Source organism: Lissotriton helveticus, chromosome 12 (genome assembly GCF_964261635.1).
Source record: "Lissotriton helveticus chromosome 12, aLisHel1.1, whole genome shotgun sequence".
In the NCBI taxonomy this organism is placed as follows: Eukaryota; Metazoa; Chordata; class Amphibia; order Caudata; family Salamandridae; genus Lissotriton; species Lissotriton helveticus.
Genome location: NC_136073.1, coordinates 349,370,719 through 349,442,807, shown reverse-complemented (window position 1 = coordinate 349,442,807; position 72,089 = coordinate 349,370,719).

Here is a 72,089-nt window from a genome sequence, read left to right as displayed (position 1 = left end):
TGGCGTGGCACTTTCCATACCGTCGGGGGATCCCGGCGCGGTCAGCAAACGCAGGTCCGGCTCGGCCTCGCTGGCCCCAACTTTTACCCCCTTACGTTGGACAGAGCGGGCAGCAAGAACATTTTCTGAGTTAGGTCAATGTTGGGGGGAGTACCGGCGGGTACAGTCGGCTCCCCCGCATGGTGTTAAGAAAGGGTCTGGTCAGGCCCAGGCTGGTCATGAAGGGCCTGGTAAAGCCCGTGTTATGGTGTCAGTTGCTGTCCCTGCACAGATGGAGGAGCCTTTTGTATTGGACTACAATGAGGACAGCCCCGAGGAAGGGGAGCTACGTGAGGTTGAAGTTGGGGGGAGGCCTTCTCATGCTTCTCGTAGTTTTTTACAGGCACCGGCAGTGATACCGCACAAGGGGGATTCGGCGTCTGGACCCAGAAGAGAGCGCGGCCAATCTGTGAGGGTTCCTCGACTGTTGGACAGCGTGGAACACATGTCTTGGCGGTCGGTGCCTGGTCAGGCCCACTTGTTACAGCCAGGTGAGAGTCGTTAACCACGGGCCAAACCAAAAATGGTGTCTGTGGGGACAGGGGGGGAGGACGTTGGAGCAAGCGAAGGAAAGCTTTACAAAGGTCGTTATGTTAAAGATCGAGGGGTAGGCATGAGGGAGGAGGAAGGAGGTTTGGGTACAAAGGTTGAGAGTGGTATGAACACGGACGAAGTTGCCATAAGCAAAGACCCGTTACATAGTAAGGAATTGAAGATTAGAAGCTGCCCTACATGGGCGTTACAAAACCTTTGGGAGCGCATTTGATGTTGGCCACAAAAGAAAGGAATTGGAAGGGGAAGTATGTCGAAATTTTGAAACTATTGCAAAGAGAAGTACGTTCAAAGGAAGGTTCTAAGGAGGAGGAATACAAGTTGGCTAAGCGTACAAAGGTACCATTGAAAACTGGACGGCGGCGTTTTTAGTTTATGCCAGCGTCTATTGTGAAAAATTCCCGGAGCGCTGTGTTGCTATATTCAAATACATGGACGTAATAATGAAAGCCCAAATTACTGGTAGTGGCTTTGCATGGGCCCAATATGATGAGGAGTTTAGGGCTCGCATGGCTTAGGATCCGGAGGCAAAGTGGGGGGGGGGGAGTTGGATACTGATCTGTGGCAGCACACGATGGGAGCATCAGCTGGGGGTAAGACGATCTTTACAGCAGGGGTTCGCCCTTGGTGTACCGGCCCTTACAGGGGAAGCCCAACCAGGGAGGGGTGGGAAGTACAGCAACAACACAGACTGGAGTTGGGGCCTGCTGGGATTTTAATAAGGGCTTGTGCACCAGGGAATACTGTAGATTCCGCCATGAATGTTCCCAATGTGGTAGAAAGCATCCTTTGGTCAAGTGCTGGGGGGCAGGGAATCCAGGCAGTCAGCAGTGGCGGCAGCCAGTGGCCAGCGCTCCAGGCCCTTCACAGCAGCCCCAGGCTGCTAGAGGGGGAAAAGGTCCACAGGGGTCTAGGCCAAAAGGCTCATACTCCGGTTAAACTAGAGCAGCTAGCGGAGGCGCTGCGGGGGTATGGGGATGTGAGAGTCAAGGAGATGCTACTGGATGGCTTTAGAGAGGGATTTCGCCTTGGTTATAACAGGCCGCGGCTGCGGCGTTGGTCAAAGAATTTGAAATCAGCTGAGGAACACAAAGACATAAAGCAAGAAAAACTGGATAAGGAGGTACGGGAAGGTAGAATGGCAGGGCCATTTGAGGATTGGCCTTTGGAGGAGCTGATTGTTTCACCGATTGGGGTAGTCCCCATCAAGGAGGCGGATCAGTACAGGTTAATTCAACACCTATCATGGCCGGAGGGGTCTACAGTCAATGACTTTATTGAGTGGGAGGCAGCCTCTGTGTCATATTCATCGGTTGACGTTGCCATGTCACTAGTGGTGACCGCGTGTGCAACTGCAGAAATGTCAAAATGCGATATTAAATCTGCATTTCGACTGCTTCCAGTCCATCCAGAGGATTGGAATCTCCTGGGGATCCATTTTGCTGGTAAATGGCACGTGGACAAAGCATTGCCAATGGGTTGTACAATGTCCTGTTCCCTTTTCAAATCATTCAGTACCTTTTTTCAATGGTTTTCCACGCAACGTAGTGGCCATGAGTTGGTAACGCACTATTTGGATGACTTCTTATTTGTTGGTTCCCCGGGCTCCGCGGAGTCCCAGGCAGCCCTGGACACATTCCAAGGGCTCATGGCGGAGATTGGAGTACCATTGGCGCCTGAAAAGACAATGAGTCCCTGCGCAACCATGTCTTTTTTGGGAATTGAGATGATTCTGTGGCAATGCAGGCACGCCTGCCCGTTGAAATGATGGTGAAAATGTTGGAACTTGTGGAGACCATGCTGCAGAAAATAAAAGTGAGAGTGAAGGAAATGCAAGTTCTATTGCGCCGTGTTAACTTTGCGTGCTGGGTGGTAGGGCGGGCAGAACCTTTTGTAGACGTTTGGGTCGAGCACTGTCCGGCTAGTACTTGCCCCATCACCATGTCCGGTTGTCAGCTGGGGTTAAGGAAGATCTTCGAATGTGGTCAGTCTGTTTGCATTCCTTCAATGGTGTTCCTTTGGCCAGGGAGGATGATTGGGTTTGGGATGTTCAAATTTTCTCAGACGCAGCAGGCAGTGAAAGTTTTGGCCTTTATTGGCAAGGCAAGTGGTGTGCGGAGAAGTGGCCCGACCAGTGGAAGGACGGTGGTAGGAACATTGCGTTTTTGGAACTCTTTCCAGTGTTAGTAGCTTTAACACTGTGGGGACAGGATTTGGCCCATAAGAAGGTGCTGTTTCGAATTGAAAATATGGCTGTGGTAGACATCATTAACAGACAGTCGGCCAGAGATGAACAGATTCTGAAGTTGCTGAGAGTCTTTGTGTTAGGTTGCCTGAGATTTGACATCAGTTTTAGGGCTTTACACATCCCCGGAGTGAACAATGACATTGCGGATGCTTTGTCTCGTTCGCAGTGGGAGATATTCCATGAGCTTGCCAAGGACGCGGACAGGACACCGACTGCCATGCCGGAACATCTGTGGTATGTAGGCAACGTAGGGTCATACAACTGGTGGTAGGTTATTTGTCAGTATCGACTCGGGCCGCTTATGCGGTGGCTTAGAATGAATTTTTTGCGTCAGGCGCTTGCAGACGGGAAGCTGGTTGGCGGAGGTCTGAGGATGTAGTGCAGTTCATTCTTGATTTAATGGATAAAGGCCTGTCCAGAGTTACGATAGCTGGGAAGCTAGCAGGAATTGCATTTATGGGGAAGCTACTTTGGGGATACACCTCGTCCGCTGGGGAGGTGGGGAAGAGAATGCTGGAAGGTTGGACTAGGGAGCGGCGAGCGGAACGGTCAGTGCGGTGACCTTTATCTTGGCAGACTTTAGCCAGGGTAGTAGATGCGCTTCCATCAGTGTGCAGGAATACTTTTGAGGCATGCCTTTTTTCTACGCTCATAGTGTGGATGTTTTTTGGGGCGTTTCGAGTTTCGGAGTTATTAAGTTCTAAGTTAATGCAGGGCCTAAGGTGGCAAGAGGTGCATTTATCAGATAGGGGTGTTCATATTTGGCTGAACAGGTCTAAAACAGATCAGAGGAATAGGCGCAAAGGAATTTGGTTAGTGGCGCCCTCCCCCTTTGAGACGTGCCCGTTATGGTGGGGGCGGCGTTGGTGTGTGGTGTCGGGTGGGGGTGTTGAATCCAGTGTTTTTCAGCACGCTGATGGGTCCCGGGCCACTTCGCATGGTGCTTCGTAAAGCTCTGCGGAGCATTGGTCTGGTATGGGACTTACTCATTCCGATTGGGGCCGCCACCGAGGCGAATAATCGGGGTTGGTCTAGACAGGATATAATGCGCTTAGGGCATTGGTCATCTAATTGCTTTCAGCGATATGTGAGAAATGTGAGGGAGGCGCCTGCGTCATCTGTTTTGTCTTCAGTCTGATACTTTTTTCTCCTTTCAGGTTCTGTGGCTGGCCCCCGTGCGGTGGAAATGACCATCTGGTTTGTGGGGCACTCTTTTATAAAATGGGCTCATGTTCAAGCTTGTCGCAGTTATTTTGGTTCTTTATTAGGATTTAACGAGCGTTATTTAAAGTTGTATGGAAGGGCAAAGGAGGGATGCTATGGAGAGAGTTGATTCCTGCTCTTAACTCTTAGTTGTTGGGGGGCCAGTGTCCAGATGTTTTGCTTATCCACTCAGGCGACAATGATTTGTGTGGAGTTAAAGGTGTGGTTGAATTGAGGGCCATGAAAAGAGATCTTACACTGTTGAAGGAGCAATGGTCAGGTTGCCATGTGTTATGGACGGAATTGGTTACACGAAGGGTTTGGAGAGGCGCACTTAAACCTAAAGCAATTGATAAGGCACGCAAGAAGTTAAACTTGGAGGTTTCCAGATTTTGCCGTGGCCTAGGTTTTGGTAGGGTGATTCACAAAGACATTCGTTTTGATGCGGTGGACTTTTTTAGAAGTGATGGGGTATGGATTTATATCTCTTGGAGATCAGGGAAGTTTTGTCTTGTTGCCTGAAAGTACAAGAATTTGCAGGTTAGGCCAGGCGGCAGTGGTATTTCAGTTCTTCCTTGCCTTTTTTGGGGGGCAGAAAGAGGGCGGGTAATAATTCTCCCCTCCCGCTTCCTGGGTTGCGGGGGTCAGTGGTGTTTTGCCAGGATTGGCAGGATTGTGGTTGTTCGTTTGCTTGGTTGGGTCATCATCAGGTTGAGATGGGCAGGTTAAGTTGTTGTGCTGGTTCCTGGGGTTGGGGGAACAACACGGGGAGTTTGGATAATGGTCTGGGGGATTTGTTAAGTTGAAATGTTTATGCAGGAATTTGCATTGTTGGTATTGTGTAATGTTGTAATGTATGGGTGGGGGCGGGGCCAATGACGTGTTAGGGGTGGGGGCGGGGATCGGGGGTTAAGGAAACATGTTATTTAGTGAGGTTTCGTTTTGTAAGGCGTTGCCGAGGTTTTAAATTTGTTAATGTGCACCAGTTTCAATAAAGCAGCCTTTTTCACACAAAGAACTGGTTGTGGTCTGCTATCCCCCCCACTCCTCCCTCCCAAATTGCACCGTTTGTGGATCACTTCCGTTTTGTAAGGTGAGTTGCCACTTCATTAAGATGCTGTTTAAAACGTTTCCCTGTGCATCATGATAAAAATGATGAATGGCAACTTCTCTATGGTGTACCAACCCACATAGATCTATTGGGTCCCGTGTGCATTTTTAATGTAGACAGCCCTGAGGTAGATGTAATAGAAGACTTATATTTGCCCATCGATGACCAGGTTTCAGACTGCACAGGGCAGGCCATATATCAAAATTTAAATTAAGGGGGGTTGCCCAGCCCAGCATCCTCCAGGCTGCGACGGGCCTCGTCCAGGCCAAGGGTGGTCCCGGGCTTTGACAGGCAAGGCCCCATGCGTTTCCCGCGCTTCGGGCCCGCCACACGCTTTTAAGCACGACAACCAGGAAGCAGGAAATGGTGGCAGGGGGGTGAGAGTTGAATTCCTCTCCCCAGCAGTGCTCGATGGCAGTGCACGGCTCTCCGCTCCTTAGGCTGGCAAACTTTTACAAGAGTGTGGGTTCGCTGCGCACATTTAAATGCGTCAACCAGAAAGCAGGAAGTGGTGGCAAGGGGAGATGGAAGTTGAAATCCTCTCCCCAGCGGTGCTCGTTAGGCAGGCAAACATTTATCAAATAAGAAATGTTTGTGTTATGTGAGACTAAGAAGAAACTGTGTAGTGTAACAGTCAATTTGGATATGTCTTTACTGACATGTGAGGATAGTTTTGGTTAGGCATGTGATGAATAGGAACTCTGAGATGTTGCTACATACATAGTTGAATCCGATGTGACGTGAAACCCTCTTTGCACCTTCATTGGGCACTTCATTTCACTGCCTATGCATTGCAATGGGAAGCACTCTTTAGGAATGTCGACAAAATCACCTGATGGTCAAGTTAATTTAGACTGAAATATTGAAGCGGATGATTCCTATTTTTACCTCAAACCGCACATTGCTTTGCACCATTTTAAATACGGCTAATTTCCTCATATTCAACTGTTTATGGTGTTGTTTAGGGATCGGCGGAACTCAAAGAGTTCTGCTCCGTTGAGTTCCAGCGAGTGCCCAAAAAACTCAGTGGAATTCCATGGAACTCTGAGAGAGTGCGGGAGTGCTTGTCCACCTGTTTGTGCTGTTTTTTTACATGCCAGTAGAATGATGGGTGCTTTTACCAAAAAAAAGCAGCTGGATGCCACCTGCTTTAAAATCTGTCAAATATAAACCAATATAAAGATGTTGCTAGTCTCCCCCTTTGCACTCATAAAATGGCCTCTAGTTCTGACAGGCACAGAGTGAAGCAGGAAAGTTAAAGCTTGTGCTGGCGTACTAGAGGTAGCTACATATATTCCACCAAAATCAACACTTCTCCCCTTCAGTGAGCCTGACACCAGCCTTACCTGTGCCTGTTCCTTGTTCCTCTTTTGTGGACACAAACGTGTTGTGGGTTTATACCTCCCAGAACATCTTTGATTTATAATACCCAAGCCTTCCTGGTGCACAGACCCTAATAGACCGGCAAGCTCATTTGGGCCTATCAGTGTGCTTATAGTGTACTTCTCATTTTTAAGCAAGAAAGAGAGAAGGAGATGTGGAAATTGCTGGAGGGGTGCTAGAAAAGATATCCAGGAGTGTATTTGTTCCTTTAACAAATAGAACAATTGATGGACAGAATGCAGAACAATGTCATACATTCGTCCCAGTCTAGAGATCGGGGCCTAAATCCATCGTTTTTTTGCTCCCCATGCCATACCAGTTTCAACCCAGCCATATGCAAATCAGTTTTGACCCTGCACCCAATGATAACAGTCCAGCCCAAACTGGTAGGCCAGTTCATCCCTGGACTGAAAACAAGCTTCCATGACTGATTTCAGGGTTTGACCCCTCATCAGCCAGGATAGCTTAACTGCAGTGGCATGGAGAGCATGGAACCAATGTATGGGCATAACTGTCCCACTCTGGGTGACAACTACAAAAAGAACAATTGATGGACAGAATGCAGAACAATGTCATACATTCATCCCAGTATAGACATCACGCATAAATCCATCTTTGTTTTGCTCCCCATGCCAAGGGTCAAGATTGATTTGCATATAGCGTGGTCTGAACTGTGGTGGTGAAGTGAGCTAAAGAACGATGATGGATATAACCCAAATCTGTGACTGGGGGCGAGTGTCTGAAAAGTTTCAGTGCTCTGTTCATCATCTCCTTGTGTTTACTTTGATCACACTACGTTGGCAGGGTATGCCCAGACGTGGGTCCCTTGCTCACTTTGCCACTGGACTCAAGCTAGCCTGGCTGCGTGTTACCGGTCCAGGGAAGATCTGGCTTGGCAGTTTATGCTGGATTGTTCCCATGAGGCACAGGGTCAAGACTGATTTGCATTTAGCTGGGGTGGTGAATTTAGCTAAAGAACGATGATGCATTTTACCCAGATCTCTGACTGGGGGAGTGTGTCTGAAAAGTTTTAGCACTCCGTCCATCATCTCTTTGTATTTGCTTTGTTCCCTTCACTGAAGGATGAGCCTGGGATCTCTCTCTACATGTATCTCTTCCCCAATCACCTTCTGGAATGCCATTTAAAATCAAAAATACATTTTTACTGTGCTTGTTGTTAAGTCTTGTGGCTTCATAGCACTAAAGCGTGACTAAAATCCATTCTAAAAGTTTGTTCAGAAGCACTTTGTATGCCTCTCTTATCATACTCCAAATTTCCTTGTGAAACATGGTGTCTTTCAACACTCAGAGCTTAATTACAAAGATGGCGGTCCACGGACCACCAGACTTGTGGGGGCGTGGTGGTGGTGGTCTTCGAACTATCCCATTACGATAAAGGTGGTCGGACCACTACTGCCCCACTAGTGTTGAGGCAATGTGGAGGCATCAACATGCTTAGTGGAACCGGTCTCCCAGTGATATGTAGTATGTGCATCTAAGTATTGAATAAAGGGAGACTGAGTTGGCCATCAAAGGTGGTTGCGAATGAGATGAAAAGCAAAGATTATTCTTTGCAATACATTAGTAGTTCCAAATGTAGTTTAGGTTTTGGAAATTTGTAATGGGCTTTTGGTTTAGGAAATTAGGAATAGGTCAACTGGGTACTAGTACTTTTGGCAATCTGATTTAGAAAAGTACAATGTTACTGTGTTTGCCTTTGCTTGTCAAAATATTTTTTGGGGAGATTAACTGTACCTCAAATCTATTTTTTTATCTTCTGTATTTCTTATATCAGCTCCCAACGGCAAGAAGAGGGTTTCGGAGGTGGGCCTGGGATCCCGGGGTGCCACGACCAGTGCAGAGGCTGACAGATCTGCTGGCCCCACTGTCATCCTGTTAATATTAATATCATTTCCCTAACTTTCACCTCTTCCAATTTAGAATACTTTTAACTGTTGTTACTGTGACTGTCTCCTTTTATATTTCCACTGTTTCTCATTCTATCTAAGGTTTGTTAAATTCTTGTTATCCCTGCATGAGCCTGTTTTTTTTACTATATTCCATGTGTCTGTAACTGACTTCATCCTGTCTGTACTAGTCTGTAGCTTCCTTCTTCTTTGTAGTAAGCTTTCACTCTCCCTTTATATATCTTGTGGATTGGACCAGCACTGTAAGTCTAAGAGAAAAGATATTAGCACAGGTACTCTACTGTCAAGATTGTATGCCCAAGTAAGGTATTGTACACAAGTTTGTTGAGAATACTTTGTTTTTCTAGCTCATGATCAAACAGTAAAACATGGGAGTGGCCATGGTCATGGTGGACCCCCCAATGTTATGTTGTATGTATTATCATCAGCTTTCCTAACGTAGTTAACCAACCTCTGGTGCCTATATTCCCTATAGTGAGATACTTTTGCCCAAAGTGATATTTTTGATGGAAGATACTGCTAACCGAACTGTAGTGATATATTGAGCTTGTACTATTTTGTTAAAAAATAAATAAGGGGAGATGTGTCTGGCATCTAGAATGTGTTATGTTTTTCTAGCCGCATAGACCACCAGACAGTGGCCAGCTGCATTGCCAGTGCAGCAGAAGTGGCTGCAACTTGAGGGGGAGTCCCAGCCTCTGCAGGTAGGGCCAATGGTAAGGCACATTGATTGCTTGTTGACAATTACTATTATACTCTGCAAGGGCTTTGTGACCCCAACACTTCAGTAGCTACAGCGTGGGTTCGTTCTTATCACCTCTTCCATCTGCAACTCAGCAAACAAAAGCTCATTATGAATGCTAAACATGATGGGTTGATAGAATAGGGAAAGAAGGATAGAAGGTTAAAAGAAAGGATGGGTGAAATGGTACATGAGTGAAAGGATCTGTGGTTGGATGAAAGGATGCGTAGGTAGGTGATAGAATGCATGTTGGGTAAAATGATGTATGAAAGGGTATATGGATGAAAGAACGGCCATTGGTGAAAGGATGTTCGTGTGGGTTAAAGGATGGGTGAAAGTATAGATGAGTGAAAGAATGCATGGGTGAGTAAATGGATGGATAGATGAATGGATGGCCCTAGCCACTGTCCAGTGAATCCACAAGACTAGAGCCGTAGGAAGATCCTTTTCCAACCTCCCCACCAAGACCTGGAACACCCTGACTCTCCACCTCAGACAATCATTGTCCCTGACCCAAATACGAAATAGGTAGGTAGGCCAGTTCATCCCTGGACTGAAAACAAGCTTCCATGACTGATTTCAGGGTTTGACCCCTCATCAGCCAGGATAGCTTAACTGCAGTGGCATGGAGAGCATGGAACCAATGTATGGGCATAACTGTCCCACTCTGGGTGACAACTACAAAAAGAACAATTGATGGACAGAATGCAGAACAATGTCATACATTCATCCCAGTATAGACATCACGCATAAATCCATCTTTGTTTTGCTCCCCATGCCAAGGGTCAAGATTGATTTGCATATAGCGTGGTCTGAACTGTGGTGGTGAAGTGAGCTAAAGAACGATGATGGATATAACCCAAATCTGTGACTGGGGGCGAGTGTCTGAAAAGTTTCAGTGCTCTGTTCATCATCTCCTTGTGTTTACTTTGATCACACTACGTTGGCAGGGTATGCCCAGACGTGGGTCCCTTGCTCACTTTGCCACTGGACTCAAGCTAGCCTGGCTGCGTGTTACCGGTCCAGGGAAGATCTGGCTTGGCAGTTTATGCTGGATTGTTCCCATGAGGCACAGGGTCAAGACTGATTTGCATTTAGCTGGGGTGGTGAATTTAGCTAAAGAACGATGATGCATTTTACCCAGATCTCTGACTGGGGGAGTGTGTCTGAAAAGTTTTAGCACTCCGTCCATCATCTCTTTGTATTTGCTTTGTTCCCTTCACTGAAGGATGAGCCTGGGATCTCTCTCTACATGTATCTCTTCCCCAATCACCTTCTGGAATGCCATTTAAAATCAAAAATACATTTTTACTGTGCTTGTTGTTAAGTCTTGTGGCTTCATAGCACTAAAGCGTGACTAAAATCCATTCTAAAAGTTTGTTCAGAAGCACTTTGTATGCCTCTCTTATCATACTCCAAATTTCCTTGTGAAACATGGTGTCTTTCAACACTCAGAGCTTAATTACAAAGATGGCGGTCCACGGACCACCAGACTTGTGGGGGCGTGGTGGTGGTGGTCTTCGAACTATCCCATTACGATAAAGGTGGTCGGACCACTACTGCCCCACTAGTGTTGAGGCAATGTGGAGGCATCAACATGCTTAGTGGAACCGGTCTCCCAGTGATATGTAGTATGTGCATCTAAGTATTGAATAAAGGGAGACTGAGTTGGCCATCAAAGGTGGTTGCGAATGAGATGAAAAGCAAAGATTATTCTTTGCAATACATTAGTAGTTCCAAATGTAGTTTAGGTTTTGGAAATTTGTAATGGGCTTTTGGTTTAGGAAATTAGGAATAGGTCAACTGGGTACTAGTACTTTTGGCAATCTGATTTAGAAAAGTACAATGTTACTGTGTTTGCCTTTGCTTGTCAAAATATTTTTTGGGGAGATTAACTGTACCTCAAATCTATTTTTTTATCTTCTGTATTTCTTATATCAGCTCCCAACGGCAAGAAGAGGGTTTCGGAGGTGGGCCTGGGATCCCGGGGTGCCACGACCAGTGCAGAGGCTGACAGATCTGCTGGCCCCACTGTCATCCTGTTAATATTAATATCATTTCCCTAACTTTCACCTCTTCCAATTTAGAATACTTTTAACTGTTGTTACTGTGACTGTCTCCTTTTATATTTCCACTGTTTCTCATTCTATCTAATGTTTGTTAAATTCTTGTTATCCCTGCATGAGCCTGTTTTTTTTTACTATATTCCATGTGTCTGTAACTGACTTCATCCTGTCTGTACTAGTCTGTAGCTTCCTTCTTCTTTGTAGTAAGCTTTCACTCTCCCTTTATATATCTTGTGGATTGGACCAGCACTGTAAGTCTAAGAGAAAAGATATTAGCACAGGTACTCTACTGTCAAGATTGTATGCCCAAGTAAGGTATTGTACACAAGTTTGTTGAGAATACTTTGTTTTTCTAGCTCATGATCAAACAGTAAAACATGGGAGTGGCCATGGTCATGGTGGACCCCCCAATGTTATGTTGTATGTATTATCATCAGCTTTCCTAACGTAGTTAACCAACCTCTGGTGCCTATATTCCCTATAGTGAGATACTTTTGCCCAAAGTGATATTTTTGATGGAAGATACTGCTAACCGAACTGTAGTGATATATTGAGCTTGTGCTATTTTGTTAAAAAATAAATAAGGGGAGATGTGTCTGGCATCTAGAATGTGTTATGTTTTTCTAGCCGCATAGACCACCAGACAGTGGCCAGCTGCATTGCCAGTGCAGCAGAAGTGGCTGCAACTTGAGGGGGAGTCCCAGCCTCTGCAGGTAGGGCCAATGGTAAGGCACATTGATTGCTTGTTGACAATTACTATTATACTCTGCAAGGGCTTTGTGACCCCAACACTTCAGTAGCTACAGCGTGGGTTCGTTCTTATCACCTCTTCCATCTGCAACTCAGCAAACAAAAGCTCATTATGAATGCTAAACATGATGGGTTGATAGAATAGGGAAAGAAGGATGGAAGGTTAAAAGAAAGGATGGGTGAAATGGTACATGAGTGAAAGGATCTGTGGTTGGATGAAAGGATGCGTAGGTAGGTGATAGAATGCATGTTGGGTAAAATGATGTATGAAAGGGTATATGGATGAAAGAACGGCCATTGGTGAAAGGATGTTCGTGTGGGTTAAAGGATGGGTGAAAGTATAGATGAGTGAAAGAATGCATGGGTGAGTAAATGGATGGATAGATGAATGGATGGCCCTAGCCACTGTCCAGTGAATCCACAAGACTAGAGCCGTAGGAAGATCCTTTTCCAACCTCCCCACCAAGACCTGGAACACCCTGACTCTCCACCTCAGACAATCATTGTCCCTGACCCAAATACGAAAGAACCTCAAAACCTTGCTCTTTGCCTGAACCCCAGCATTTAGACTGATAAGCAGCCCCCTTCCCCACACCAGTACCTTGAGATGAATGGATAATGTACTTGGATGGGGAAACAAGGGAGCTCTTCTGGAGCAGGACCTGCCCACCTACTTCACTTGTTTGGTGTTTCACAGTGGGGGGTAGTTTAATTTTCTGTCTACTCCCTTGACTCACTATATTTTTTAAGTGCGGCAGATATTTATCCAACGCAAACACAAGATGCCTAGAGATATCCAAGGGAGAGAATTGGAGGCTATGAGGTCTTCAGGGTGAGCTGGCCTCCTAACCTACTATATACACACTGTAGAATCTACACCAAAGTTATAGTGACTTATGTGACGTGACAGCATCCCTACAAGCACTATATAGGTGGAGTGCTGGGCATCTCAAAAATTGTGAAGGACTGTCCTCACACACCACCAGGTGTCATGCTTCATAATAGCCAGCCCTCGCTGTCTAAAAATCTGGTTTGATAGAGAGCGGGCCTACACCTGAAGAGAGGGAGGCACTTATAATTATTTAAGTGGGGGTCTGTGCAAAAAGTGATTAAAAAAACAATGTACTAACGCAAATCACATTTATTCATAGGGTATTGCTTTGTATTAAAAGCTGGAATGTGGGAGTTTGGGGAACTGTAACCCCATCAACACTATTGTCATCAACATGTTTCTGCCATTGGCTCTAATGAGTCCACTGCATTCTTCAGGACTGTGAGGGGTGAGTGGGGATAATCCTTCACTATTTTTGAGATGCCCAGCACTCCATCTACATAGAGCTTGTAGGGATATGGTCACTGATGAGAGTAGCAAAATGCTTGACACGCTAGCTAGCATGCCACCATAAGCTTAGCACAATACTTGTACTCCACAGTGCATAATGCCTCACTCATTAATGAGAGGTAATTCATTTTGATTTTTCCTCACTAAGAGACTGTTTAGTTTTTTTAATAGGTAATCTTTAAAATGGGAACGCAATAACTGTTCTTTTAATCTGCTGTGCTGTTATCCTGCCTTAATTCCTTTCAGGCAGTCTATGATTTTTTCTGAGGCATTTGTGGGTAAAAATGGCCCTATGACTTGTAATCATATCAAATTCCAATGAACCTAAGAGACCAGAAATGTCCTGCTACTGTCCCACTATAATTTTAAGCAAGTGTTTGCACAGAGCACAGTTTACAATTTGTATTTTTTTTTCTTTATTTATATTGCTTCCCCTGCTGGTCTATCTGCATGCCAGGCAGCCTAGCTGTGGCAGCAGAAGTTGGAGGCCATCCATCTAGAATATGATTGGCTGGAAGAGGAGGGGGCTAAGACATATGCCACTGCCCAGGGCCCCAGTTCCTCCAGCAAGCTGCCAGTGCCTCATGCCTCCTGGCAACAACATCACCAATGTTGCTTGTAGCCAGCCATCCAACCATCATTGTTGCCCCCCTCCTACTCAGACCATCATTTTTTCAGCAATGCAGGATTGCATATATTGAGGGAAATTTGGAGGAGCTTGGGACCCGCATGGAGAATACACTCTTCTAGCCCTTTTTTATTTTTTGCTTTGGTAGGATGGACTTTCGCTAAAAACCAACTACAATGGTCCATTGGGTGGAATATCAACTCAAACATGTATTTTTTAGGAAGTTTAGCTGCTTCTCGAGTAGAGAATCTTCTCGATGTAAAACCTTGGTCACTCGCTCTCACCAGCATCACATAAACGGCAGTGTCATGGCCGGAAGCTGAGCTATGGCTGGCAAATCTTGTAATGCTCACTAGTAGCCGGCAAGTCTTGTGGCACTCGCAGTGCCCACCAAAACAAGTCCTGCATGCCCCAACAGAGAATAAATTCTGCCACACATGTGGAGTGCAGAGTTTCTAAATCCTGCAAACTCCACATGAGTGATTTTTTTCTACCCACCCTTATTGTTGTTATGAGATGAAATGACAAGAAATGAGATGAAATAGCACACTGTGTACTTTTGTGTATTATATGTGGTTTAGTCGTTGTAAATGTTTAAAATACTGCTGTTTGCCTTTTTTTAACCGTTCTGCTCCCTGGGCCATTTGTTTGCTAGTGGAGGGAGACGGATTAGGTAGCCATTTTAGAAGTGCCATTTTTTACCCCCATTTTGGGTCTCCATGCGGTTTAGCTCTGCAGGCCCATATCATGCGATCTATGCTCTAAACCTTTTAAAAATGTAGTGCAGGCAAGCCGAAGGCATTTCAAACGTAAGCGCATTTGTGCCTGTTCATGGCAGAATTGGACCAGGGGCCAGGTCTCCTGACAAAATGAAAAAGCAGCTTCACAGTACATGCCTGGAGATCCCTTAATGTGACATCCTAGTAGCATTCTTCTGTGCAGCCCTTTTCATTGTGAGATATGTGTAAGGTGTGTATGCTATACAATTTTAAACTTACTCCTAGAATGACTGATTCTGCATCATATAATGGCAAATAAGCAAAACCAGGATAGGAACAACATTTCAGTTTTTGAGCCTTAACTGTTGTTCTCTTGTTAAACATCAACTTGATATTTTTAACTTTGAAAGCCCTTCTCCTCACCGAACTTATAGAACTACATTAGACTGAAGAGTTTGCTACTTAGCAGGGTATCAAATGGGGGGCAACCTGATGCCTAGTGGGAATGCTTAGTTGCCAGCATATTTGGCTGAAACTATGATCTTGCACGTATTTGGAACACTACGTACCTTCACAAGAGATTAAGCCCTGATCAAGTTCCAATTGTTTAAGGAATGAAACGCGTTGGTTGTACAATATGTATAAGCCAAGAAAAGATGATGGAAAAATAAAGAATTTCTTTGAATATGCTTGAGTGGACTTCCTTACCTGGTGCACCCCTATTTGCATTGCTGAGGGAGATCTCCACCTCTGATAGTATGGTTACTCATCCAGAAGGATTTATTATTGTAAGGCGTGATCACACATTTAGAAGGGGGCAGGGCCTGAAGCTAGCTGCTGCACCCACCAAGTAGATGCGTTTGAATCTATGAACTCAAATATGTCAACTTTACCCTTTTGTATGACCTCAACCTTCATTTTGAAGATCTAAGCTGCTTCAATGTTGTAAACCTCTTGGGTAAAATTGCGTGTTTGTTGGACAACATAAACATCAGGATTATGCCAGACTGATTCTGTGCACACGCTCAGGATATTTTGGCCTGTATCCCTGCTAGCCCATTCTACACCATCTGGACCCCTAACCTGACAGGATGATAAATGTGTGTGCAATGTCAAAATATGAAAACCCTGATATCCCAAGGATATCATGGTAACTGATGTAAAACTCTTTCATTTGGACTCTCATGCATACCCAGAGATATGCACAAGAAATATGAGTTTCAATATTTATTGAAGCATTGTGATTCTTGTATGAAATACAATATGCAATAATCAGTAGATTTAAACAAAATAGCATACTTAGTGTTATGAGAACAGTAAAAAGGATAAAAGACTCCACTACTGTGTTATACAGTAAATACACATATTGGCATATAAGTACTGTGTACAGTGTACTCCTACCTAACGCTCCCTAACCTAGTATTGCCTAGGGGCAGTGATCTGTCAAATTCCTGCCTGGTAGGCTACATTTCTATTACCTGTGAATAAGTGTCATCAGGCTGTCCATCTCGGTGTAGAGCTGGACATCCCCCGTGTTGGTAAACAGGAATGTCAAAATGTCAAAAAATGTCAAAATGTCAAATGATTTATATAGCGCGCTACATACCCAGAGGGTCTCAAGGCGCTTGAAGAAGGATGGGGAATTACTTGTCGAATATCCAAGTTTTAAGTTGCTTTCTGAATGCTAGGTGGTTCTGAGTGAGGCGAAGGTGAGTGGGAAGTGTATTCCAGGTTTTAGCTGCTAGGTGGGAGAAGGATCTACCTCCCATGGTGGTTTTGTTGATGCGAGGGACAATAGCACAGGCTTGGTTGAAGGATCGTAGCTGGCGGGAGGGGGTGTAGAAGGAAAGTCGTGTGTTGAGGCATTCGGGTCCGAGTTCGTAAAGTGCTTTGTGTGCGTGGGTTAGGAGGCGGAAAGTAATTCTCTTATTGACGGGGAGCCAGTGGAGGTTTTTCAGGTGACCAGAGATGTGGTCTTTACGCGGGATGTCTAGTATGAGTCTGGCTGAAGCGTTCTGGATGCGTTGGAGTTTTTTCTGGAGTTTTGCGGTGGTACCGGCGTATAGGGTGTTTCCGTAGTCCAGGCGGCTCATGATCAGTGCGTGGGTGACCGTTTTTCTAGTTTCGGTGGGGATCCAGCGAAATGTTTTTTTGAGCATGCGAAGAATGTTGAAGCAAGATGATGAAACGGCGTTGGCTTGTCTGTTCATAGAGAGTGTGGAGTCCAGGATGACGCCCAGGTTCCGTGCGTGGTCCGTCGGGATGGGTGCTTTTCCAAGGGCCTCTGGCCACCAAGAGTCATCCCAGGCGGAGGGGGAGGAGCCTAAGATGAGGACTTCTGTTTTGTCTGAGTTCAGTTTCAGACGGCTCTGCTTCATCCACTCGGCTACTTCTTTCATTCCTTCATGTAGATTGATTTTGGCAGTGTTAGGGTCTCTGGTGAGTGATAGGATCAGTTGAGTGTCATCAGCGTAGGAGATGATGTTGAGGTTGTGTTGGCGAGCGATGGCCGCGAGGGTGCTCATGTATACGTTGAAGTGGGTGGGGCTGAGTGAGGATCCTTGTGGTACGCCGCAGATGACTTCAGTGGCCTCTGATTTGAATGGTGGGAGGCGGACTCTCTGGGTTCTTCCGGTCAGGAACGAGGTGATCCATTCCAGAGCTTTTCCTTGGATTCCGATGTTTCTGAGGCGTTGTACCAGGGTGCTGTGACAGACTGTGTCGAAGGCTGCGGAGAGGTCGAGGAGGATGAGGGCGACTGTGTCTCCATTGTCCAGTAGAGTTCGAATGTCGTCTGTTGCTGCGATGAGGGCGGTCTCAGTGCTGTGTTTGGCTCGGAAGCCGGACTGTGAGGAGTCGAGGGATTTGTTGGTTTCGAGGAAGGCGGTGAGCTGGTTGTTGACAGCTTTCTCGATGACTTTGGCCGGGAATGGAAGGAGCGAGATGGGGCGGTAGTTTTTGAGTTCGGTGGGGTCAGCTGTGGGTTTTTTCAGAAGGGCGCTGAGTTCTGCGTGCTTCCAGCTTTCCGGGAAGGTGGCGGAGTTGAGGGAGCAGTTGATGACATCTCGGAGGTGTGGTGCTATGATGGAGTCTGCTTTGTTGAAGATGTGGTGAGGGCATGGGTCAGTTGGGGATCCTGAGTGGATGGAGTTCATCAGACGGATGGTGTCCTCAGTGGAGATTGGGTTCCAGTCGTTAAGGATGTTCAAGGGGGGTGAAGGTCCTGCAGAAGGTTGGGTGGGTTGGTGTCCGGGTCGGTTGTCGAAGCTGTTGTGGATGTCTGCGATTTTGTTGTGGAAGAATGAAGCTAGGGAGTCGCAGAGGGCTTGAGAGGGGGTGATGTCGTTGGAGTTGGCTGAGGGGTTGGTGAATTCTTAAACGATGTTGAATAATTCCTTGCTGTTGTGAGCGTTGTTATCTAGTCGGTCTTTGAATGCGGCTTTCTTGGCAGATCGGATTAGTTGGTGATGTATACGAGTGGCGTTTTTGAAGGCGTCCCTGGTGTTGGTGTTTGGGTCTTTTTTCCAGGCCTTCTCGAGGGAGCGGCAGAGTTTCTTAGATTTCTTAAGATCATCGTTGAACCAGGAGGCGTTTTTGCTGCTTAGTTTGATTTGACGTTTTTTCAAGGTGCTAGGATGTCGGCGCTGTTGGATAGCCATTGGGTGAGGTTAGTGGCTGCTTGGTCGGGGTTTGAGGAGTGGGCAGGGGGGTTTTGAAGAAGCGATGAGGAGATCTGGTCGATGGTGATTTTGTTCCAGTTTCTTCGCAGAGTAGGTTGAGGATGGTTGTGGGTTGTGGTCTTATTGTAGATAAAGTGAACGCAGCTGTGGTCCGTCCAATGGAGAGCTGTGGTGTGACTGAAGGAGACATGTTTGCTGGAGGTGAAGATAGGGTCGAGGGTGTGACCTGCAATGTGGGTGGGGGTAGTGACCAGTTGTTTGAGTCCGAGGTTGGCGAGATTGTCCAGAAGGGTGGTGGCGTTGTTGTCGTTGCTCTTATCCAGGTGAAAATTGAGGTCTCCCAATAGAATGTATTCCTTGGAGGGGAGGGCGTGTGGGGTGATAGAGTCAGTGATGTTGTCGCAGAATTTTGCACGGGGTCCTGGTGGCCTGTAGAGGAGGGTGCCTCTGAGTGTGGTCTTGGGGTCGGTGTGGATCTGGAAGTGAAGGTGTTCGGCGCTGGCAAGGTTGACGTCTGAGCTGGTTGAGATGCGGATGGTGGTTTTATGGACGATAGCGATACCTCCTCCTGTGTTGCCGGTGCGGTCCTTGCGGATGATCTTGTAGCCTTCCGGGATGGCAATGGTGATGTCTGGGGCTGATGAGGGGTTCATCCATGTTTCTGTTAGGAAAGCGACGTCCGGAGAGATGGTGTCTAGTAGATTCCAGAGGTCGATGGCGTGCCTGTGGACCGAGCGGGTGTTGAGCAGGATGCATTGTAGGTGGTTGGTGTCAGTTCTCTGTTTGGAGTCCGTGGATGAGGAGTTGTTCCTGGTGCCGTCGAACTTGCAGGAGTTACAAGAGAAGGGTCCATGGGTGTGTCCAGGAGCGGCTTGGGCGCAGTTGGGCAGGCGGCCGGGGTTTAGGGCTAAGAGGGTGGCGGCGTCGTATGTAGTGTGGGTGAGGAGGGTGGTACGAGGGCCAGGGGGTCTGGTGCTGGGCGCGGACCAGGCGCGGACGGGCGCAGACGGGCTTACCTTTGGCGCACCTTCGGCGCAACTGGGGCGCGACCGCTGCGCGTGAACGCTGCGCGAAAGTGCATCTGTCATGTATGGATGGAGGGGGGGAGGGGCGAGGGAGGGTCAGCAGGGAGGCGGGGCGGGCTGTGGGGGCCAGGCTCTGAGTCACCAGCAACAACAAACGTAAGATGGCGTCAGCGTAGGGAAAACCGAAACTAGAGGTAGGCTGGGGCTCAGGAAATTGACTACGCCAGCTGCAGAATAGCGCTACACAAATCAGGGTTCACAATTAAAGCGCTACTCACAACAGGGTTCAGATTTAAAGCGTCGTCACCACAATGCCCCCAGCGCGTTACAATGTGATGGCACTCGCGCTGTAGCGCTATGTGGAGTCCTAAGGCGGTAATGAGGCAGAGCGCAGACACAATCCAGCAGAGAAGTAAAGAGTAATACTCACAGGAGCAGTGCACAGGGAGCGACCGTTTCTGAACTAGTCAGGACAATCAGCTGAGCTGGAATTCTGGCATGCAGTGACCTCACAGTGTCAGCTGAGTACTGCTCTCCTTTAAGCAAGGAAGTAGTTCTGTATATAATGAACATCACCTATGTGGCCATGCCACAATCCCCATAGGTCGTAATTGTTTATTCTAGTTGGTTATCGTCGTCGCCTACTGAACAATAACAATAATGACATTTGTGCAGTGAACCTTATCCCCTGTATTGAATGTTCAAGGTGTTGCGATAGTGTGCCTACAAAGAAGAAATGTAAGCAATGGCAATTCAGAGAATGTTATCCTACATTATCAAGCATGCAAATGTATGCCAGAAGTCATTGTGTGTAAAAGAGCAGGCAACTTAAGAAACTTGAGAATGTAAATGGCGATGTTTCTAACTAGGCATCCCCAAACCATGTGACACCTGTAATCTTATTAAAGTTTTTGATGCTCTTCAACTCCCTTAGCAAATCACTGTTCCGACTCACATATCAGGGCACACATTGGATCAGTTCTTAGGTCTCAACTAGGCTGTGCATGCCCTGTCTCTTTGAGACAATGTGTTTACAGTGGGTTACAGCCCACCCAAAGATTACCATTGGTAACCTTCATTGCCGCTCTCATTTTTTCTGTTTCTATCCATCATGGCATGTGGGCATCATGCCCTCTTCTTGTGTTTGTTCCACCCCTGGAGCACAAGCCCAGTACTTGTCTCCTTTCACTGCTCCCATGTTTGGAGTTGTTTTTTTATTTGTGTTCAAGCACTAAATAGGAGTTCTTATGGTTTCAGGCCGACTCCCATTTCCCCATCCATGTTGATTTTTCTAACAATATAAGTACTGCCAATGGCCGACGGCTGCACTCCCTACCCTGCGCGTCTGTTGCCCATTGGCTGACAGTATGGAGGGTTATAAAGGATTCTCCAGTGTTTGCATTTTTTTTTTACAATATCCTGGAAATACTGAAGGTACCCAGGATTTGTGGCTTCCCCTGCAGGGGACTGAGAAATATAGCAAAATTGTGGGGGTTATTAAGATGTCAGATGGAATCACTTCCGCCCAACACCGGATTGCTCATGGGACTGACTGACACCCGGTCGGCGGTCCGACCACGCCATTAGGCTGCGACAAACACTGTTTGGTCGCATTCCTACATTTTACTATTAGAGCATGCATTCCGCCCATAAACTGGCCGGAATCAATCAATCAATCAATCATGGCATTTATATAGCGCGCTACTCACCCGGAGGGTCTCAAGGCGCTTGGGGGGGGGGGGGTCCGCTACTGCTCGAACAGCCAGGTCTTGAGCTGCTTCATGAAGGCGAGGTGGTCTTGGGTCAGGCGGAAGTGGGTCGGGAGGGAGTTCCACATCTTGGCGGCGAGGTAGGAGAAGGATCTTCCTCCTGTGGTGGCTCTTCGGATGCGGGGGACGGCGGCGAGGGCGTGGTTCGTTGATCGAAGCTGGCGCGTGGGAGTGTAGAAGTTGAGGCGGCTGTTGAGGTAACTTGGGCCTTGGTTGTGTAGGGCTTTGTGTGCGTGGGTGAGGAGTCGGAACGTGATTCTCTTGTTGACCGGGAGCCAGTGCAGGTCTCTCAGGTGTCCGGAGATGTGGCTGAGTCGGGGGATGTCCAGGATGAGTCTTGCTGAGGCGTTCTGGATTCGCTGGAGTCTCTTCTGGAGTCTGGCAGTGGTTCCGGCGTAGAGGGAGTTGCCGTAGTCCAGTCGGCTGGTGGCGAGGGCCTGGGTGACCGTCTTCCTGGTTTTGGTGGGGATCCACCTGAAGATCTTACGTAGCATGCGCAGGATGTTGAAGCACGATGAGGAGACGGCGTTGACTTGTCTGGTCATGGAGAGGGAGGAGTCCAGGATGAAGCCCAGGTTGCATGCGTGGTCTGTTGGTTTGGGTGCGCTGCCCAGGGCGGGGGGCCACCAGGAGTCGTCCCAGGCGGAGGGCGAGGATCCCAGGATGAGGACTTCCGTCTTGTCTGAGTTCAGTTTCAGGTGGCTGTTCTTCATCCACTCGGCTACGTCTTTCATCCCCTCCTGTAGGCTGGCTCTGGCGGTGGCGGGGTCGTTGGTGAGGGAGAGGATCAACTGGGTGTCGTCGGCGTAAGAGATGATGTTGAGGTTGTGTTGGCGTTCGATGGCCGCAAGGGGGCTCATGTAGACATTGAAGAGGGTGGGGCTGAGCGAGGAGCCTTGAGGAACGCCGCAGATGACTTCGGTGGCTTCTGATCTGAAGGGGGGGAGGCGGACTCTCTGGGTCCTTCCGGCGAGGAAGGAGGTGATCCACTCTAGAGCCTTCTCTTGGATTCCGGCGTTGCTGAGGCGCTGCTCTAGGGTGCGGTGGCAGACAGTGTTGAAAGCCGCGGAGAGGTCCAGGAGGATGAGGGCCGCTGTATCCCCGTTGTCGAGCAGGGCTCGGATGTCATCGGTGGCGGCGATGAGGGTGGTCTCGCTGCTGTGGTTGGCCCGGAAGCCAGACTGCGAGTGGTCGAGGGATCCATTCGTCTCGAGGAAGGCGGCCAGCTGCTTGTTGACGGTCTTCTCGATGACTTTGGCCGGAAACGGTAGGAGCGAGATGGGGCGGTAGTTTTTGAGTTCGGTGGGGTCCGCTGATGGTTTCTTCAGTAAAGCGCTGAGTTCGGCATGCTTCCAGCTCTCCGGGAAGGTCGCTGTGTCGAAGGAGGTGTTGATGATGTCCCGCAGGTGGGGTGCGATGACGGAGTCGGCCTTGTTGAAGACGTGGTGAGGGCAGGGGTCGGTTGGGGATCCGGAGTGGATGGAGTTCATCGTGCGTAGGGTTTCCTCGGTGTTGATCGGGGTCCAGGCGCGGAGGGTGGCGGTGGGGGGTGTAGGTGCTGTCGTGGGGTGCGTCGGCTCTGTGCTGAAGCTGTTGTGTATGTCCGCGATCTTGTTGTGGAAGTAGGAGGCGAGGGAGTTGCAGAGGTCTTGTGATGGGGTGATGTCGTTGGTTCCGGCGCTGGAATGCATGTTCCCATAGTAAAAGCGCAGGTGCAGTTTATCCATCCACCCCATGGCAGGTACATCTCTGAATTTTTGGGTACCCATACTAGCATATGATATAGAGGGCATTATTCAAAATGTCTTCTGTTTCATATACTGGCTTAAAATTGAAAGGCACAAATGCCTCAAAATGAAATTGGTAAAAACAAATGTTATAATAAAAATAACAATAATAATAATGATAAAACAATGTATAAAGTGCATGGCTACTGCAACAGACGTGCTCCAGCACTGATAATGTCTTGCTAGCAAAAAGAGACACAGAAAACCTGAAGGAAACCCAGGAATTATCTAAAAACCACATCTATTATTCTATGCTCCCTTAAGTCTTCTGATAAAAATGATATCTCACTTGTGTGAGTAGGCCTAGATCCTGTGACAGGAGATGGCTAAAAATGCAATATGGACACATCACATTTTAACACTCAAAACTGGCCCTTTTTGTGAAGTGGGTAGCTGTAGATTTTGGATGATAGCTCAACCGGCAGCTAGGTAATCCTAGCAAACCTGTATTTTTTTTTACTACTAGACACTTAGGGGTAGCCAGCGTTGGGGACTTGCATGGCTCGCACAAGTTTTTTTTAGCTCTTGATGTTTCAGATCCAGTTATTGACATAGTAATCTGGTTTGCCGTTGGCTTTATTGAAAATGTATCGACTATATTTTGGGCCCAATCGTTTTCAGCGATGCATGTCATGCTTACAGGTTGCACTGCTCTGTTAATGGAGTTGACTTGCATCCACAAAGCCTTGGAGTCTGATTTTTTTATATTGTGCAACAATTTAGCCCAAAAGTCGTTGGCCTCGTTCCTTTTTTTCATCCAGACCAATTTCTTGTATTGTCGCCTTGTCGATCGGACTTCTTGCCAGATACTTGGGTTTGTCCTTAGACCTTGTGCCCATCTTGTAAGCTTCTGAAGGTGTTTCTTCATAGAGAGTACAGTTTTTGTAAGTTTAATGTCGGTCTTAGGATAGGTATTCATTTTAGCATTACTCCTGGATCTTGGTAACCTGTCCAGGAAGTCAGACCAGGTTTTTGAATATAGGTCCTTGTCTACAGTGAGAATTTTAAGTAATTTCTTAGCATCTGACGCTATGTGCGGTAGGGTTTTGCTCGTCCATCTTAACCGCTTCAGGTTGATTGTTGAAGTTATACCTGGTATGGTTGGTGCATTAGCGTACCTGGAGGAACTCAGTTTCATCTCGATGTGTTGCATTGAGTGATCACTGTCTAGTGAACAGATTATTTGAATTTTTTTTATTAGACTCAGCAGGGGTAGTGTAACTAATGTGTAGTCCAAGATGGAGCTTGAGTTATGGCCTATGTAGGTGGCGGCAGGGGGTTTATCATGAGTGGCTCTTCCATTTATTACCCGCAGGCCAAGGCGTTCAAGGTCCCACATCAGCTGCTTGCCCACTTTATCTATCTTCTTGGCCCGTAGGATCACCTGGGGTTCAACATCCCACTGTTCGTTTGCTACAGAGATGTTGTTCTCGTCTTCCGGTTGGTGTAAAAGGTTGGTGTTGAAATCACCTGTAACAATAATATCCCAGCTAGGGTGGTCAAGACGGTTGCTAGTTACAACATTAACAACACGATGGAAGAGGTCCTTTTTGGCCGCTTTTTTCGGGTGGGCATATAAATTAAATAAGATGATTGTTCTAGTCTTATTTTTTTATTATGCTCTCCAGTTTAATGATTTGCATATCTGGGGCTGATATGGCCATTTGCGAGGCGCTGATATTTAATGCAGTTGAAATGTATGTTGAGAGTCCCCCCCTTGCGCGCCCAAAGGACTGGGGACGTGTCGCGCTTTCATGGAAGCACAGTCTTCCTGGTACATCAATTGGCTCCATTGTCCATGTTTCCTGCAGGGCTATGATGTCATATTGGTCCCAAGTAGCTGTCTTTCTAAGATGGTTTAGGATGTTTTTCGCTCCTGCGATGTTCCAGGAGAGCAGTTTTATTAGGGTTCCTTTGGTCTCGCCTGCCTCGCAGTGGGTTCAATTACCGTTGAATTCCAATGATTGTTGATGGAAGTTTTAGCCCCCCTGGCACCTTGCAGTACCGAATGAGTCATTCGGCTTTTGCCTTCGTCTCGTTTCCCACGTCTTCTTAACAGGGGTGATGGATAACCTTTTTTTATTTCTTCTTTTAGCGTGATCCCCCACTCATCAAATTTACGCATTTCCGTGAGAATATTTTTTACTATTTCTACGTTCCTCCAGGTAGTCAGCGTGCCTTCCTTGACCACATTGTCCCCTAACATTATGAATTCAACTGATAATAAGTCGGCGGTTGTTAGGTGACTTAGGCTTGGGATGGAGGCTGTCAGATGTAGAATATTCCCTCGATTTAATAGATCTTGTGTGCCTTGGTGCTCATAATTGGGAATGAAAAGAATCTTTCCTGCTGTAACTGTTTGCTTCTCCATAGATCGATCACTGCTAGTCTGTATTTTATCCTTTGATGCAAGTTTTGTTGATCTGTGATTCTCATGATCCCTTGCGTTGAGATGGAGGTATTGCACTATTTGGTTGTGCCCATCGTTCTGGGTTTGCAAAAATGGCATGCACGCCACAGCCTTTACTTCCCGGCCTATTCGTTTAGGGCTGACCTGTTCTGGGTGGTGCCCACTAACTGTGGCGACAGCCCCGGGGCATGGTCCAGTCCATTCCACCTTTGTGGTTTCTGTAGTTTGCCGTATGTCATTGTTGTCTTTGATGTCTGTAAATATCGTGAGTTGTAATTGTTCGTGCGTGTTTCTGTCCGCCATTGTTCTTACTTGTCTATTAGTCTTTCGATCACTTTTCTTTGGGGTTGGATTATCGGTTAGTATGGTGACACTTTTCCCTGCCATTGAATTGATGCTAGGTATGGTGACGCGAATGGGGGGAGCATTTTGGTTTTTGTCCATTCCTTTAATTGCTACCCACTGGGGTCCCTGATTACTTGATGCGTTTTTATTGTGCACATCGATTCCATTTATAGGATGGCTTTTTACTTCATGAATAGAGTGCTCTTTTTGGCAAGGGATTGACTCAGTTTTTCTGGGCTCATCCAGCCGACTGACTGCAGTATTATTTTGTTGTGCATTGTCGCTGGGCCCTTGACCCAGGCTCCAGTCGGTGACACTTGAGGCGGGCGTTGTACCCGAGAAGTAGAGTTCCTGGCTCCTGGGGTTTCAGGAGAAACGATCCCCTCTGTATGCATACGTTTTTTAATTATCGTCGGTTGAGTCTTGTCTTTAGGGCTTGTACTTATTGATTTTTTTTCCCCTTCTTCGTTTTTCGCATTTTTATGCTCTTTATCTATCCTGATTGATGAGTGGTATGTCCCCTCTTGAATGTTAGGTTCCTGATTTAGTTTGGTTTTTACCTGATTAAATATGGGAAAAGCCACCAGCGTCTGCTTATTTGCAGGCGGATAATTTAGCTTCTGAATTCTATTTTTTCTTGCCCAGTTTTTTTCCCGCTTGGTTAGTCCTTTTAGGTCTTTTTGGTTACTTGCCCCATCCTGGTTTGTGTGCTAATTTGCAATCATTGTTTTGTGTGATAAGGGGTGTTCCACCGGTTGTTTTTGGCTCCTCTATTATATTACAAAATACACAAAAGAGTAGACCAGGTCTGGAGGTGGTATGTGTTTGGACATGTGTCAGTGGAAACAATAGGATACCGGTGCAGATGAAAGAAAGACTGATTAGTCACACAGATATGTATAAATCCCACAGGTTTGAATAAATCCCATCAGACCACCCAGTTGGTGGTACTTCATCATGTGGGAGTTGATAGTTATTCAAGACCATTCCCGACCATATTAGTGTCAGGATAACATAGAAAGTCTATGTCAATCGTTCCTCTACTTAGTAGTGTTCATAAAGTGCAGTGCTCAAAATTATGGTGATGACTAAAATTGATTACTTAGACTCCGAGAATATTCAAATAGAGATCTAGGTATCAAAAGTTAAAAATACGCCAAGTAGTTGAAATGGATACTACCCTGATGGCGCTAAGTAAGGTGGTCGACATGTTTCAGCCTATCGGGGTACTACCCCGGCTTTCTTCAGGACCTTTCATATACAGATACTACTACTACTGACATTACTTGAATGTGAGGAACAGTAAGGAAATTGCGCTCGTGATAAGCCACATATCTACCAGGAACTTTTTGTTCTCCATTGTTCGCTGGAGGAAGGAAGACAGAACTTCTTCCTATCAAGAGATAAAAGACAGTACAAAAAAACAGAATGATGTCACCTGCATGTATCCAAACGCATACACAAACACAGCACAAAACAACACACCTGCGTGAACAAATTCTATTCCGCTCTTTTGTGTATTTTGTACTGTATCTGGGGAGCGAGTAGACAGGTCGTTAAACATTCCCCTTGACCCTCCACACCTTTGTATTTTGCATCCTCTATTATATTGTCAGATATCATTGTCGGTTTATATGATTTGTTTTTTTCCGCCGGTGTTTGCCGTGCTGATACGTCCACTTGATCTGCAAGAGATATAATCGGGTGCTCCTTTTGTGAGCTCCTGCAATTTTCAAAAGAAATAAGGTCGCATCCGATTGGTGTGCTGTTATTGCTCTGGTTAGCGTGCTTACATTCCGTTATTATGTCTTTAAGTATTGATGGTAAATCCTGTAATTTTTCCAATATTGGATGGCAGGTACACAACTGAGATGCTGCCCACGGTTGTATTTGGTCCTTGATGATGTTGAAAGTGCAGTCCATGGTGTCTAATTTTTTGTTTATATTAGATATGTATTCCGCCATCATGCTCATAAGATGTATCTGGATGTCAAGTTTGTCTGACTGCATGTTGAGAGTTTTAATTGAGGTTTTCAATATGCACCCCAGTGCACTGTGCAATGTGATTATTGATTCCAAGTTTTTGTTAATGTCATGCCCTGTTTCGTGCCGGTGCTGGTCCCCTGTTGTGCAGCTGGAAGAAAATCCATGAGGGACTTGCTTTTTAAATGTAGTGTCATTCTGCCGTCCCTTAATCTTTTGCCGTGTTCCCAAGCGAGATTCAGGGATTCTTGTTATTGCGGCATCCGCAGCTGTCAAAACCCTTGAGATTTCTATTATTGAGGGTTCCGTTTGAGCGCCTACGTTAAGCCCGCTAGAGGGATCTATCGGTGCATTAATATCCTCCTCCTGGTTTGATCCACTGGATATCTCAACTATGTTGTTATTTAGTGGCTCTTTAGTCGGAGAGTTTTTTGTGCACCCAACGATTGATGTTACTCCTTGTTCCTCCTTTGAATTGGCATGTGTTTTATGGGGGATTTTTAATACCTCAAAGTTGGATTTGGTTGCTTCTTGGCCCTCCGTTTCGATGATGATTGACTTGCAGGTTTTTAATCCCTCCCAGTTGCTTTCAGTTACATGAATGACCGAGCAGCCTTTTTGTGTCGTGATTCCTCCTTTGAAGGTAGGCATTTGAGTTTCCCAGCTGGAGTTAGGTTCCATTGTAATCTCCCTGGATTTATTCATTACTGGGATCATGCGTGAATCTAGTCTTGGGGTTGAATGGCTATATGGAGGCACCTTGTATGCTAGTTCATGCGCACTGGTGTTGTGACAATCCACATTTTTGGATTGGGCCGCATGGCTTCCCGTTATTATTTGATCTTGATTTATAATATTGGTTGATAGTGATAGTGTTACGGGAATTCTTTCTCTTTTACTCTCTTTTTTGCTAGGTGAGTATCTTATTTTGTGTCCTTCTGCGTGGTAGTCCGTGGACTTAATAGATCCTGTATGGGTTGTTACCGGTGCTTCTTGTTCTTGCCTTAGGGTTAAGTTGTGCTTTTTGTTTTCCTTGTGTACTTGGGCTTGAAATTGAAACACGTTTGTCTCCAGAGTAGGATGCGTGCACTTGGGTGTTTCCTCTCTTCCATTGGCCCTGTTTAGATTAATGTTTAAGGTACTCGAGGGAGTCCTTGGGTCTGTTGACCTAAAATCTACTTTTTTGGGCGACATTGGTTTTTGCAATCTGTTCGGTGTTGTAGGCATTGCATAAATAGATGTCATTGGATCTTTTAGAAAAGTAAATTTGCCGGTAGGATTCAGGTTACTGAAAATTGAATATACAGGGGATTTTAATGATACCGCTGCACTTCCCTCAGTTTGAGTAACTGGGGATTTGGTCTTAGCCTTGGCTTTTTTTCTTACATTATTGGGAGGGTGTTGGAACTGGGGTCACCAGTCCCCTAGGGTAGCATGGCACGAGCGGGTAGGCATCAGAAAGCATTTGTGTTAAGCGACCATGCAGCACACGCAACCACAGAGTCAGAAACCTGGGCACGCAATTATTGACACCACTCCAGTGAGCTTGTATAAAAACTCAAGTCAACTTTATTAAGATAGAGCAGGATCAGGGTATTTAAGAATTCATCATAAACTTAGCTTCATAACTCTCTTTTCAGGTACCTGTGTGTTAACACTTGGCATTACTTCAGTTGAATAAATATTAGATATTCCATAAATAATAAATATTGGATAAATAAATTTTCAGTAAAACACAGGCCTGACCTATGCCTTGCTCCTGGTCAGCACCTGCATCAAATACCTTAAGGAGTTATAACAGAAAGCATTTCAATAAATAACAGTAGGTTTCTACTTTTTACTCCCCAACCAAAGCTGAGCGTTTCAGAACAGCAACATGTGAATAAATCACTGTAGGTTTCTAATAAATATAGCACTATGTGGAAGTAAACGTTTCATAAGGAATAAACAACCTCGTGGGTAGGTAAACCATTTCCTTAATCACTCCTAGTAGGAATAAGCATTGAGCATGTTAACAGTTGAAGGAAAACTTCTCATTAGTTATGCATCAACCTTTCAATTAATATGCATTTCACCATATTATGCATCAGCACATTTCATTAGAGGCCAATCATTTCCTTAGCAGTAACCTCTTTATCCTACAGACTAAATTATCATCTAAGCGGGCATCAGCAGACCCCTAACTAGGGTAGAATAACCATCCTACTAGGTACGAACTAACATCTCACCACCCCCCTGACTAAGCAGGCCATTAACACTGAGGCAGGAAGAACCCTCCCCTAAGCGTAGGTAAACATTTCCTTAGTCAGGATTAAACATTTCAGGGAATAGGAGTAACCCTTCCTCTGGAACAAAAATTGAGCTTTCGTTGACATTCAACAACTTCCCTATTTCACTAGATATACTCTTGTTTACAGGTGAGAATCAACATTCCATAGAGCCCACCTTTGCAAGAAATTCATGAGACTCATTTAGGCATGTTTCATGTAGAACTACACCTAACCACCTATAGGCATTCAGGGGGTGTAACATTGAACAGGAGCCACCCTATTTCACTAAAGGTAGAATATTCAATTTCCTGTTGTGAACATTTTCATAAGTGTATTATGCACATTTCCCTTAAATACAAAGCATTTCATTAAGCTATAAATACACTATGCGAAAGACCTATATTTCAATAATCCCAAACAAACCATGCATAAGGCTACAGTAATTGGCATTTAACAGTACCCCAGACAGGGGTTAATTCTCACCCAATAATGCCCTTACAGTGTTTAGGGGTCCTGGCCCAGGTCAGGGGACTCTCCTGAGCTAACTAGGGCCAACTTGGACCAGTCACCAGTTTCCCCAGGGAGGGGCGAACTCAGGGCCTCCCTGGGAGTTTTCTGTCTCTTCGCCGTTAATCTGGGCCAACGGGGCCCAACAACATTCTTCCCCAGGGGAGGGGCGAACTCGAGGTCTCCTGCGACCTTCCGCTCTCCTCCCCGGGGGTTTACCTGCCTTCTTCGGCCCTTCCCGGGCCCTTGCGTAGGCTTCTGGTGGGTTTGAGGGCTCTCATTCCTCCATGAGCCCCTCCGATATGCCCCGCGCTTCAGTGGGACCGGTCCTGGCTCCTCAGGCCTCGGGACCGGTCAGGAACACCACAAGCAACAGGGGAAGCAGGATGGGCCCGGCCTCTTTCTCAGCAAGTAAGTGCCGGCCGCCAACCACAGCGCGGCCGGCAAAGGGGCTTGACACTTGCAGCCAATAGCTGCGCGGCAATGGGCGGGGGTGCGGCCGATGACGCGGCGCACCTCCGTCACGTGAGGTGAGGTCGCGGCTTCACGGCCTGTAAGGCCCAACGCGACCTGACAGGAATTCCGGCGGCCCTCTCCTGACACCGGGGGCCGCCGTGGAGACTCCTTTTGCCCGGCCTGGGCTGCGGCGGTGATCGCAACACTCAGCAATGCTGCGGCGGCCCTCTCCAGGCACCGGGGGCTGCCGAGGACGACGACAGGCGAAGCCGGAACCCCAGGGCAACGCCGGCGATCTCCTCAAAGAGCGCCACGAAGTCACAGCAGCGCTCCGGCCACACAGCACCTCAGCAGGCGACAGGGGTGACAGCGCACCACACAGATTCTTCGTCCCCAGCGCGTCACAAGACCCAACAGGTGAGCGCTTCAGGAAACCTTCTAGCGCTTCTCAGGGGGCACAACACGCAGAGGCTTCAGTGCTTGGCAATTACGGCGCTATGAAGGCCACAGCAATTCTTGGCACCCGAGGGATGTAGCGCTCTTCAGGGCTCAGCCATTCTGGTAGTTCACAGCGCTGGGCAGTTTCAGCAATAGCGCTTAGGGCAGTGAGCTAGATACAGCGCTTCACAGCAAGTTCCACAGCAGGCACTCGCCACAGCGCTGAGCAGGCACAAAAGTCTCCAGGACCACAGCGCTTCGCAAGGAGGCTAAACACAGCAGTCCAGACACAGGTCACAGTGCTTTATAGGCACAGGCGGTCTATAGCGCTTACACCAATAAACTATAGCGCTTTCAGGGGCACAGCAGATGACAGCCTTATCGCTGGGGCCAAATTCAGGCAGTTCTGGAGGCTAGCGCTTAAGCAGTAGTTGGTTTTAAATAAAGGCAGTTCACAGGTCAAGCCACACAGCAGTGGCAGGTTAGCGCCGGAACCCCAGGTGGCGTCAGGGGGGCACAGGGAGCGACACAGCGCCAATACCTGGGTAGTTCCTCAAAAGTCCTGTGGTAATTTAGTTTTCTTCTTGGCGTGATGTTTCTTGCGCCCTTAGTTTAGTTGCTTGGTTTCCTGTTACTTGATTTAGTTGCTTGGTTTCTTGTTCCTTGAAGGGGGAATAAATTGGTGGCTGGTGTTCCAAGCTCTTCTCAGCCAATCCCTTCAAGTGGTCCCTGGGGGTTCCCTTCCGCGGGGCTAGGTCAGTGGGGGGGGAACAGGATACCTCAACACTTGTAAAGCAGCACACTAGGCCCTGTCATTCCAGCATCATAAGACCCTGCCCTGACCCCCACTGCCTATCCTCCTGCGTAGGTACTTCCCCAGGTCTTCTCCTCAGCTTCTCTCCTCTGGAAAGTTCCCTCCCTTTCCTTTTATAGTGCCAGTTGACAGTTGGTAGTGTCAGTTGGTGTCAGTTGGTGTCACCTCACCTCTCCCAGAAGGTTCCAGAGGCTTCCAGGAGGTTCCACCATTCTACCTGTGGACAGGCTGGCAGGCTAAGATGGATACATTGCCTGAGGGTTCCAGCCAGCCCCTGGCTACTAGAATGCGCCCACTAAACCACGCTGCTACAGCAGTGGTCTGTGGCGGCCATGTTAGGTGTAGAAGGTACCTGCATTTTAACACTAGTTTTAAACTAAACAGGGCATTCTCCACCACCCAAGGCCTATACACTGTTGTTTCCATAGGGGCATCCTAAATTAACAGGGGATAAAAAGCGAAAAATTTCTGGGGAAAGGGCCAAGTCTCACACATCTCCCCCCCAGCCAAAAGCCAGGGTAGACCGATCATTCCCTTGACGGGCTTCCCTGCTTGGGGCGGAAAAAGGTGGACGCAGGCCCAATACCACCATAACATCCTCGCTAATCCAACCACCCCACTGGTGTTCCTAGTGGGATGCGGCCAGGACAGACCTCCAATCCGGATGTCTCTGGCCCTTACTCTCTCCCAGAGTGGGGGGCAGTCGCCCCAGGCCCGTGGTACCTTTTTCCACTCTCCTCCTCAACCTAGGGTCTAAACCCTTAAGTTGAATTGGTGACAGGGGTGAGACTTCCCTCTCCCTGCACCCCCTCCCAGGGTTCCGCACCCTCCCTCGTCGATGACACATCGGGACAGCCTAGTCTCCCAACCTGGTGTCCTCTTAAAGCACACGCCAGGCCCAGTGACCACAGCTGGGGCACCTCGGGACACCCCTGGGAGTCACAACCGGAGGAACTCTGAATACAGAGATTCCTCCCGCCAGGTCAGGCAACCCCTGAACCTGGCCACCCAACCCAGGATCTTAACCCCATGGCTGGACCGGTGCCAGAGGAGAGTCTTTCCTCCCTCTGCACCCCCTCCCAGGGTTCCGCACCCTCCTCCCCGGATAGGTACCCCTAGAAGTCACAACCGGAGGAACTCTGAATACAGAGATTCCTCCCGCCAGGTCAGGCAACCCCTGAACCTGGCCACCCAACCCAGGATCTTAACCCCATGGCTGGACCGGTGCCAGAGGAGAGTCTTTCCTCCCTCTGCACCCCCTCCCAGGGTTCCGCACACCCTCCCACCTGGAGAGGTACCCCTGGGAGTCACACCGGTAGGGTCCATAGTTACTGGTACCCCACCCTCCAGGTCAGGCAATTCCTGATCCTGAAACCCCAGTCCAGGTCCTTCCCCCTGTGACTGGTCCAAACCCCGAACCTCGGGTACGCTGCCACCATGGAAGCACCTGGTACACATGATCTCAAGGTCTTCAGCTCTGTCTCTGTTAGCTGAAGCCTGTGCACCAGCTTCCTCTCATCCATTGCAAGGCTCTCACTCTCCCTCTCATGCTCTAACCTCTCTGACGACACACACCCCCTTCCAAGGTTCTCTGGTGTGCCCGCCTCCCTGGGTGTGACCTGCCCCTCCTGTCCCCATCCCCTCTCCCCTCTGGGTGGGCTCCTACCCGTGCCCTCAAAGCGGTACGGAGTTCCTTCTTCCCGGTTCTCCGCCCAACAGGCACCCCCATCCCCTGACAACACTCCAGTACGCCAGGTGGGGACTCAGATAATTCAGGAAAAAGGTTCTAGGATGTGGCGACAGAATGAGGTCCAACAGGCCCTGATACACTCTACAGGCTAGACAGTGGAGGGGTCAATTCCTAAGGCTTGCACACACAATAATTGTGCAGCCCAATTGCTGTGCACCCTGTCCCAATGGAGGGTGCTGCATGGTCACAAGTCCTGGATCCCACCGCTCGACACCAATATGTTGGAACTGGGGTCACCAGTCCCCTAGGGTAGCATGGCACGAGCGGGTAGGCATCAGAAAGCATTTGTGTTAAGCGACCATGCAGCACACGCAACCACAGAGTCAGAAACCTGGGCACGCAATTATTGACACCACTCCAGTGAGCTTGTATAAAAACTCAAGTCAACTTTATTAAGATAGAGCAGGATCAGGGTATTTAAGAATTCATCATAAACTTAGCTTCATAACTCTCTTTTCAGGTACCTGTGTGTTAACACTTGGCATTACTTCAGTTGAATAAATATTAGATATTCCATAAATAATAAATATTGGATAAATAAATTTTCAGTAAAACACAGGCCTGACCTATGCCTTGCTCCTGGTCAGCACCTGCATCAAATACCTTAAGGAGTTATAACAGAAAGCATTTCAATAAATAACAGTAGGTTTCTACTTTTTACTCCCCAACCAAAGCTGAGCGTTTCAGAACAGCAACATGTGAATAAATCACTGTAGGTTTCTAATAAATATAGCACTATGTGGAAGTAAACGTTTCATAAGGAATAAACAACCTCGTGGGTAGGTAAACCATTTCCTTAATCACTCCTAGTAGGAATAAGCATTGAGCATGTTAACAGTTGAAGGAAAACTTCTCATTAGTTATGCATCAACCTTTCAATTAATATGCATTTCACCATATTATGCATCAGCACATTTCATTAGAGGCCAATCATTTCCTTAGCAGTAACCTCTTTATCCTACAGACTAAATTATCATCTAAGCGGGCATCAGCAGACCCCTAACTAGGGTAGAATAACCATCCTACTAGGTACGAACTAACATCTCACCACCCCCCTGACTAAGCAGGCCATTAACACTGAGGCAGGAAGAACCCTCCCCTAAGCGTAGGTAAACATTTCCTTAGTCAGGATTAAACATTTCAGGGAATAGGAGTAACCCTTCCTCTGGAACAAAAATTGAGCTTTCGTTGACATTCAACAACTTCCCTATTTCACTAGATATACTCTTGTTTACAGGTGAGAATCAACATTCCATAGAGCCCACCTTTGCAAGAAATTCATGAGACTCATTTAGGCATGTTTCATGTAGAACTACACCTAACCACCTATAGGCATTCAGGGGGTGTAACATTGAACAGGAGCCACCCTATTTCACTAAAGGTAGAATATTCAATTTCCTGTTGTGAACATTTTCATAAGTGTATTATGCACATTTCCCTTAAATACAAAGCATTTCATTAAGCTATAAATACACTATGCGAAAGACCTATATTTCAATAATCCCAAACAAACCATGCATAAGGCTACAGTAATTGGCATTTAACAGTACCCCAGACAGGGGTTAATTCTCACCCAATAATGCCCTTACAGTGTTTAGGGGTCCTGGCCCAGGTCAGGGGACTCTCCTGAGCTAACTAGGGCCAACTTGGACCAGTCACCAGTTTCCCCAGGGAGGGGCGAACTCAGGGCCTCCCTGGGAGTTTTCTGTCTCTTCGCCGTTAATCTGGGCCAACGGGGCCCAACAACATTCTTCCCCAGGGGAGGGGCGAACTCGAGGTCTCCTGCGACCTTCCGCTCTCCTCCCCGGGGGTTTACCTGCCTTCTTCGGCCCTTCCCGGGCCCTTGCGTAGGCTTCTGGTGGGTTTGAGGGCTCTCATTCCTCCATGAGCCCCTCCGATATGCCCCGCGCTTCAGTGGGACCGGTCCTGGCTCCTCAGGCCTCGGGACCGGTCAGGAACACCACAAGCAACAGGGGAAGCAGGATGGGCCCGGCCTCTTTCTCAGCAAGTAAGTGCCGGCCGCCAACCACAGCGCGGCCGGCAAAGGGGCTTGACACTTGCAGCCAATAGCTGCGCGGCAATGGGCGGGGGTGCGGCCGATGACGCGGCGCACCTCCGTCACGTGAGGTGAGGTCGCGGCTTCACGGCCTGTAAGGCCCAACGCGACCTGACAGGAATTCCGGCGGCCCTCTCCTGACACCGGGGGCCGCCGTGGAGACTCCTTTTGCCCGGCCTGGGCTGCGGCGGTGATCGCAACACTCAGCAATGCTGCGGCGGCCCTCTCCAGGCACCGGGGGCTGCCGAGGACGACGACAGGCGAAGCCGGAACCCCAGGGCAACGCCGGCGATCTCCTCAAAGAGCGCCACGAAGTCACAGCAGCGCTCCGGCCACACAGCACCTCAGCAGGCGACAGGGGTGACAGCGCACCACACAGATTCTTCGTCCCCAGCGCGTCACAAGACCCAACAGGTGAGCGCTTCAGGAAACCTTCTAGCGCTTCTCAGGGGGCACAACACGCAGAGGCTTCAGTGCTTGGCAATTACGGCGCTATGAAGGCCACAGCAATTCTTGGCACCCGAGGGATGTAGCGCTCTTCAGGGCTCAGCCATTCTGGTAGTTCACAGCGCTGGGCAGTTTCAGCAATAGCGCTTAGGGCAGTGAGCTAGATACAGCGCTTCACAGCAAGTTCCACAGCAGGCACTCGCCACAGCGCTGAGCAGGCACAAAAGTCTCCAGGACCACAGCGCTTCGCAAGGAGGCTAAACACAGCAGTCCAGACACAGGTCACAGTGCTTTATAGGCACAGGCGGTCTATAGCGCTTACACCAATAAACTATAGCGCTTTCAGGGGCACAGCAGATGACAGCCTTATCGCTGGGGCCAAATTCAGGCAGTTCTGGAGGCTAGCGCTTAAGCAGTAGTTGGTTTTAAATAAAGGCAGTTCACAGGTCAAGCCACACAGCAGTGGCAGGTTAGCGCCGGAACCCCAGGTGGCGTCAGGGGGGCACAGGGAGCGACACAGCGCCAATACCTGGGTAGTTCCTCAAAAGTCCTGTGGTAATTTAGTTTTCTTCTTGGCGTGATGTTTCTTGCGCCCTTAGTTTAGTTGCTTGGTTTCCTGTTACTTGATTTAGTTGCTTGGTTTCTTGTTCCTTGAAGGGGGAATAAATTGGTGGCTGGTGTTCCAAGCTCTTCTCAGCCAATCCCTTCAAGTGGTCCCTGGGGGTTCCCTTCCGCGGGGCTAGGTCAGTGGGGGGGGAACAGGATACCTCAACACTTGTAAAGCAGCACACTAGGCCCTGTCATTCCAGCATCATAAGACCCTGCCCTGACCCCCACTGCCTATCCTCCTGCGTAGGTACTTCCCCAGGTCTTCTCCTCAGCTTCTCTCCTCTGGAAAGTTCCCTCCCTTTCCTTTTATAGTGCCAGTTGACAGTTGGTAGTGTCAGTTGGTGTCAGTTGGTGTCACCTCACCTCTCCCAGAAGGTTCCAGAGGCTTCCAGGAGGTTCCACCATTCTACCTGTGGACAGGCTGGCAGGCTAAGATGGATACATTGCCTGAGGGTTCCAGCCAGCCCCTGGCTACTAGAATGCGCCCACTAAACCACGCTGCTACAGCAGTGGTCTGTGGCGGCCATGTTAGGTGTAGAAGGTACCTGCATTTTAACACTAGTTTTAAACTAAACAGGGCATTCTCCACCACCCAAGGCCTATACACTGTTGTTTCCATAGGGGCATCCTAAATTAACAGGGGATAAAAAGCGAAAAATTTCTGGGGAAAGGGCCAAGTCTCACAGAGGGTTTGTCCGTGTTCTTCCAGACCTCATTCCTTTTTCTCTCTTACCGCCTCCGCTCTGCTACCCGCTCCACCTCCCAAGCCTGTCTGCCCTCTCTAAGTCGGAACAGCTGCCGTCAGGGAGGTCGCGGGGTATTATTGCAGTATGTGGTGGTATGTGGCGGGGTGACGGCTCTCTCTGCTAACACCTCACACCGTGGAGCTGTTGACTGCCTGCTGGTATCTATGGATACCCTCTAGTCCGGTCAGGTGTAGCTGTGCTCCGGGAGGCCTTGGTTGAGGATTCCTGATCCTGCCTTCCGCCTGGTCGGAGCTGCACACTGATTTTGCCGATTTCTCTACCTCCTTGCAACCACGTCTACTTGTCTCCTCGTCAGCTTGTGGGTCAGCACAGGCTGGTCTCTTGGTCTCCTGGTCTTGCTGCTGCTGCTACACTCGACAGGGCTCTAACACTGCAAGTCCCACAATGCACCGCAAAGCGCAGCAAAAACACAGAGATTAGTGAGCGCCTGGTATTGATGAACGCCTCACTCCTCACTCCTCCTCCAGCCTCATTGATGCCGTCTGCCCCCAGCCCCCGGCTCACCCCCGGCTCACCAACTCACCGCCTTTGTCTGCGGCTGACGGCTCCGCGGGTCCGCGGGTCCGCGGCTTCGCAGCTTTTCCCCCGGCGGCTTTCTCCCGGGTTCTTCCTGTTTTGAGCACTCCCTGAGCTACGGGGGTTACGGGCTTGCCGGCATCGGGCTTGCCGGTTGGAGGCTTACAGGCTGCGGCGGTGTTGTTCTCACAGCGCTGACTCGGTGCTCACACCTGCACGCAGCCTGTCTCCTGCCTCCTCTGATCTCCTCACTCGTCCGCTGCTGCGAGTGGTGGCAAAACCAGGACTGGAACACGGAACTCCCAGTCACTCACAGCTCACACCTCTGTCTAGGGCAGTACCTGATGACTAAATACAACAATAGTTGTTGTAGCATCTTGTCTGAAAATAATCATAGGGATACGCAAAGAAGCTGGAGCAGTAGCCCCAGGGCTGGCGGTGACCACAATGGACTCTTTTTTACAAAGGCTGCAGGGATCCTTGACAAAGAGATAGAACTGGTGGCCCGTCGCCTCTCCTGCTCCCCTGTAAATCGCCCTCTCCTTAGTCCCCCAAGAGTCTTTTCCTCCCGGACTCCAGATCTGGACCTAGGATCCCTACTCTCATTGAACAGTGGGCTGGCACATCAGACACAATGGTTGATAACACCTGGGTGGAGTTACCCCATCCTATTGCTCAGAGTGAGGGTATTATTATGTTCCCGGCCATTGAACCACCTATTCCAGCAGAGAGCACCAGAACAGGGGCAGGACCTGGAGTAAAAAGAAAAGGTCCTTTGGCTGGTGGCAAAGCAAAACCTTTAAGGTCAGAGGGGCTAACGCATAGTGCCAAGAAGTTGCAAGCCCTGACTAAGGATGACATGGCTGCCATGATGAATGGTTTTTTGTGGTCTTTTCTGGCAAGAATGAACATCAAATTGGAGCCAATCAGGCAATGTCTAGATACAATAGAGCTAGAACTCTCTAGGATTAACCAACATAACACTGTGAGGGACAAAGACTCTCACAGTGGCTCAGTGGGGTTATCAGTTGGCTCTCAGTCAAAGGTAAATAGGTGGCCCAACCAGGGAATAAGAGGGCAGGTGCAGTCTTCACTGATAAATCCCAGACCTAGTATCAAAATCCACCCCTCTCGGCCCCCAGTGGATTTTGATACTTCAACAGCAGGGCCTTGGGAGGGACATCTCGAAAACCACAAGCCTGAAAAACTGCACGGGCCTGACAAACCCATAAAGGGCGAGATATTGGGAGGAGGGGAGGCCAGTACAGGGGCCAGGGCAGCATTTCCCTTGAGGCAGAGGTTAAATACTCTACACCTCCCACCGGAATCTACACCTTATGAAGTGGTGCTGGGGAATGTCTGGTTGAACACTAATACAGCCCATTTTGTTTGTGGCTAATCAGAGAAATCCCTGTCGTCCCATATTGTCTATTGTGGCCCTCCCCCTTGGACCCTCGAGTATCCTGACTATGTCCTGTGAGGTGAACCCATGGAGGCATCTTGTTCATGTCCATCCTGGTCAGCAGATGGTGGCTCACGACATACCCCTTTTTGAATTGATTTGCTTAGTTGGAAACGCTGGGCTCTTGTGATTGACTCACGGTAACTGATTTAGCTGAGCCAGCAATCCCTAGTCCCTGGACATTACTTGGCTCCTCAGCTAGTCAGTTGGATGGCAAGTCTTGTAAAATTGTATAAGGAAATATAGCCGGGTTGGAAAGTAAGTGTTCTGCCCGGGGCTGGAGCCTATTCATAAGATGATTTGATGTGATATGTCTTCAGGAAACATGGTCCATTATGAACAGTTTCTTTTTAGAGGGATACAAGACCTATTTTGTGCCTGCCACACCATCAAGGGCGGGAGGATAGAAGGGTCGGTGAGTAATCTATGTCTCCTTAGCAGTCCAATGCAGCTTGTTTGCAGGCCTTGCCACTTTCCCACAAGAGGGGTCATTTGTTGCACCAGAACTTTTATAATGCCACCTCTGCTATTCCTGATGTATGTAATATTTCTATGTTGGGAGCCTTTTTTTAAAACCTCATTACCAATACCCCTCACTTCAGCAATCTTATGCTTGCGGGAGACTTCAACATTCACCTATGTGGGGATTTGAGTGACTCGAATCTTAACAAATGGGCTGCCCTTGCTCGAATGGTATTCACTTAGACCATACTAAGCAGGGAGACATTTCTAACACCCTAGTAAATGAGCTCCATCTAATCTTGGCCATGTGCAGGTTGGACCAAGAAAGTAAGCCCATCATTCCCACCTTCTCAGGGAGGGGAAGAGAATTTTTATTGATTTTATTTTCATTTCAAACCACTTCTTTTGCTTTCCTCTCATTTCTCTACAGAACATATTATCTTCAGTGACCATAACCTTTGTGTATCAAGATAAGTTGGCTTCCACTAGCAAAAACAAGGATGACAGTAGAAAGGGGATACTGCAGTCGACTGCAAGCTATGGATGGTGTCAGAAAGCTAAGGTGGGCACAGATAATTCCGGATCGCTTGTATGAGTTTCTTTTAGATAGGTGCCATAGGGAGACAGATATCTGTACAGCCATGCAGACAGAGCTGGAGGATGTTCTGGAGGCATTCTCAGCAATTTATTGTACTATAGGAGAAGTACTAAAGGCTCCCTACCAGCACATTCCGTACGGGGCCCCAAGATGGCTCGATCTTAATTGCTCGCGTGCCACTAGGAAACTGAGGAAAGTGTTAGACAGGGACAGCACCCTCTGCTATAGACCAATCTCTCTGCTGGATTCAGTGGTGAATGTGGTCAGATGCATCCACTTGGAACATGAGCAGATGATAAAGACAGCTTAGCAGATGTCCAATATGGTTTTCATCTGGGGAGGTCAACAGTGGATCAATGCTTGAATCTGTTCATGATCCTTAACAAGTACACATTGCCCGCCCCGGCACCATTTATCTGGCCTTTTTAGACCTATTCTCTGCCTTTAATTGTGTGAACAGAGGTAAGTTATGGGAGACCATGCCGTACATGGGGGAGGACAATGACATTGTCCACTTTTAGGAGACCTTCATAAGGACACCAAAGGGGAGGTATGTTACACCAAAGATCGCAAGGTTACCTGGCAGTTTCCAATCCAGAGAGGGGTTCATCAGGGTTGTATATTGGCCCCTTTTTAATTTAATTTATATATCAATAATCTGGAGAAGGTACTAGTGGACACAAAGTTGGACTGTCCTCAAATGGGACATCACAGTCTCCCAGTATTACTGTATGCTGACAACACCGTCCTGATGGCCCGGACCGCAAGGGGGCTGCAAACTCTGCTTATCTGCTTTGTGGCATTTATGGAATATCCAGACCTGTTGGTTAATAACTAAGTCATATGTGATGCAGGTGGGACATAGTGAAAAAAAGTTTTTTTCATTTTAAGGTTGGGTCAACTTTAGTCCCAAAGACCAGTGCTTTTTTACTTCGGGGTCACACTGGATGCCAAGTTAAATGGGGACTGTTAAAAATCAGAAAGCAAGAGGAACGTTTATGGGTTAATGCTGCTATTTCCAACTTTGCCTCCCATTTGGGTAGAAAACAGATAGGAACACACCTGCAGATCTACGGTGCCAAGTGCATTGCACTGGTGGCAAACAGTAGCAAATTCTGGGGTTATAATACTCACAAAGAGCTTCAAATTGTAGAAAATAACTTATTAAGACAACTCGTAAGCATACCCTAGGGCACCTCCACTTTCATAGTTCATTATGAGCTGGGTACGGCTATCTTTCTGACCTGTTGCCGTTTCGCCCCTGTCCCTCTGGATCAACATTTGGTTAGGTAACAGGACTGCTTTAAACAAAGAGAGCCTAACGGACTGTACGGCCCTTGACCATGCTAAATATATACCTTGGATTAAATATATATGGGAGGGCTTGAGGTATCTGGGAAGAGATGACCTCTTTAGCAGTCCAGAATCAATCAGCAGGAAGGACCTGGTCTGGGTCAAGGAGGCATTTCTTAGACAGCGGTGGCAGATATGGAGGAGCGTGAGCTAAGGAAGCCCAGCGTATGTAGATCTAACACATTGAAACCTGTTTAATCTATGGAACCATATCAATTAGGACTCCCCAGCTCTTACAAACATTTTTTACTGACCAGGATTCGCTGTGATTTATTCCATGTTCTTCTCGCCCACCCACATGGGCAAAACAAAGGTGGGATTTTGTTGCCCTGTAGCTGCGACGGTAAGTCTCCACAAGATATGCTCCACTTTTGATGTCATGTACTTATTATGAGGTGCCAAGGAAGGCCTATTTAATAGCCATTCTAAAAAAGGTACATTTTAGACAAGTGCACCCTGCTTTTATGGTATTGCATGTTCTTAGTTTTTTAAAGTCCGCAGTTAGATCTAGCGGCGATTATTTATTGAGGGCGTATTAGGTATATGGACGTGAGGTTATTCTGGTATGCCTTTTTATTCTGTATTTACTCGCATTTTTAACTTTCTGTATTTTATTTATTGAAGAAGTGTATCTTACGACAGAGGTTCCACAGTTATGGTGTTTCTTGGATAGTTGTAAACTTGACTTTTATGTTTTTTTCCAAAAGCTAAATAAAGTGTTGTTGTTGACCTAATGCCTGCCATGCTGAGACTACTCAACTCGCCAAATTTAGAAATGACCGCCAAGCTGGCGGTCATTTCAAAAACATTGCCAGGAGCAGTTACTGTCAATCAATCAATCAATCAATCAGAGGGTTTCAAGGTGCTAAGGGGTGGTGGAATGCTGCTACTGTTCAAAGAGCCAGGTCTTGAGGAGTCTTCTGAAGGTCAGTAGGTCTCGGGTCTGCCGGAGGTGGATGGGGAGGGTGTTCCATGTCTTGGCAGCGAGGTGGGAGAATGATCTGCCACCGGCGGTCACTCTTCGGATGTGGGGGACAGTCGCTAGGGAGTGGTCAGCGGAGCGGAGCTGGCAGGTGGGGGTGTAGAAGCTGAGTCAGCTGTTGAGGTATGCTGGTCCGGTGTTGTGGAGTGCCTTGTGTGCATGGGTGAGGAGCTTGAAGGTTATCCTCTTGTTGATGGGGAGCCAGTGCAGGTCTCTCAGGTGGGGTGTGATGTGGCTACGGCGAGGGATGTTGAGGATCATGTGTGCAGAGGCTTTCTGGATGCGTTGGAGCCGTTTCAGAAGTTTGGCCAAGGCTCTTGTGTGGAGGGCATTTCCGTAGTCCAGTCTGCTGCTGACAAAGGCCTGGGTGACCGTCCTTCTTGTTTCGGTGGGGATCCACTTGTAGATCCTGCGGAGCATGCAGAGGGTGTTGCAGCAGGAGGAAGAGACGGCGTTAAAGTGTTTCGTCATGAAGAGGGTGGAGTCGAGGGTGACCCCTATGTTGCGTGTGTGGTCGCTGGGTGTTGGAGCTGTTCCTAGTGTGGTTGACCACCAGGAGTCATCCCAGGCAGAGGGGGTGGATCCGAGGATGAGTACCTCCGTCTTGTCCGAGTTCAGCTTCAGTCGTCTGTTTCTCATCCAGTCGGCGACAGCCTTCATTCCCTCATGGAGGTTGGTTTTGGCGGTGTGGGGGTCTTTGGTGAGGGAGAGGATCAGCTGGGTGTCATCGACGTAGGAGATGACATTGAGGTTGTGCAATCGGGCGATGTGGGCAAGTGGTGCCATGTATATGTTGAGCAGTGTTGGGCTGAGGGATGACTGTCAATGCCATTTTATGTTTGATGCACTACTCTATGAACATGATGGAGCTGTCCATTAATGTTTCTTTTTAATTTTCAAAAACAAGATCCAGAAGCAGATTCTCTTTTTGTAAAAACAAAAAATGACCTTCTCAGCAAGGGAGTTATCTGCTGTGGCAAGGGCTGGCAAAAGACAGTTATCACTGCCCCTTACAACCATGGTTTTCCAGGTAGCAACGGACAGTGAAAACTAGTCTGTGTGCCTGCAAATCAAAATTAGGAGAGGGGCACATAGAGGTCATCCGCAGATGTCCCTTTCTCAGTCGGCACATGGGAGGAGTGCAACTTTATAACGGACAAAAATAGAGAAAGGGAATGTTAGTATAGCCACTTTTGGTCCCCTTGTAAAGTATAAACAAACAACAGAAGAGTGATTCCAGAAGTGAGCTTACATGAGGAGTCACATCTGTTTTTTAAAAGAACCCTCACTCTCCAACCTAGTTGGTGACATGCTTCTTCATTGGGTTCTCACCAGAGGGGCGGAATGCCTCTCGGGTATGCACAGCAAGGTCTGAAAGTGGACACAAGACTCCGGGGTCCTGGGATTGTGTAACTACCAGGTGCCAAGCGGGCGACTGATCTTGGCGTACGCGCGACTATAGACCACCGTCCCCGCTAGGATATATGTTGTAGGAGTTATCTACCATCTATAATGTTCTTGCTTTCATACCTTGCCTAAGGCCCACCAAAGCTTTGTGTGTTTCGCAATACTCATGTGTCACAGGTGTGCGTGTGCCTTAGCGTGTGCATACCCTGTGACAATCCTGGTCCTGAAGAAAGCCTCGCTACTTGCAAACGGAGACTAAAACATGTAGACCGGCTATTACACTTTCACATCAAGATGTGCCTGGTCAATCTAACAGGTTTTTACGTTCACTATCACAATGTTTTGAATCTTGCCTTACCTCTCCACCAATAAAATCAATTTGGGATAAGTAAAGGCTATTTTAACTTTTCACTTTCACGGACTGCACTGTTCCCAAAAACCCGCTCCGCTGTAATCAGGCGTCGTAGCACACTGAGAGGCATTCGGCCCGTTGGGTGGGAATCCAATGATGAACTAGGTTGGTGAGTGACGGTTCTTTAAAAAAAACAGGTGTGACTCCTCATGTAAGCCCACTTCTGGAATCACTCTTCTGTTGTTTGTTTTTAGGAGTGCAACTGTGCCATAGATGGAGTAGTCTTCCCCATGGTTACACCAATGGTCCGTTAGCATATATATTGAACGGTCAGACCATTATCTTCACAGTAAAGATACTCCGTTGCCATTGTAATGGAGTATCCTTACCACCACAGATATACATCTGGTGCTAATTTAAGTTAATCCACCACGTTCACTGCTAGGTTTTAGCTCCTGCAGAAATGCTAGCTTCAAAGCACAAATACTCATCAAAGTATCTGAATACTGAAAATCAAGACTACCAATAACGCGCTAAACAAAAGACATGTCTACGTCGGCCATGGGCCCAATCAAACAGATCAGTGCCCTTACCACAGCCATGTAAGGGCCTATCACATTCATGTGCCACAGGACAGAATCACCATTCAAAACAAACTCTGAACCAGTCATCAACCAAATTTCACACAAACACACCACAAAAAACCTCGGTAAACACATGTGCCCAGACATGTTGACAGTTGATGCATCCACAACCTTCACAAATGCAAAAACTGTTTGACCACATTTTTACCACCTGTCAAGTAACCTTCTCCATTCTGAACATTACCAAATGTATTGAAAACAAAACCCTCCACAGGAAGGGAAAGGGTGTCACATGCCTAAGAATGAATAGAGGGCACAGCGTCTATAAATTGCTACAAATGGATCTCTCGTACGGGGAGCAGAGTCAAAAGCAACTACTGACGTTCAACAAAAATTCCTAATAAACATATTCAAGAGTAAGTAATGCACAACAGATTTAATTAATTTGAAGTATAACAATTTCAAAACATTGAATGCATTTTTTACTTGTTTAGTTTATACATGAAAATTAGAGCGGAACAATTAACAATAATAAAAATGTGTGGATTCCGTGTAGGGTTTTAGAGTGTACAAGAAAAGGTGGCACCTATGCTGGTAGCGGTAAGTATGACTAAAGAAAACAAGATAAGAACGGTGCAACAAGTTCAGAGGAGACCCACAAAACCTCTGTAGGGGTTGGCAAGGGCCCAACCAAATAGATACAACACAAGTCCTGTGCACACGTTATAATGAGTTAATTTCACCACACCACACTCAAGAAAAAAGACAAAAAACACTCAACCGGTCAGACTAATAATGGATTACAATGACATCAGCTTCACTGTGAAGAAAAGTCTCAATAAGCATTGTAAAATACTCCTTGGCGACAATTCCCTCAAGGAAGCTGTAAGCACAAGACCTCTAATCACTTACAGGCGAGGAAAGAATTTGAAAAGTAGGCTCAGCCCTACTGTACCATGAACAACCAAGATGACTACATAGCTCATGACACATTCCATGGGCTTCTTTAAGTGCGGTTGCTGAGGTGTCTGCAAATGGGCATGGCATGGAACCAAGAATTTCCATGGTTACAACAAAAAGAAATACAACATCATTCACAACATCACATGCAGCACAAAGTATGTAACCTATGCTCTAGAGTGTACTTGTAAAAGCCAGTATGTGGGCAGCACCGTACGAGCACTAAAAGAACGCATCAGTGAGCACACCAGAGCAATCCACCAACAAGATGCACGCTACCCAATGGCTCTACATATTGCTTTGTGCCCTTCGCAAGGCCCTCACAAAAGATTTCAATTCTTTGGAATAGATGTCACAGAGGCCAACATAAGAGGAGGCAACCGAGAACTCATGCTCAGACGCCAAGAAGCAAGCTGGATCATGCGCCTACAGACAGTCCACCATGGACAAAATTCAGATCATGAGTTACAATACTTTTTGGGAAACGGATAGCCAATATTGAAATATCCAGTGTGTATCCTGTTTATCATTAGATTTCTTTCAATCCTAACCTATGATTTATTTCTCCACTACTATTTAAAGAAAAATGCAAATATTATACTGTATAGATGATTTATGTTTACTGAAACAAGCTTGCCCATCTCGCCATATTTTTGCACCTAATTGTCATAAGGTTGTCTGTACACTGGACCGCAGAATCATTGCACTTTAGCCCAATTATTTAAATTTTGTTGTTTACCTGTTGCCTATATGATCCATAGAGTGTCTTACTTTCTTCCCCACAATTTTCACTCCTAAACCTACCTAAACTCTTGCTTTATTTATTTTCTCTTTCCACACGAGATGGCTAACATAGCGACTTAGTTCATTTTCTCATAGCAATAGCAGCCTCGAACACCACAGCTCCTTCATGATGCTTCCCTCTTTTTCGTACCGCACCATGCTTTTTCATTTGAAAGGTTCTCTGAGACCCCTTCTTAGTTTCCATTACAGTGCAACTAAGGTACCCGCTTCCGGTAACACGGAAAGTGCGGTTATCGCTCTTATAGTTCTCCATTCAGTTTTTGGCCGAATTTTCCCACCATACCTGGCTATTCTACCTGACATTGACGGCGAGCGGTGTTCTCCCACACTGATGAGAAACACCCCGGTTCCAACTACTTTGGTGTCTTCATCCAGGTGATCTCGATCCCCTTTAGCTGATTACACTCCTTTTGACTAAGGGTCCCTTTCAGGGGATACATAATCTTGTGCTTCTGTCTCCTTTAGAGTGCCAATCTAACGACGGATGTACCCGCCCATTGTTTACTTTTACTTTGCCGTTATTTTTCACCGACAATCCATGTTACTTAACCCGTTAATGCCGGGTTGGAATTATCACTAGCTACTCAGTACGTTTTTTATTATCGCTTTGCCCTTGTTGGTTTCGATTTGATTCCTTTGCCCATATTTCGTTAAGAACCAACATATTTCCATTTACATTGTCCCTTTCCTCTCCCCCACAGAACCGTTACACTGATACCGCCCACAGGTATTTACACGCATTACTTGAGCGCGGTGTTTCATTTTCCTTCAACTCTGTCCACGGACATTTCTTTTCTTCTTTAATTTCACTGCTGCTGTCTCCCCTTTCTTTAGATATGTTTAACAAAATGTTATACTTAATGTCATTGGCCATGTTTTGATTAGTCATATTTTTAATTCTGCTTGTGCCGGATGATTGTTAATGACATGTTTCCTCGACCCTGAAACTCTGTTCGCGAACGATTTTTTTGCTTTAATTGCATTCCTGCTGCACTTCTTAGTACAATTAGCCAAATGTTATAGTTAATTTCATTAGGCCTTTTGTATTTGGTCATTTATTTATTTCTTGCACTATTGGATGAGGGTTTTTGACTTATCGTTTTCAATCATTGAAATGTCGCCCTTTCTCGGTTTTAAGTGGCTTGTCAATAACAGGACCGTTTATTTAATGTTTTTTCTTTAAGTTCTCTGCTAACTATTTGAACGTTAATATGCAATGTACCAGGATGAATGGAGAATAATTTTGATATTTTTGATTTGTTTTCACGTTACTAGCATAGCCATTTGGTTCCAAAGTCGGATTTATTAATACCGATTATCAAATTATGTTGCTGGACTAATATTTCTTCTTCCAACCACGCGCCACGTCACTAGGAAATATTCTTTTATCCATGTTTTGTTTTTCTTTACAGATCTTTGTCTTGACATATATGCTAAACATAGAAACTGCTTTGGTGCGCAGATTCTATGTCAGTCCACGGAGGCTCTGATTATGCTTCTCTAATCTTTACTGACAATAACAGCAGCCAATAAAACTTTAAACTGGCATGACCCCGGAAGGACAACCCTCTCCACTGGTCTGTACCAATCACTGTCTAGTCCCATACATAACAGTCTCTGAAAACAGGAAACCTCCTCTTTCTTTGCTGCTGCAGCTGCGAGTTAAGTGCCATTTTTTCTTCGTTACTGTTTGGTGGTTAATGTTGACAGTGGCGTATTATTCATTGTAGTGGCGCTCTAGCGCTTCCGTTGTATTGCCCGATTGTGCTTACTTGTGGTTTTATGGCCAATTAGCGCTCGTGGATTCTTTATGTTGGTGGCGCTATCGCGCTTTATTATTGCCCCGTTCGTGTTGTGGTAGATTTTCTGGCCGTTTCTTGCACGCGCGTGTGTAGCGCGGCTCAGCGGAGCGCGGTCTACGCGCTAGGGGGCAGTGGAGCAGGAGGAGGCAGACGCGAGTCTCTCGCGCACAGGGAGCAGGCGAGTCGGGCCCCATACACTGCGCGCATGCGCGAGGCGCCTACTTTCATTTTCAATCACCGACTGCCTCGCGCATCGCGTGTCATTAGCCTGCATAAATCCTTGGCCTCATAGAACGCTTACCGGAGCGTGGCCGGATTAGAGCAAGGCTCGAGGGGAGCTTTTGTGTGCTTTGATAGGGGTCTCCTTTCACCTTCGAACTTGCCTCAAGTGTGGATAGTTGTACTTTGAGTGTGTGTGTGTGTCTGAGGCACCCCTGGGCTGCTTCCCCCCTGAGAACTTCCTCCATACCTCCCAGCTTTAGAGCTATGGCGTACTACGCCGAGGAGGGTGACCAATGGGTCGAATACAATGAATACGAGGAGTATGAGCCACAGGAAGAACAGTTGGAGAAAAATTTGGTGGAGGCCCTGTATAATCAGGTCCAAGGGTCAGTTAATAAAACCCTGATTAAGGCTCTCAAGCCTTTTACTAAACCCCTGCAGAAATATGGCAAGAGAAAGTTTAAATCAGCCCGTAAGGGTGATACCTTTACTCCCTCGGCACAGGTGTTGGCACAGATGGCCCGGAATGTCATCAGGGATCATGGCTCAATGGCTAATTGTACTTCGGGGGATTCTTCCCCGTCCCCGCCTGATACCTCGGATTCGGAGGTGGAATCTGTGGCTTCCAGGAAGAAAAGCAAAAAGGTGAAGCACACGGCATACAAGGCGGATGATAGTCAGGCCCCTAAGACCTTGTTGTTTGACCCCAATAACATTGTCCATCCTAGATCTACGGAATGGGTGCCCTGCCCTGAAGTGCCGCATTATGTAGGTAATAATTTACGGCAGGGCTTTGAGAGTGGAGTTAGGGCCACTTTGAGATCTGAATGCCGTAGGCCCTCTTTGACAGGAAAGGTAGCGGAGACGCCGGACTTGGACCCCAATATGGCGGCGTTCATGAGGAAGTTTGCAAAGGATCCCAAGAAGGGACTGGATAGGGCATGGCGTGGCTGCCAGGACAAGTTGTTAGACATTTCGGGGCCCCTCACAAAAATTATGGATGCCGCAGTTAAGGCGAAGGAGCAGAATGTGCCACTGGACGTGTCAGATGTCCTGGAATGGACAAAACGTGCCATATGTTTCTTGGGGAATGCTAATGTAGCCCTTTCCACGGAGCGGAGACACTCTTTCCTTATGAGAATTGATTCCCAATTGGCAGAGATGGCCCCCACTGAAGCGGGTTCCCTGGCTAATAGGATGCTTTTTGGAGATAAATTTGTGAAGGAAAGGGGCAAGTACGTTGCCACCTTCTCCGCTTTGGATAAAGGACAGGCAAACATCAGGAAGGTGTTCCACACGGGTGTTTTTGACAGGGCCGGACATCAACGACGTCGAGGATCCGACCGTGGTTTTAATCAGACCTCGCGTGGAGCGGAGCAACGAGGCAGAGGCAATCAAAGATCCAATTTCTATCCCTCCCGCAATTGAGGAGGTGGTGGCAGAGGCCAGAGAGGCAACTATCGAGGCAACTATCGAGGCCAACAGAATACCTCAGGAGACAATTCCTACTCAGGTACGAGTTCTATGTCCATCAGAACACATGGTGGGAGGCAGGGTGGCTCTCTTTCTTCACAGGTGGTGAGAGCTCTCATCCGACCCCTGGGTGTAACAAACAGTACAAGGGTATCACATAGAGTTTTATGCCTCCCCCGTGCAGCGTCAAGCGCCCGCTCCCCTACATTTTCCCCTACCAGAACAGAGTTTCATCGACGCAAAGGTGCATGCATTGATCCAAAAAGGAGCAGTGGTGGAGACCTTCCCACACGCTCAGGGCTTTGTGAGCACTGTCTTCATGGTTCCCAAAAAATATCAGGGCTTTCGGCTTGTTTTAAACCTCAGGGACAACGCCTGGGTTGTGTATCGGCACTTCAAAATGGAAGGCATACACTTGCTGCGCGACATCCTGCAGGAACAGGATTGGATGTTGCGTCTGGACTTGAAAGACGCTTACCTGGCGGTCCCCATTTTCCCTCCGCATCGACGGTTTCTACAATTTCAGTGGCGTTACCGGTGGTTCGAGTTTTCCGCCATGCCCTTTGGCCTGTCGTCCGCTCCCTGGTGTTTCACCAAACTGATGAAACCGATAGTCCAGTGGTTAAGAGAAAGGGGAGTACGACTAATTATTTATCTCGACGACCTCCTGATTTTGGGTCATTCTCCGGAAATAGTCTCGCTCCATCTGTCATGGACGATTCATCTCCTTCAGGAATTGGGTTTCCTACTGAATTCACAGAAATCCATTTTGATCCCTTCTCAAACGATGGAGTTCCTGGGCTTCCAGATCGACTCTGTGAAGGCTCAATTACTCTTACCTCTCAAGAAGAGGGTGGCGATCAGGAAGGAATTGAGGAGAGCGCTTGCCTCTCCGACAATTTCCTTGAGGACCTTAGCACGCCTGGTGGGCCTATTGGCCTCGTCCATCCAGGCGATTTTCCCGGGTCCATTGCACTACAGGGCCCAGCAACGGTTGAAAGCGTTGCATCTGCGCAAGGGCTTGACTTATGCCCAGCAGGTTTCCCTTTCGGCAGAGGCGTGTACGGAGATGAACTGGTGGTTAGAGCATATGGATGCCTGGACTGGCAGAGCCATTTTTGCTGCAACCCCGGAGGTGGTGATAGAGTCGGATGCCAGCCGGTGGGGCTGGGGAGCCCATTGCGGCTCGGTGGAGACAGGGGGTCGTTGGTCCCGCGAAGAGCTCAGCCTCCACATCAATTGCCTGGAACTCCTGGCGCGTTCCTTCGCAATTCACACTCTGTCTCCGCAGCAAGTGTCCTGCTGCATTCTCCTACGTATGGACAATGTGTTCGCGGTACGGTATATAAATCGCCTAGGCGGCACCAGATCACGCCTTCTGGCATTATTGCCTGACACACCAAATCTCGGTGATGGCGGAATATATACCGGGCTCTGTCAACGTGACAGCGGATTGGAATTCTCGGTACCTGAGGGATGCCAGCGATTGGATGTTGCACCCCAGGATTTTCAGGGCATTGGACCACAAGTGGGGTCTGTGTGTGATAGATCTGTTTGCCTCACGGCTCAACAGGCAAGTGCCCCAGTTTTACAGTTGGCGGCCGGATCCCTTGGCGATCAGCTCGGGTGCCTTTCTTCAGTCATGGACGACGGGCATTCTATATGCGTTTCCTCCGTTTATCATAATCCCGAGAGTGCTGGCTCAAGTGCGGCGGCAGCAAGCGGAGGTGATCTTGATCTCCCTGTGTTGGAGAGCACAAGCGTGGTTTCCGGTCGCAATGAGTCTCGCGTGTGCATCGCCAGTGCGAATCTCATCGTTTCCGGACCTTCTTACGGATCCGGTGGGCCTTTGCCACCCGTTAGTGCTGCAGGATCAGTTGTCCCTCATGGCATGGAGACTTTCCGGCGCCGTTGGCAAGTGCCGGGAGTTTCACAGGACACTCTCTTTTTCTTGTCACAGGCATGGGCACCTTCCACTCACAAGCGCTATGAGTCAGCTTGGAGACGATGGGTTGGTTGGTGTAACGAACGACAGGGAGATCCGATGGGATCCGATATCCATATGATAGTGAATTTCTTGTCAGAACTGGCGCGGTCAGGCATGGCATATAGATCGGTGAATAATTTTCGGTCAGCCATTTCGGCGGGACATCCGCATGTAGATGGCAAACCAGTCGGGGAACATCCCCTGGTGTGTAAGGTAGTCAGGGAGATCCATTTAGTGAATCCCCTCAACCCAAGTATACTGAACTTTGGGACGTTTCAGTGGTCTTGCGTTTTTTATCGGCTTGGCCGGCTAATGAGGGTTTGTCGAGGACACAACTCTCGGCGATTTTGCTCTGTTTGATTTCATGCAGGCGAGTGTCGGACATTCGAGCATTGGATTTGGCAGGTAGAGTATTCACTCCTACGGGAGTTTCCTTTAATATTTCAAAGCGGACTAAAACACATTCAAAATGTATTTCTTACCCTGCATTTCCTCACCACAGTAAATTATGTGTGGTAAAGTGTTTAAAAGTATATGAGGATTGTACTAGGGAATTTAGGAAAGATTTTGGTCAATTGTTGATTTCATTGCAGAGACCTTTCCGCCCAGTCGCCACTGCGACTCTGGCCAGGTGGGTTTCCTGGTTGCTGAGTCTGGCGGGTATTGATACTTCCAAATTTGGAGCACATTCTGTTAGAGGGGCTATGGCCTCAAAATCCTTTGGTGCCGGTTCTCGGCTTCAGGATATCATGACTGCGGCAGATTGGTCATCTGACTCCACTTTTAAAACGTTTTATCATAAACCGATTGTGGATGTGGCCTCGGTGGTGGTGGAGAAACTTTAAACTAGCATAATCAGAGCCTCCGTGGACTGACATAGAATGAAAAATTGTCTAGCAGACGCGACAAAGAATTTTCAATTCTATTAAGGACACGGAGGCGAGGATTAACCCACCCGGGCTAGCAGAAATGTATTCTTGCATTAGTGTTTGGAAATGTGATGTATCTTACCCACCCGAATGACGTTTATGGCTTGTTGTATTCCTGAGTGTTGGAATGGCCATTACGATGTATATTTTCGTTTCAGGTGATCAGCATAAGCAGACTTGAGAAGAACTCCTGCGAGCTGCATTGTTGTGCTGTTTATGAGGAGAAGTTGATTCCCTTCGGAACTGGATGCGAGTGTTACCACGTTGGGTTCCAGTCTTGGTTTGGACTGATGAAGAAATCGCAAAGAAAGAGGAGGTTTCCTGTTTTAAGAGACTGCTATGTATGGGACTAGACAGTGATTGGTGCAGACCAGTGGAGGGGGTTGTCCTTCCGGGGTCATGCCAGTTTAAAGTTTTTTGTCTGCTGTTATTGTCAGTAAAGATTAGAGAAGCATAATCCTCGCCTCCGTGTCCTTAATAGGATTGAAAATTCTTTGTCGCGTCTGCTAGACAATTTTTCATTCTGAACTCAATGTTATAGCGCTTCTTGTTACTCCAATCATGATTTTTTTAACTAAGGTTCTTTCTAAGACCTGTGTGATGTCACGATAATTATGTACCAATGTTGCTTCCTTTTCACTCATATAAGGGTTTGCACACACGTGAGGTGTCTTCCTGCGCTTTTCACCTATAAGCTTGATAGCGTCTCTTGTTTATACTTCCATACTATACTGTGTTGTTTTATTTTCCCCCAGTCCTGAAGAGTCATGAGCCAAAGGCTCGCTTGACAAAACACGTGTCGGCTGGTTAGTTTTTTGTCTTGACGTCCCCCTTCCAGAACAGGAAGGCTTAATACATCCAAAAGAAACTATCCACATGTGTCTAACTTGTCTCATTACTTATGATTTTGCGCTCCTTACTCTTCTTCTGAAAAAACCTGCATGATTAACTCATTATAACGTGTGCACAGGACTTGTGTTGTAATAACAAAAATGTATTCAGTCCAAGTGAATTCATATTGGAACACAAGGAAATATAGCTTCCCCCAAGAGAATGAATTGTGGTAAGACTGTTAAAACATCCTCATACTAGTTGCATCATAACACAACCTAAACAATCAGACTCGCCAAAAACACGTTCATACTACTAACTCACTAACACAGTCGTACATTTAAAAGGGTTGCATAAGTAAAGAGACAGGGACCTTGAATAAGAAACAATGTGGTATCATGCACTGTTATTGAAAAAGAGTCTAAAGGGACTGCCTAAATGGGACATTAAGGATCTAGAAGGTAGTTGAAATAAGATAAAACAACCTATATTAATCGTGAACAATCATATACAATTTATAATTGGTTTAAAGACATGAGTTTTGCGTTGGAAGCCTCGGTTCTTTATGATTCTTTTGCATGCTCCACTCTGTGGTTCCCGTCAGGCTCCATGTCAACATGCGTTTTGGTGTTTGGCTATGGTCTAGCCGTCAACTTCTTCAGGGCACAATAAAGATGCAATCCAGGGGAAATGCCGCAATGTAAAGGGGAGGAAAGCAAAATATTTTTTTACATCTAGAATGTAATAAAGTCCAGGGCTCCGTTAAAAGACAACTCTTGATTTTGAATGATCAGTCCCACCTGACTCAGGTGGTCAGTATCAAGTGTAGGGTTGAAATCCAGGAAGAAGCTCGAGTGAGTAAAACAACAACCATATCTGAGGGGAGAAAGATAACTTGATGGCAGGGCCGGTGGATTAACGGTTCCAAATGAGGAGGAGGTTTGATCTAGCAGAGAGAGACGGTGGGTGCCAATGGCAGCCGCAGGAGGCAGGGCCTGTCGGGATGTGGCTCCGCGACCTCCAGAAAATTCTGGGGCGGGCCCCTTCAAAAGCGTAGGGTGGGCTCGGGATCAGGTATATCTATCGCGGGAGAAGGAAGAAATGTCTTTGCTGCAACCAATGGGGCTTCTTAGTCCACAGCATAGATTTGAACGTGTTGGCGTATACAATCACTTCAAAAAAGTCACATTACCAAAGAGAGGGAGACGCATCGTTTTCATCGAGGCCAGCGTGAAGCAGTTGGGGGCAGGACTGCAAGTCCCAGAAGGCCAGCGGGGCCGCGAGTGGACCGCCTGCCCCTCCCCTCTCACCACCAGGGGGCTACTTAAACCTCTTGCGCCTCCCGCTTCGTGGGAGACGCTTCATTTTCATCGAGGCCAGCGTGAAGCAGTTGGGGGCAGGACTACAAGCCCCAGAAGACCAGCCAGGCTATGAGTGGACCACCAGCCCCTCCCCTCTCACCACCTGGGGGCTACTTAAACCTCTTGCGCCTCCCGCTTCGCAGGAGACGCTTTGTTTTCATCGAGGCCAGCGTGAAGCAGTTGGGGGCAGGACTACAAGCCCTAGAAGACAAGCGGGGCTGTGAGTGGACCGCCAGCCCCTCTCCTCTCACCACCTGGGGGCTACTTAAACCTCTTGCGCCTCACGCTTCGCGGGAGACGCTTAGTGTTCATCGGGGACAGCGTGAAGCAGTTGGAGGCAGGACTACAAGCCCCAGAAGACCAGTGGGTCCATGAGTGGACCGCCAGGCCCTCCCCTCTCACCACCTGGGGGCTACTACAACTTCTTGCGCCTCCCGCTTTGCGGGAGACACTTCGTTTTCATTGAGGCCAGCGTGAAGCAGTTGGGGACAGGACTACAAGCCCCAGAAGACCAGCGGGGCCGTGAGTGGACCGCCAGCCCCTCCCCTCTCACCACCTAGAGGCTACTTAAACCTCTTGCGCCTCTCGCTTCGCAGGAGATGCTTCGTTTTCATCGAGGCCAGCATGAAGCAGTTGGAGGCAGGACTACAAGCCCAGAAGACCAGTAGGGCCGTGAGTGGACCACCAGCCCCTCCCCTCTCATCACCTGGGGGTATTTAGTTATCCACTGATTCCCGCGTTGCGGGACGCGCACCGGCGGGCGGGCGCCGGGCTAAGCCCGGGCAATGGGTAGGCCGTCGGGGGCCGAAGGAGGCCGGGTGGGCCCCCCCATTGCATCTGGCGCACGGACCTTCAAGGACCTAAGGTACTGTTAATCATAACACAGCCACATTGTGGAGATATTGAACTGTGTCTGCGAACCACCAAGTGAACCCTAGTGACACTGCAATCCGATTGGAAAGAGGGGTGGGTCCCCATTAACGGTGCTAATGGGAGAAAGGAAAGCCATGGAGGGCGGGGGAGTACCAGCAAATAAAAAGGGGAAAAAAAACAAAGATAGCGCTCCACGCAGCTACTAAATGTGTTCTATCTAGAATCGAAGCTATTGTTAGTGAGTGTGAAGATGTCCTGGGTAGTAGCACATACATAAATCCGGCCAACGACTCCTAAGCACCTGAAGAGGTTCCATCCCAGACTCAAAGAAGAGTAATCCCTTCTATGTTTAATAAGCAAACCCCACAGAGATACTCCAATTGTGTAGTGCATAGCCCATCCAATACGATCAAAGAGGGACTCCATTTTAACCTACCCCCAAATCAACCCTTGGCTGAAATCCCTAGCGGGACGCAACAGGATCGTAATATTGATACCCAAGTACCCTATTCTAATAGGTTTGCAGTCCTTGAACATGTAACTGAGGACGTTACCACATTGCCACCGAGGGTTTATAATGATATTGAAATCATTGATAATATAGCTAGCTGCGGTTCATGTGGGTCTACAAATAAGGAGCTATTAGCTAGGATTAAAGTGCTCGAAAGTGATTGCTTCTTTGAAAGTTAAGGTCGAGGTTCTTATAGGCAGATTCCACCATCCTCCTGCTGCACCTGCTGTATCTGCTCTACCACTACCACCTGTACCCACTATTCCAACAAACAGGGTTAGATTAGAGAACCCTAAGGGAGACTCAACCAGGCCATCTCCAGGGGCAGGAAACCGAGCGCAGGGCACCCTGGGCACAGATATTACACACCGTAACACCAGATCATATGCTGATTCTTTCACCAACAGGGGTCCCAAGGGGAGGGCAATGGGCCATGCCACCTCCAATACAAGCTACTATTGTACGGCCCCCCATAAACCAGCCCAGAGCAACCAACCAAGCAGCTATGCCAGAATGAGAACACAAGGTGACACAACCCGCCTAGTGTACAACCCACCAACATTATATTTGACTCATATCCCAAAATTCAATACTACCAGGGGCTACAAAAGTAGTGAATCCTTACACAATGAAGGAATACACTAGTTGAGGCACACAAGGGGTTGTAGATTAATCATACGGGAGGACATGGCAAAAGTGAGGCGGGTTTCATCGGGCAGCTCCCTGACTGATTGTATTGAGTTACAGTTATATGACCCACGGGTTGCAGAGAACTTACTGGCACTAGAATTCAGAACATCCCCCCCGAGCACTCTTCTATCCAGATCCGACACTTTCCGCTCTGGTCACCGGCCTGGGAGGGGAGGGATTCGGGCCTGGGTGCAGTTGACTGACTAGGTGAGGCACGGCTAGTAAACACCATTCCCGATGTAGTTGGATTTATGTGCAGGGAAATTAATATGGGCCATAGCAGTCAAGGGCCAGTAGGAGATACAAGGGACATCAAAAAAGCCAATACTGATCTGACTGCGCCTGTGGGGGTCAGCGATGCCCGGCCAATTGCAATAAATGCAGGGGTGATTCACTTCCTCTCCTGGAACATAGCAGGGCTACAAAAAAAACTGGCTCTTCAGGAGTGGAATGAGTTTATTGGCAAATATGACATCTGCCTGTTCCAGAAGACATGGAGCTTGGTGCCCCTTGACAAGTCAGGGTTTACCACATATTGTGTTCCGGCAATCAGTTCAGGCAAAGGGCGCCCTTCGGGGAGTCTCCACATCTGGATCAACATTACACTAAATTGGTCCATTACTAAACATAACTCCCCATATCAGGACATTCTGCATCTGACAATAAGAGGGGGAAAATGCTGCCCATATGGAGGTTTTTAATGTATTTGCAAAGGGGTCTCCAGGGGCCCAATCATTACCAACTATAACCGCCTTAGAGTTTGAACTGTCCTCTACCCCTCCCACCTCTGGTATCATTGTAGCAGGAGATTTCAACTGCACCTTTGAACCATTGAGTGGAGAAGATATTCTGGGTATCGGATATGAAGACAATAAATGGGCTATTCCAACATTAAACATAGCGTCAATAAAGAAGTGGACCCCCAGGGATATACAAATTAACGCCCTGACCCTAGAGTACAATTTAAGAGCCGTAAATGGCAGGACGCGCTCTGATTCCAGTGGGGCGAACACATTCAATAGGATTAGTTCCCCCTCACGGATCGATTACATCTTGCTGGACACACAGTTAGGGGTGATCTTCTTGACATGGAGGTAAAGTCCACTCTGGGCAGTGACCACAACCCCTTGTCTAAGGAGATCATTTGCAGGTGGGATACATCATCCATTGTGACAGTCAACGCCCCGGTGCTGTCAACAAAGGATGTAGTACTGTCTAATTGCAACCAACACCTTAAGTGGCACAATGTTGCCAATCTGGAAGAGAAACTATCTAGCATAAGGCATCTTATAGAGCAGAAGATCATTGAATATGATCTACTTAACACCACCGGTCAGGACATGCAAGACTCCAAGTTCGACAGGATCTACCAAAACACAATAGTTAGGTTAGGAGAGTTTTTTACTACCAAAGACTACAGAGAACAGAAGGCTTACCCCCTTCAACCTTCTGATCCGTGGTATTTGACAACATGCAGAGAAAGGAGACAGGCACTATCCATAGCTCTCTAGGCAAAAGACCCCATTAAAATAGGATTAGCTAGGAAGGATTATACTATTGCACCAGAGCTAGCTAAGCGCACCTGGGAAGTATCCCACTGGCAAGATCTTAAATCTGCCGCACAGCTGAAGGATTCAACTATGTTCTGGGAGCTAATTAACAAAAGCTCTCGGAGGGGAATGGACCCGCTATCAAATCATATAACAAGGCGCCAGTGGTATGACCACTTTTTTGGTCTCTATTGCGGGGACGAAGAGAACCCGTCTCCTAGGTCTGGGTCGCCATTACTCACCGATTGGGCGCTTTTACCAGCTGAAACATTTGGGATTAACGAAGTAACACTGGCCATAGCAAGCATAGCGAAAGCAAGAAAGGTTCCCCTGGACTTTCTAACGGTAAGTAGGAATCAATCAATCAATCAGGTCATTTATAGAGCGCACTACTCACCCGTAGGGTCTCAAGGCGCTGGGGTGGGGGGGGGGGTGCCGTTACTGCTCGAACAGCCAGGTCTTGAGCTTCTTCCTGAAGGAGAGGTGGTCTTGGGTCAGGCGCAGGTCGGTCGGGAGTGAGTTCCAGGTCTTGGCGGCCAGGTAGGAGAAGGACCTTCCTCCTGTTGTCGCTCTTCGGATGCGGGGGACGGCGGCGAGGGCGTGGTTGGTTGATCTGAGGAGGCGCTTGGGGGTGTAGAAGTTGATCCGGTTGTTGAGGTAGCTCGGGCCTTGGTCATGTAGGGCTTTGTGCGCGTGGGTGAGGAGACGGAAGGTGATTCTCTTGTTGACCGGGAGCCAATGCAGATCTCTCAGGTGTCCGGAGATGTGGCTGCGTCGGGGGATGTCGAGGATGAGTCTGGCCGAGGCGTTCTGGATCCGCTGGAGTCTCTTCTGGAGCTTGGCGGTGGTTCCGGCGTAGAGGGCGTTGCCGTAGTCCAGTCGGCTGGTGACGAGGGCCTGGGTGACCGTCTTCCTCGTCTCGGTGGGGATCCACCGGAAGATCTTACGTAGCATGGGCAGGATGTTGAAGCAAGACGAGGAGAGGGCGTTTACTTGTCTGGTCATGGAGAGGGAGGAGTCCAGGATGAAGCCCAGGTTGCGTGCGTGGTCCGTCGGGTTGGGTGCGGTGCCCAGGGCGGGGGGCCACCAGGAGTCGTCCCAGGCGGAGGGCGAGGAGCCCAGGATGAGGACCTCCGTCTTGTCCGAGTTCAGTTTTAGGCGGCTGGTCATCATCCATTCGGCTACATCTCTCATCCCTTCGTGCAGGTTGGCTCTGGCGGTGGCGGGGTCGTTGGTCAGGGAGAGGATCAGCTGGGTGTCGTCGGCATAGGAGATTATGTTGAGGTTGTGTTGGCGTGCGATGGCCGCGAGGGGGCTCATGTAGACGTTGAAGAGAGTGGGGCTCAGTGAGGATCCTTGAGGGACGCCGCAGATGACTTTGGTGGCCTCTGATTTGTACGGTGGTAGGCGGACTCTCTGTGTTCTTCCGTCGAGGAAGGAGGTGATCCATTCCAGTGCCTTGTCCTGGATTCCGATGTTGCCGAGGCGCTGTACTAGGGTGCGGTGGCAGACAGTGTCGAAAGCCGCGGAGAGGTCCAGGAGGATGAGGGCCGCTGTTTCTCCGTTGTCCATCAGAGTTCGTATGTCATCGGTGGCAGCGATGAGGGCGGTCTCGGTGCTGTGGTTCGCTCGGAAGCCAGACTGTGAGGGGTCGAGGGATCCATTCGTCTCGAGGAAGGCGGCCAGCTGTTTGTTGACAGTCTTCTCGATGACTTTGGCCAGGAACGGGAGGAGCGAGATGGGACGGTAGTTCTTGAGGTCGGTGGGGTCTGCTGTGGGTTTCTTGAGAAGAGCGCTGAGTTCGGCGTGCTTCCAGCTCTCAGGCAAGGTGGCGGTGTCGAAGGAGGTGTTGATGATGTCCCGCAGGTGGGGTGCGATGACAGCGTCGGCCTTGTTGAAGACGTGGTGAGGGCAGGGGTCAGTCGGAGATCCGGAGTGGATGGAGTTCATTGTGCGGATGGTGTCTTCGGTGCTGATCGGAGTCCAGGTGCGGAGGGTGGTGGTGGGTGGCGTTGTTGCGGTTGTGGCTTGCGTTGGTTGGTTGCTGAAGCTGTTGTGTATGTCCGCGATCTTGTTGTGGAAGTAGGACGCGAGGGAGTTGCAGAGGTCTTGCGACGGGGTGATGTCATTGTTTCCGGCGTTGGGGTTGAATGAACACCCAAATCTGTTATTATCTCACAAATATTACTCCACACAACGTCCACTCTCCTTTAATTTACAAGATATTCCCCATTGTGGCATAGATCTATAACCAAACTAGAAAGTAGTGCTAAAATATATTTATTTCCATTAAAAAGCAGTTTGGACAAATCTTTGGTTGTATCAATACACAATATAAAAAAGAACGAACAGCTTCTGCACATATATATATGATGGACGCTAGTCCATTAAAAACATACAAGTTTTAATAAAAAGCAATAGCACAATATATCATAAACAATTCATAAAGCTAAAAAAAAAAAGCAAGAAGACCCTATGGTCACTAACAACACAATAATAAGATTCAGTTGTAGCCAAACAGTAGATCCAAAGCTGATATATAATTAAAAGGTAATTCCGGAAAAATACTTTTTTCCTTTTTTTTGTCCTTAAAAAACCCTTCAGCGGTGGATTTTTAACAAGAGCGTCGACGCGTTTCGGGGGTATCTATGTCTATTACCTAACCACCTTCTTCAGGACTAACATAAATGGATACAGGGTCTATTGTTCCAATCTGGCTTCTGATTAATCTAAATAAAAGAAAGGAAGTGTCAGCCTTATCTCCATAAAATATACACACCCAAAGAAAAAACAATGCATATTCCTATGTCACACAGATATATACAAGTGCATGGGCCTTTTTCTGGTTCATATTCCATTGACCATATTACTTCCATCCTAATTTTCAACGGGGACATCTAATTGTACATTTTTCACTTTTTTTTAGCACTACATTCCATTCTGGGTTACTCATCTCTACCCTGTTATCCCCCTTTGGAGTCCACCCTTCTAGGAAGTTATGTTCCCTCCCATATGGACTGTACCTCCTCATTCTCTCATTCTCATTCATTCCCAAATCATATATAGTTCTATAGACTTTTTTTTACTAACCATAGGTTGGGGTGCTTCCCCTTTTATATCCTTATCTTATGTTCCCTTCTATTGAACGGATTTCCAGCTCTAGTTCCATTTGTTTTGAGCTAGAATGACATAAAGGAGATATAGGCCGTATTATATTCTTTAATAATGATATTAGGCCATCCCCGCATTGGCTTCTCCATACAGCTCTCTTACCTTATGTATAAGTCAGATGATCTTGTTATCCTTCTCCTAATTCCTTGAAACATTTCCTTCTCGATTGCTCACAAGCTTTTATTCTGGATATAAGTAAACTGTTCCCTGTATAGTAATATATATATGGGGATATTAATTTTAAATAAACTTATTCTCTTTTTTGTATAGCAAGGTTATTCAATCAGGCTTACCTTAATATTGGTATGAATCTATTGAGCAGTTATATCCCTTCTTTTATCTTTCAATTTGGGGTCAACTGGTATCCCACAGCTTCTGATATGCTTGTTAGTGGGTCATGTGTCGTATTATCCCAATGTTGATATGTAACGATATCTGTTGGGATCACAAAGGAATCTTTTTTAACCCAATTTTATAAGCAATTTTACGCTTTCACCTCATGTTTTTTCAGGACAGCTCTACTCAGTTTACACGAGAAATCATATTTATATCGACTGTGAATGGGTATCTATATGCATAAGGTTCCCTTCTGTTGGGAAAATTATTTCTCGGGATTGACACCCTCGTGTTCTATTATACTATGAACAACCCCCTCAGGCCGTTCTTCTGCACCCCCGATTGATAGAGGTATGGCGTCTGTACCCACTACATTTTCCCCATAAGTATTTGGGTAATCATTTACTGGAGTGCCTCGTACATATTAACAAAAAAACCCCACTGGGTCTGGGCTCCCAACGACACAGCTTGCCTCAAGCTTATACTGAACAAAATAGATGCACGTGCCGCTAACAAATTAACCTGACCTTTCTTTGGGTCACAACATACGATAGGAACAATATGTTTGTTGGGTTTAATTCCGATTAATTTATTTGTTTCCTATTTTATGAATTACTCTTCGATTTAAACATATGTTTTATCAAACTTTTACACAAATTCTAAAACCTTATATACGCAACAAAATTCACAAACTTATTGTCAAAAAAACAACTTTCCTATTTACAATAATACATTCAACATTTCTTCATTCAAACATCAATCATCCATCAATCATACCAGTGCAGACAAAAACAAAGATACATCAATAATTGGATAAATGCTGGAATCTAAATATTCACAACGCAAGCCAATATGTGTTTTAGACCAAGAAATCTATACAATTTACTGATTCCTATCACTTTTTAATTCTTAGATTTTTGGCTTATTTTTGAAAGTCTACGCGTTTCGAACTCGCATCAATTAGGAGTTCTCATCAGGACCAATATCTGTAATGGAAAACAAAAATGTTTTTTTAGAATTCGGGTTGTTGTCTCTCAGCTGCCTGTCCCCAAAACTACAAGCCACCAGACCTTACCTCTTGCTCGTCAGAGTTTAACTGGAATGACCACGACGTCCAACTACAATAAATGCATGAAAAGACCAAAATCAAAAGCCCAATTCAGACCATGTCATACGAATTTATGCCACATGTGCATCTACAATCACTTACTTGTTGTATCATTTTGGCGTCTTGTTGTTTATGTATACGCTGCCTGACTCTCAGCACTCTGAAGAACAAGGAGGGGATGCAGTCAGTCGAGCTGGCCTATTTAGATTGGTACTAAATCTGAATAAACGGTCGCCGCCGGAGCAGCGCTTACCTTACTGGGATGCTCAGGCCGGTTGTGTAAGTTTTTATCTTTGCATACTCCCGCCGGTGTATCTACAACCAATGGAGGACCCAGTGTTAAAGATTTTCCCCCACATGCATCAATCTAGGATTTTGCATTTCTTAAATAGCGAAAATTAAGGAATCGCTATTTAGGAAATGCAAAATCCTATGCATCAAGAAATCCTAAAAGTTTTTAGGATTTCTTAATTTTCGGAAATTGCGATTCCTTAATTGCGAATCGCAATTAAGGAATGGCATTACATTGATTCCTATGGGCCTAGAGGCCCATAGGAATCAATGCCGTTTTGCTTTTTTTTTTTTGCACTCGCAATTTTTTGATGCATTGCAAGGGTGCAGAGGGGGGTCCAAAGGACCCCCCCTGCACCCCTGAAATGTATTTTCAAGTGCATGTTTCACACACACATGTCCTAAGGACATGTGTGTCTGTAACATGCAAGTTTAAAAAATGCATTTTTTTGCTTTTTTAAACATTTTCGCAAATTAACACGAGGGCCAACCTCGTGTTAATTTGCACTTCCAATTTCAAAATTTGCTATTTTTTACAAATTGATGCATTGCATTTAAGGAATCGCACAAATGCGATTCCTTAATTGCATTTGCATTTTTAAGAAATGCAAAAAATAGCGAATTGTTTCATGCATCCCAAAAACTTATTTAGGAAGTGCAAACGGCCGAATTTACCGATTCGCACCGTTTGCACTTCCTAAATAGGTTGATGCATGTAGGGGTATATGATTGTCCGTCAAGTTAGTAAATTGATTCCTTAGACCAGCGTTATTTTTGGTCTTGCTTACTTGAATAAGACGGAGCAACAATGCGGCGTATTCGAACGGCTGTTCTTTTCCGTACAGACTGCACCTCTGTCGCATCCACTTCCTGGTCCGCATAGGATCATGGGAAGTGTAGTGCTATCGGGTCCAGGTCTATATACGATTGTTTCGGGCGTCTAACAGACACTTTCTGTTAGACTCTCGCAGTTCATTTGGCTTTTATTTGCAGGTATCTTGCATCTGCGGTCAAAGAAAAAATGTTCAAATGTTATTCTGAAACAATCTAGTTTAATGAGTTGGAATCTTTCGTATCTTTCCGCACATTCTGATCAAGGTGCAACGGAAGTTGCAGTTTTTCCTTGGGGCCCATGGCATTCTTCACAAGATTCTGTAATCGATATTGTGCAGTCTCGCCTTCCATTTACTCACATATTCTGTCCATAACTATATATGTTGACATTTATGGATTATGGAAGGTGTCATTATGCAAAGGCGTTGCACGTTTTGACTAATTGGTTGAGGGTATTATCTTCCTTATACTGGGCGATCACCATAATGTTTACATTGGGATGTGTACATTTGCATGTAGTTTTTTTGTTGTATACAGGAATTGGATATCTCGGATACTACATTTGGAGTACTGTTTTATTACGCACAGGCTGCTCATTGGTGTTCTGTGAACGCCTTGGGAATGTGGATCTTATTTCTGCAGGTGATACATCAAGTTATAGCTTGAACATTTCTGACATTTCATTCAGGCCCAGTATTGCCGTGTTGAACTTGACTATTAACATGGCTTCTCTTTTTTTTAATTTGGCATCTAAATGGCCGCCTCGTGCATCATTTTCCACCTTTGAAATCACTGTCCACAATATATCAGAGTCTTTGTGATTTTTCTCTCGCCAATGATTAACCAAAGGTGCTGTCGCAACATTCTTTTTTATTCTTGATTTATGTTGCTGTATCCTTAGACGTACCTCTTGGTTGGTTTTTCCGATATATAGTAAATTGCACGGGCAAGTAATTCCATATACCACATATCGCGTTTTGCAGTTCGAAAAGGCCTCATGGTTCCAATTTGTCTGATTATGTGTAAATACTGTTCCTTCTTTTGTTGTATCACAGCATGAACATGTGCCAAACTTGTGGTGGCCTCGAACAGGGGGTAGACCTAGCATAGTGCGCAAGTTTGAACTCTTTGCTTGTGGTATCGCTGCTCTCACTAATTGATTGGCAATGCTATGGTTCTTTTTGAATGCAAAAAGTGGCTCATTCTTGAACGATTGGTCCAGATTTTTTAACAAATGCCAATTTTGTTTAACCACCTTCTTTAAAGTGTTTGAATTTGGACAGAATGTGGATACGAATACCATTCTTTCAGTCTCTTTTTTAGGTCTTCTTTCTAGTAGACTCTCCCTCGGTGTCCACCAGGCCCTCTTGAGGGATTTTTTGAGCAATCTTTTTGGGTAACCATGTTGTTGTAGATTTAATGTGAGATTTTCTGCGTATCTTAGATATTCTTCCTTCTCTTTGCAATTGCGCCGAATTCTAAGATATTGCTCATACGGGAGATTGTCTTTAAGGCTACGTGGATGGTTGCTTCCAAAATGCAAGGCTTTGTTTCGATCCGTAGGTTTTTTATATAGTGTTGTCACCAAGCCTCCACTTGAAGGATAGACTTCGACATCCAAAAAGGGCATTTTATCTTTAGAGTGTTCCATGCTGAATTTGATTGTGGGCATTCTGTTATTAATCCACTCATGAAACTTTGTCGTACATATCAAAGCAAAGCGCTATCTCTAATCCTCCCCATCTTTCTAAAACTTGCGCTCGCATCTGTCTATCTCTCTCGCTATCACTCTCCTATTTCCTTACCTCACACGTGTAACTGACGCTCGGCGTTATTCTGAATCGACAGCACCATAGTGTTGGTCCTTCTTTTAATACTCTCTACGCTAATGAGTGGAGTTCGACATATTGTCGTCACTATGTGTATTGCGCATGACTAGCGGCCATCTTAGGTGTGTCCAAGGTTCGGGCTATGTGTAATGTTATATCGGTATATGTATTGTTATTTTAAAAAAAGAGACGAGTGAAATATAATCTCTTTTCTCTGATATAATCGCAAATAATATTTGAGAATATCAATGCTTTTTCCTTACATTCTAAAAGCGTGGTTTATTTCTAAGCCCAGAATCGTAATACCAATATGCTAATTATTGACCTATGGTCTATTTCTTATATCCCCATATTATGACAAAGCGCTCTCTCTAATCGTCCCCATCCTTCAAAAATTTGCGCTTGCATCTGTCTGTCGTTCCCGCTATCGCTCTCATGTTTCCTTACCTCCCTCGTGTGGTTGAAAAATAGGATGGAAGTAATATGGTCAATGGAATATGAACCAGAAAAAGGCCCATGCACTTGTATATATCTGTGTGACATAGGAATATGCATTGTTTTTTCTTTGGGTGTGAATAATTTATGGAGATAAGGCTGACGCTTCCTTTCTCTTATTTAGTTTAATCAGAAGCCAGATTGGAACAATAAACCCTGTATCCATTTATGTTAGTGCTGAAGAAGGTGGTTAGTTAATAGACATAGACACCACCGAAACGCGTTGACGCTCTTGTTAAGAAACCACTGCTGAAGGGTTTTTTAAGGACAAAAAAAGGAAAAAAGCCTTTTGCCGGAATTACCTTTTAATTATATATCAGCTTTGAATCTAATGTTTGGCTACAACTGAATCTTATTATTGTGTTGTTAGTGACCATAGGGTCTTGTTGTTTTTTTGTTTTTAAGCTTTATGAATTGTTTATGATATATTGTGCCATTGCTTTTTATTAAACTTGTATGTTTTAATGGACTAGTCCATCATATATATATATGTGCAGAAGCTGTTCGTTCTTTTTTATATTGTGTATTGATACAACCAAAGATTTGTCCAAACTGCTTTTTAATGGAAACAAATATATTTTAGCACTACTTTCTAGTTTGGTTATAGATGGGAAGCACCGCTTACAACGGATATATCGCATCGCGCTGACATTGCATCGCGGCTGTTACATCGTAGACGACATCACATCGCATGTCATCAGGATGCATGCAAGTGCATCGCATTTCCATATACATTGTTAACGATTACATCGTGAATCGGGCAGAATTTGTTTATTTAAGAGTAAATTGAAGCTAAATTGCATTATTAAACACGAGAGTTCATTTAATCAGCGCATATGCGAGCGGTAAAATGGAAATTGTAAAATGCAATTAAGTTTATTTCAGTAAATTGAAGCTAAGCTAAATTGCATTATTAAACACGAGAGTTATCATCTTGCACAGAGCTGCCAGGCTAGGTCGTCTCTTGATGGGACAGAGCTGCGAGCCTAGGTGAGACAGATGTGCATATATTACCACAGCAGTGGTAGGTCGCAGCAGGAACAGAACTAGCGCTTCGAAGCAGGGCAGGTGCAGTCAGGCGCGGACAGAGCTGCCAGCCTAGGTGAGACAGATCACAGATGTGCCTAGGTGAGACAGATCACAGATGTGCATATTAGAACTAGCGCTTCGAAGCAGGGCAGGTGCAGTCAGGCGCTGCCCCTGCAGACCCGTCTCTTGATGGGACAGAGCTGCCAGCCTAGGTTAGACAGATCACAGATGTGCATATATTACCACAGCAGTGGTAGGTCGCAGCAGGAACAGAACTAGCGCTTCGAAGCAGGGCAGGTGCAGTCAGGCGCGGACAGAGTTGCCAGCCTAGATGAGACAGATCACAGATGTGCATATTAGAACTAGCGCTTCGAAGCAGGACAGGAGTCCTTTATAGGAGTCATTAACAGCACATTTCAGAAGGTCTTCTTTACATTTGTGGGGTCAATGTCTGTACCTCTCCGAAGGGCCGCTGTGCCCCTCTGCGCGAGTGCTATACATCTAACGGGACAGCAGAAACACATTACTCATCCTTTCTGTCTGTTTAATTTGTCAGTAGCCCTCCCCCACCCCCTTTTCAGCAGACCTGCTATGTTTTCATTGGGACAGTACTAAGCCCTCCCCCACCCCCTTTCCAGCAGACCTGCTATTTTTTCATTGGGACAGTACTAGTGATCTCAGCAGGGATGGTTCATATGCCGATGTGACACGCGATCCTATTGCATGTCCGCATTTGCGTTGCAACATCGTGCGATGCTAAAATCGCCGATGTGACTGCAATTGCGATGTAGTGACGGCGATGTAAATTACCGCGATGCGATTAAGTACGATGGATCGTCATACAACCGTTATAGATCTATGCCACAATGGGGAATATCTTGTAATTTAAAGGAGAGTGGACGTTGTGTGGAATAATATTTGTGAGATAATAACAGATTTGGATGTTCATTCCTACTTACCATTAGAAAGTCCAGGGGAACCTTTCTTGCTTCCCTCAGAATAGGCTCAGCCCCCTGGGACCCAGCGAGCCATCTCTCCTCTTTTTTTGAACATAGCAAGCATAGCGCCAGGAAAGGCGGCGGGTCCCTATGGCCTCCCTGGCGACTTACTCTTGCATGACCCAAAGCTCTGGGCACAATTCATTCTCCTTGTGATGAACCTCATTGCCAGAGGACATGCTGTTCCCGATACCTGGAAGGGTGCCGAGGTTGTGAGCATCTACAAGAAGGGGAATAGGGAGGATCCTGCCAACTACAGGCCGATTAGTTTAATCGATGTAGTACAGAGAGTGGTTGGCAGGGTTCTCCCAATGAGGATGAGGTCCTGGATGGACAACGAAAACATCCTATCACATTTCCAGGCAGGGTTCAGACAGGGGGTTGGCACGATGGACCAGGTCTTCAGATTTTACATGATTTATTGGAAATCTGTGATAATTGGGAAAGGCAGTCTTTATTTGGCATTCATCGATCTAAAGACTGCCTTTGACCTGGTCCCTTGTGCCAAGTCTTCCAGGTGTTATTGGATCTGGGTATCCCCCCCCCCATCTTGAACTTCATTAAATGCCTCCATGAGGGGAACTACGCCAGAATTAGGTGGGACAGCAAGGGCCAGTTGACAGAAAGGGTGGCGGTGGAAAAGGGGGTACGCCAGGGTTGTGTACTGGCCCCAACTTGGTTCTCTCTCTTTGTTAATGGGGTGGTAGACCATTTGAGGGAGGACCCAGCCGATGCCCCAACCCTGGCAGGCGAGAAATCGCCCACCCTGCTCTTCGCCGACGACACCCTGCTGGTTTCCAAAAGCCCAATGGGCCTCCAAAAACTTCTAGATCGGTTTAGCGAGTTCTGCGACTCATGAGGCGTATGTATTAATACATCTAAAACCAAGTTAATGGCATTGTCACCATCCAAACGGTTCAGGAATTGCATTAAGTTGAATGGTATCCCATTAGAACTAGTCGAATCCTTCGACTATTTGGGCATACGGGTTAACAACTTGATGAAGTGGAATTCACACTTGATCAAAATGCTGCTCAATCACAAATGGGTTGTCGGGGTCAATTTTAAGACATCAGGAACTCTCTTCTAGCAGACTAGTAGCCCCGGCCCTTGTGGTGTATGAGGGTAAAGCTCTACCGTCGGCCCTATACGGGGCAGAACTATGGGGATTCGAGTACACCATGGACCTGGTGAGATCGGAGAACAAATTCTACCAAGGTCTGGTCTCCCTTCCTCCATCCACCCCATTGATACTGCTCTGCCAAGATTATGGGAAACATTCAATCAAAGATATTGCAAGGCTCCGACCCTTACTATTCTGGGTGCACCTGAGAAGGACCCCTGAGCTGATAAACTATGCCATTGCCCTTAGTGAGCTTATTGAGCTGGATACAGACAATAAAATCAGATGGATTTGCAGGCTTAAACAGCTTGTTTCTGACATCGGACTGGCTGAGGCATGGGAAAGCCAGACCCCGCCGTCAAAACAACTAGTTAAGGAAGCATATTGGGCGTGGGTCCAAGCGGAGGGGGCACTGAGTTCCAAACGGGGGACTTTGTTAGAGCAGTTTTTAGATCACAAGCCTATCCGAAAATTGGAACCCTTCCTTGATTTTATTCAATCCCCTAGAGAAAGGTCACTCTATCTGAGGCTGAGGTTTGGAACTCTTCCTCTTAACGAATTTATAGCAGGGTGGAAACAGCATACGGTTAAATCCACTTCGTGCCCTGGTTGTGCAGCTCCCTCAGAATCTATCCCCCACTTTCTCTTCGCCTATCCTGCGTACAGGTATGTGAGAAGAAAATGGCTGAAACCGGTTTGTATCAATTTGGGAGCCAGAAACTACAGGGAGGTGCTGCGCATCTTAAAAATGGATACATCTTCCCTCAGTGTAATCTGTGGGGTAGCTAAATATTTGGGTTGTGCGTGGTTAAGCAGAAGCAAGGGATCTTTACTGGTTGTATGGAAATTTGGTACTGATTTTTAAAATTGGCTTTGCTTTGTTTTTAACGCGATGGCATTGGATTGTACATACTTTTATGATATTTTATATCGAATAAAGCCATACAAAAACACATTACCAAATGCATGCCTAGTGAACCTTCACTAATGGCTCCTGTGACAGTTGCATGAGGCTCAGGAAGTCATGTCTTACATGCGTCTTTAGTGCACTCACTGTGACACATCCAACTCATACCAGTTTGTAGATGATTGATTAATGGTCTGGCAGTCACTGCCTCTCCAACACTATTTGTTCCTTTCCAACACACTTGAACATGACAGGCTGTACAATATGTTCAGGGATACGCAAGTAAATTCTACTTAAGGGAGACACAGTCCCAACTTGAAGGTGCAGCAGCAATAGAAAGCGCAGAATTGTAGAACAGTGCGGGACAATTTAAGTGGGACTGGGATAAAAATAGTCTCCTTCAAAGCTTGGCTAGCGCACACATGAAACAGCACA